Source organism: Magnolia sinica, chromosome 7 (genome assembly GCF_029962835.1).
Source record: "Magnolia sinica isolate HGM2019 chromosome 7, MsV1, whole genome shotgun sequence".
Classification (NCBI taxonomy): Eukaryota; Viridiplantae; Streptophyta; class Magnoliopsida; order Magnoliales; family Magnoliaceae; genus Magnolia; species Magnolia sinica.
Window position 1 is genome coordinate 2,740,574 of NC_080579.1, and position 65,026 is coordinate 2,805,599.

A 65,026-nucleotide genomic window follows, 5' to 3' on the forward strand; every position below is an offset into this window, starting at 1 on the left:
AGTCCCCACCGTAACGTTTATTTGCCATCCAACCACTTGATAAGCTCAAACACACCCGAATGAAGTGCAAATACAAAGACCATCTTGATCACAACAGTTTCAAGTGATGTGGTCCACCTGAGATTTGGATTTACTTAACTTTTGTAATCAACCCCTAAAATGAGATCTAAAAACGGATGAACGGCCTAGATATACAACACATTCATCAAGGTGGGCCCCACAGTACCTAATCCTCTCCCGAAGGAAACGGCCCATTATACTTCAACCCCATCTGATTTACAACTGCCTCTGTCCACCCCACATCAACGGCTCCATTTAATCCATCATCCACGAAATCTCCCACCCTTTTAACCTTCGACTCCTTCGGCAAAACAGGATAATTCCCAGAAAAGCAAGCATCGCAAAATCCCGGCCCCTCATCTCCAAGCAATTCCCTCAATTTCTTCAATGGAAGAAAAGCAAGCGAATCAGACCCAATAAACTCCTTCAATTCCTCAACGCTCATCGAATTCGAAATCAACTCCTCCGAACTAGGCGTATCGACTCCATAGTAGCAGGAGCCGATGATGGGCGGGCTTGCAATCCTCATATGAATCTCTTTCGTTCCTACCTCCTTCAACAGCCTCACAATCTTCGACGACGTCGTGCCTCTAACGATCGAATCGTCGACGACAACGACTCTCTTCCCTTCCAAAACTCGCCGGACAGGCGCGAGCTTGAGCTTCACCCCAAAATCGCGTATTGTCTGTGATGGCTCGATGAACGTACGGCCCACGTAGTGGGATCGTATAAGCCCCTGCTGGAAAGGTACGCCGGCTTTGGCGGCGTACCCTAGCGCTGCGACGACGCCGGAATCGGGGACGGCGATGACGATGTCGCAGTCGACGGGGGCTTCGGTGGCGAGGATCTGACCGAAGGCGTAGCGAGACTCGTAGACGGAGCGGCCGAAGACGATGGAGTTTGGAAGGGAGAAGTAGACGTGCTCGAAGACGCAGGCCTTCCGGTCGCGGTGGGGAAGTAGGCAGAGAGAGCTGATTCCGTCAGCGTCGACGACGAGAACTTCTCCTGGATTAACTTCCCGCTCGTATTTCGCCTCGATGAGATCGAGAGCGCACGTTTCCGACGCGAATACAACTGCGCCGTTCGATCTCCGGCCGATTACCAGTGGCCGGAATCCGAATGGGTCTCGCACGGCGACGAGCTTGTCTTCTGTTAAGAACACCATCGAGTAGGCGCCTTCGAGCTGTTCGCAGGCGCTGACGATTCGAAGCAGGAAAGGTCGAGCTTTTGAGATTGCAATCAGGTGGAGGACGACTTCCGTGTCGGAGCTCGTGTTGAAGATGGAGCCGTGTTCTTCGAGCATGGCCCTGAGGGTGCGGTAATTTACTAAATTGCCATTGTGAGCGACGCCGACGGAGCCGAAGCGGTATCCGGCGACGAAGGGCTGGACGTTTTTGAGCATGGAGGAGCCGGCGGTGGAGTAGCGGACGTGGCCGATGGCGGAGGAGCCGGGGAGTTGGTGGAGCTTTGAGTCGGTGAAGACTTCGGAAACGAGGCCTACTCCAGTGATGGATTGGAGGAGGTTGTTGTGGACGGATACGATTCCAGCGCCTTCCTGGCCCCGGTGTTGGAGGGCGTGGAGGGCGAGGTAGCAGAGGCGGGAAGCTTCCGGGTCGCCGTAGATGCCGACGACGCCGCATTCTTCGCGGGGTTTGTCGTCCGACGCGTCGGATGGGAAGAAATCTGAGATGGGGTTTTTGGAGGAGGGCTTGAAAGGAAGGGAGGGGTGGTGGAGGGAGAGGGAGGGGTGTTTTTGTAATGGAAAAAGGGTTTGGGGGGTTTTGAGGAAAGGGGATGGGGCGAGGGAGGGGTGTTTTGGGGAAGAAGAGGATAGATGGGGTATTTCTGTAGAAGAGAAGGAGAGTTTGGTCGTTGCTGGAGAAGTAGCAGTCATTGGAAGGAGTCGGAAGGAGAGAAGGCTTTGTGGAGGGAAGGAAGTGTTTTTTGTGAGATTACCCTCGTTTCTATTCTATATACGAGGAGATGGACGTAGATTTACTTAGAAAGCCTTCCGCAGGAAGTTCCTGCGCTGGAAACCTAAGTGGACCCACCGTTGTTTTGCGAGAAATCCGCACTATCCATCCGTTTTTTGAGCTCATTTTAGGATATTAAACGAAAATTAAGCAGGATCCAATGCTCAGGTGGTCCATACTACAGGAACAGGTGGTTAGGGAAATTCCTACCGTGGAAACATCCCTGGATCGACAGTGATGTTTACCTGCCATCCATACCGTTGATAACGTCGTTCTTACGGATTCAAAACTTGTGTAGCCCCACGAATATTTTCAACGTGGATATTCAATCCTTACGTTTTCGGTCCACTTGTGTATTAAATATTATTATTTTTATCCTCGTACACTAAAATAATATTACAAAACGGATGGACGATGTAAAATTACCCCACTAGTTTTACAGCTCAGGAGCTTCCTTTGCAGGAAATCCACGTGAGGGGATGTAAAAAGCGGAAGCGGATTGGCTGGTGTACCTCCAGCTATGCAGCTGCTGCGTTGATGTCAAGTTCCGTGGGTCTAAGCATGAGGCAGGTATTATATTCAAATTGCCCTTTTGTTTGATGAGCTACTATGAAGGCTTGAGATGAAAAATAAGACGGATCTAATTATCAAGTGGACCACATTACAAGTAAAAGTGAGGGATTAAACGATTATCATTGAAACCCTTTTTGGGGTTATAGAAGTTTTGGATTAATGTAAAATTTATTTTTCATCTTCATTCAGGACTTTGTGGCCTTACAAGCTGATTAGATGAAAATAAATATTATGGTGGGCCCTATAAATTTTTTAACGTTGAAAATTATTATCTCCGCTACTACTTGTGACGCAGTCAAGATGATCTTCGTATATGATTCATTTTTTAAATAATATGCTAAAATGATCTTGCAAAATAGACAAGCAGTGTAGATATAATAAATACATCACTGGAGCCGATATAACTTTGATATGCGGTGGTCTTGGATGACACGTACCATCAGCAGCTATATAGCTGGTGTGTGTTACACCAGCCAATCCGCTTCCGTAAATGGCATTGCATGTCTTCTGTACTCATGTCAGTACTGACACCTGGTGCTAACTAACGAATTCAGATTCGGTAGGGACCCATCCCCGTCAGCATCGTCTGAAGATGAGCACCGCCGCTCCTTGAGCTCCCTGTTGTACAAACGGTTCAAAGGAGATCAAAGTTACGTGGCTATGTATTTATTATATCTATACTGTTCATCTATCTTTAGAGTTGATTTTATTCCCCATAAATAACAGCAGAGATAAAGATTTTTACCCTTAAACAATTTGTAGGGCCCACCATAACACTTATTTTACATTCAATGAGGTCACAAATACATGAATGAAGAGGAAAAACAAATTTCCTATTGATCCAAAACTTCTTTGACCCCAAAAAGGAATTCAATGGTAGATGTTCAATCCCCCACTGATTTTTGCGGTGTGGCTCACTTGATAGTTATATCTGTCTTATTTTTTGTCTCAAGCCTTGAGACAAGTTCGCCAAACGGATGGACAGTTTAGATGTAACACATACCTTGTGATCAGACCCTCTAAACTCACTAACGTATATACAAAGGCTACATAGCTGGTGTGAGGTACACTAGTCAATGCTGCTTCCCTTCGGTTTAAGCTATGTGTGCCCATTGATGCATGCATTCTATCCACACCGTTCATTCATTTTTTCTGATAAGTACATGAACCGCACCTCATTAGCCAGTGGTTACTGAACGTCCACTATTAAAAACCTCCTAGGGCCCACATCCAAACCGTTGATCTGGTCACACAGTCCTGAATGAATGAATGAAAAATAAAAAGATCAGCTCCATTCAAAACTTTTGTAACCTCCCTGGAATCTTTAACCGTGGGCGTTGGATGGTCCACCTGTTTCATTGTGGTATGGTCCACTGAGATTTGGATCCACCTTATGTTTTAAACTCATCCCCTAAAATGATCCGAAAAAATAATGGACGGAGCAGATAAAACAAATACATAATGGCAGGATCCACATAACATAGACCAGTAGCGTACTTTGTGGGTCCCACAGTGCTTTTTCCAGAACCTTCAAATAGCATGGTACTGGAGTGGTCTCCCGAATCCGAGGCAGTCGCCCGAATGCACTTTGAAAGTACTCTCCCATTACACGTGTCAATGCCAACTTGTGTATAAGATTTGATTGGCTGGTCAGCGGATCCTAGCCGTCCGCACTCCATCCATCTAAAATCAGGCAAATATGCTCTTCAAGTGGGGCCACAAATGTCCATGGTTTGATTTCTCTTTATCCAATTATGGATTTTGTAAGCCCACATGATGATTCTATAAATGGTTGTTACTTTTTAGACATGAATAGCGTAATAAACGGCTGGAATCACGCACGCGTGTAACACGTCTCTACTGGCAAGGTCAGGTTCCAGATCCAATCAAGACCCTCAAAATTACTAGTCGAAATAAAACATGATATAAACTTGTCCATTAATGGATCTAAGCCATCCATCATGTGTACACGTTTGATAGGATAATCTGAAACATCCAATTAATGGCTAGGAAAATAGATGAACCATAGTCATCATAACAGGGAAATTCCATTATAGATCATGACCCTCCAATAAGGCCCACCTCTAATTGCCCCTCTAAAAATCACTCTAATATGATGATCCCAACCATCTGATCAACAATTTGAAAAATGATAGTCCATATTTATTATAGTAGAATAGGTCCTATCTTTTATTTGAATTTGAATTTGAATTGGACCTCTCTTAAAATATAACTTAGAATGAGTCAAACCATCTGATTAATGCCAAAGAAATGGATTTTTAATATTTATTACACCATAGAACTGTCTAACAATTGTCCATCATGTGGGCCCACTATGAATCACCATTCTTTTTATATATGATCTAGACTATCCATCATGTGAGACCCGACATTGACTGCTCATCCCTTTAAAAGTCACTCTGATGAAATGATCCTAGCCATTCGTTCAATGGTTTGAAAGAAGGACAATCCATGTCCGTCGTTGGAGGTGTACACGAGTTGAACTGAGTCGAGCTTGGCACAACTCGACTTGGCCCAGCCAATAATTGACCCTAGCTCGAACTCGGCACGGCTCGGTCCTTAAGCCTGATTGGCTAGCTTGGCTCGGTTCGGTCAGCAGTTCTAGAAGCCAAGATTGAGTCGAGTTCGCCTATGAAGCATTTTGACAAACACATAAACTGCACCTTCAAAAGCTCACTGTATGTAAAACAGTAGCAACGATTTTACAGGTATTTCTTCAAACACCTTGTAAGCAACATCAAAATCAAGAAAAAAAATATATTTGTTTCATATACATACCTTCCTTGCCACCAGCTGACACTTCATTGAGTCATTTCATCCAACACTTGGTGAGCAACATCAATATCAAAGTAACTGAGTTATCAAACTACTTCGATTTGAGCTGGGGTTCGATCCGAGTCGAGTTGAGCTTGGGCAAGCTCGAACTTAGTTCGGAATTTTTTCAAGCTCAAAAAATCAGCTCAACTCGGCTCGAACTCAATTTCGAACTGAGTCGAATCGAGCTTTTTTGAGTCGAGTCGAGTCGAGCGAGCTAACCGAGCTAACTCGGTTTGTGTACAACCCTATCTGTTATAATAGAGGGTGTCCAATTGTTGATTTGACCATTCAATGCATGGGACCACCTTTGAATTCTTAGAAAATGGATTGTAGATGTTTGTTATATTAGGAAATGTCATGTTCATGAGTGTATGGGCCCACTTTTCATTACCCACCACTTTCAAGAATCACTTCGATTGGACTATCCTAATCACTGACTAGTACCTAGGGCATGGACAATTCATATATATCATACTATATTAATGTTTAATTATTGTCCTTGATATGGCCCCACTTTTGATCTCTTTATTTTAAAAGCCACTGGTATGTGATGATTCTTACTATATGAGGAATGACTTGAAAATTCTTCTTATGCTGTCATTGATTGAATCTTTTTTCGCATGGGGATTGCTTGATTGCTAGAGCATTCTTTTGACTGAATTATTGTAGCTACCATATCAGTGGGCTGAAAATGACATTTTGTGAAGGTTGGAAAGCAAAGATTAACCTTATTGAGGGGTTTTAACTTTCTTCTTCCCTCCCTACACCATAGGTCACTATATATGGTCTAAGTTGGGGCCATACAATGAATTGTCTAAATGAAATATCAAAATTTCTTTGTTATAATTAATACATGCTGTCCATTTTCCTAGCCATCAATTAAATGTTGAGTACCATGATATGATTGAAGTAGTTTTCTAGAGGGATAGGCAATCAAATGTGGACCACACATGGTTTTATCGATTTTCCTATCCATTTTTATAGGCAATTGAAGGTTGAGTCTGCAAATGAAAAATCAAACCTTCTTTGTTATAATATGTGTTGTCCACTTTCTTAGACATTGACGTAGGGATGAATGTGATAAGGTTGATCATTATCTTCCTCAAGGATAACTACTCCACATATACAGAGCTTCTCTGAATTCCTCACAGAGATTTCTCAAAACCACAAAGCTTCTTTGGACTCCTCATAGAGACTTCTCGAATCCACGAGGAAAAAAGCAAAAAAAAAAAAGAAACAAATTCTATAAAATTCGTAATTTGATTGATGAATGAAATAAACGAGTTCACAACCCTTTAATATAGAGATACTGAGCAATGAGAGAAATTTTAGAATCAAACTACAACTAAAACTCCTAGAATTTGCAACTTACGATAAATAGTAAACTTATTATTTATAGATGGTTGTGATGGCTACTAGTGTGCAAGGTTTTTGGCCAAAAATGGTAAGTGTTTTACTTGGCTTCATCATGTTGTTCTCCTAATTATTCTATGCACTTTTCAAATAAAATTTACTATTTATAGTAAAAATGGAATTAAAATAGAAAAATGACTGTCAACCTGATGGTATCTCGCAAATCCAGCTTACATAACCTGGCATAGCGGAGTTGGTGGCTAAAGTAGCTCGTCTTACCCCAAAATCATATATTTTATATCTGATTACTTATTCTGAATTGCGAAATATGCCTGATTTAAGGTCTGACAGTCCGAATCACTTCTATCGTCGACTGGGCCTTCTCTAATCCATCTTGGCCATGAAACTGTTCGCGACTTGCTCTACATCCGGCATCAATCAAATATTTGGTATTATTTGATTCAAGCAATATTTTAGAGGGATAAGCAATCAAAGGTGGACCTCACATAATGGATGGCTACATCAATGAAAACAAGAGAAGTTGAATGCCCTCCATCTTCTTCTTTCTCCATCTTTTAATTTGGAAGAATAATAATAAAAAACAATAATCAATTTTCATTTCAAAATCTCTCAAATGTATTATTTACCTAATAATGTAACTAATATAGCTATTTAGTGATCAGTTTGCTAATCATAACCTTTAACTAATAAAAAATAATTCTAACAATCTTATAACTAAAACTAGTAACCAAAAACAAATGACCAAAATAAGCTCGTAAAAGCTTAATTTTTTAAAAATGAAATCCCATGATTAAGATAGAGATGATTGTGTGTGGTCCTCCTTTCGATCTCATTCCATGAGATGATGGGATTTCTCTAAGAAAACTGATTCTTTGGAAGCATAAGTAATTTTAAATGTGACCAACAAATAGATAGACAGAATATTTGCTTGGATATATTTTTTGTATTGACAATCTTAGCCATCATATTAAAGGCAGTTGATTAGATGGTTAATATTATTTACCGGGAGTGGTTTTTAAATGGTACCCTATGAAATGTGTATTGGACCTAGTGGATGGTCCGGATCTATCAATAAGGCTATCCAACTGTCCAGATGCATTTAGGAGCACTATAACTTACGTGCCGTCAGCGCTTCTCTTTCTATATCTATCTATAAAACTATTAAACAATCAAGGGTGTTCATTAGCCTTTTTCCTTTTGTCATTTTTGACTTTTTGTTTTTTGTTTTTTGAATGTTGTTTGAGAAGTGCTATATCCAATAGTGAAACACCCCAGCTCTTTGGGTCCCACAACATTAGTAAGCTTCCTTATATTCACCATACAGCCCAAAAAATAGCTGAATACAAAAGTATTGGAGTCCACAACATGAGAAATAACATAAAATGACACCTAAATCATCTAAAATCACGGTTTGTGGATGCCCACCCATTGAAACCTTCCTTAATTTGTATAAGTCCTACCAAGATATAGCTTAGACATCCAATCCATCCATTTTGTGTGTCACACTTGGATGAGGGGGTCAGGCCAAATTTTAAGCTATTCCAAAAATTAGAAGGGCTCCACCAAGTGCTTTTTATTTTTTTAGTCATTATTTCCCGGTGAAGCTAACCTGAGCTCTAGAGGCAATTGATTTTTGGGACATCCAATAATCTAAAGGGGCCCTACCAAATGCATGGTGCGATGTCTAACAGAAATCATGGTAGGGTCCATAGAGTTTGACCTCATGAGAAGCTCCCATGAAGTCAACTAGGTGTGCACGTGGGTCAGTTCAGTTTGGTTTTGGGGTGAAACCAGAAACGAACCATTCCTAACGGTTCCAGGAGATTGGGAACATGAACCGGACCGTTAGCACCTTAGAACCAAACTGGAACTGGACTGTTAAAACTGGTTCGTTTCCATGGTTCTACTAGTGGTGAATGGAGAGAGAGAGAGAGAGAGAGAGAGGGTATGGTGGTCAGCATAAATAGGAGTTAGGTTTTTTTTTTTTTTTTTTTTTAAAATTAAATAAAGGTTCGGTTCTACGGATTGGTTCACAGTTTGGTTCAGTTCTACATACCCCCAAATCAAGAACCGAATCGATATAATTGGTTCTTTGATTTTTGGAATCGGAACCGAAACCGGTGCATTCTAGAACTGGATCAAACTGGACCATTTGGTCGGTTCCGATACAGTTCCACGGTTCTACCGTTTGATATGCACCCCTAAGGTCAACAGTAACTTTCCTTGCATGTGTACAGTCATGATCAAGCAGACGAAAATAAGTCCAATCATCCACGGTTATAAAGAAATATTTTTCAGATGATGCTAGCCATTCAATCCATTGCTTGTAAAATGTACGGTCATCTTGAATGACCAACATCCAATTTGGACGGATCATCATCACATTCGTGCATTCTTTCATCCCAACAGTGTACTAGAAAGAATGGACTGTTTAGATGATTGGATAGTCTGATATGTTAAAATATCAACCAGTTGCATTGTAAGCCTTCCATACAACTAGTTGGTTAAGATCCTAAACATGAATTTCATATGGCTGTAAATCCCCACAGGAGAGATAATAGGCAGTTCTGTCACTTTCCTTAATAAGGGCCTCTCACCCACTTCAGTGGCACTTCTAAAGTGACAAGCGTAATGTACGATTGGTATAGTCCACAGCTGTGGGCCCCACCCAATCCCTTTTTAGAATTTATTTTTTTATTTTTTTATTTTTTTTATTTTTGTCTTTTTTCTTTTAAATCTTCCAAGTGAGGCTGAGATTCTCACACTTAGATTCCAAAACAAGATGCAGGAATGGTATCTCAGTTGTAGTTTTCTGGTTGTCAGCTATCCCTCTGTCCGTCGCGATACAGGATCGCTATCATGTCTTACCTCCGTGGGGCCAACATGATGAGATGTCTCAATGATCTAAACCGTCCATATTCCAATAATCATAATTCAATGATGATCCTGACCTTTACATTCTGAATCGAATTTTTTCCACTTTTCAATGTTCTCAATTCATCTGTACATGATCATAATCATCATCCGTTCAATGTATAAATTCGTTCTTATGGTTTTAAGAATGTCATATAGAAGATGGACGGTTCTGATCATTGGACCATTTCAGCATGATTATTGTCCCACCTTTTCTGCATGGTTTATTCAGTTGCATAAAAATGAAGCTCATGTGACATAACACCCAGATCCATAGCTCAACTGGCAGACTGAGTGGAGATACCTCGTTTCAACCCTTAGGTCTTGGTTTGGATCCTTAGGAGTGTGTGTAGTGACATGGGTGTGTCCTAACAAGCTAACTCCAAAAAAAAAAAAAAAAAAAAAGAAAAGTAACAATGTGGCTCATGTTCCGATAACTCGGGTCACTTTGTTTTTTTGTTTTTTTTTTGTCGAGAAAGTCTCTCTTTAAGGCTCTTATTAAATAGGTAATACATGATTATTGGTTTAGATTTGACCATTGGATTATGCAGATTAAGCGATTCAGTGGACTCCACTACAATTATAATCATTACAAATCGGTTCGCAGTGGGACGCTTAAACTATGGTCCCCATACACAGTTATTAAGCCGAATATGAAAACCTACGTTATGAGTATCATAAAAGTAAGGGGGTACACAAACTAAGCTAGGTTGGTTAGTTCTCTCGACTTGACTCGAAAAAGCTCGATTCAACTCGGTTCGAAGTTAAGTTCGAGCTAATTTTTTGAGCTCGAAAAAATTTCAAACGAAGTGCGGTTGGTGGCAAGGAAGGTATATATATGAAACAATACTATTTTTTCTTGAATTTTATGTTGCTTAGAAAATGTTTGATGAAATATCTGTAAAACCACTGCTGTTGTTTTACATACAACGAGATTTTAAAGGTACAATGTATGTGTTTGTGAAAATGCTGCACAAGCGATCTTGGCTCAAACTAGCTCGAGTTGCTGATTGAACCGAGCTAAACTAGCCAATGAGGCTCGAGGACCAAGCCGAGCCGAGTTCGAGCTGGGGTCAGCTAGTAGCCAAGCCAAGTTGAGTTGAAGCCAGCTCGACTCGATGTACACCCCTACCTAGAGGAGAGAGGTCTGATGGACAAACTTCTCTAGCCTTATTTCCTATAAATAGATATTTTGGTACCATCTCTACATATGAGAGAGAAAATCCCAATTCCATTAAAGGCTCTCTTAAAGGTGTGAGGTGTGAAAGACCTAACATTTCTTGCTTATGATGCAGTTTCAGAAATGTCTTTCCAATTTGATATGCTCCTAAGATTTGAGTATGGAGTCTCCCTTATTGATGTACAAATAATCCGTCAATTCTACAATATAGAAATAACAGTAAACACCACCCCACAAAAAAAGAAGATCATAACCATTTCTATTTGTAGAACAAAAATCATATGGTCAAGGTTATCTATGAACTAGATTTTTAAGTCAAAAGCCCTCCAAGTGATAGGCTTGTAATGTTTAATGGAGCCCAGGCTCTTTAAATTTGCAACTGGATGGCTTAGACCGTTTCCTTTGGTTGACCGGATCATACAGAGGTCCTGTAAGAGCTGGGGTGTTGAGGTTTTCCTCGGGCTGGCTCAGGCCTATTTGGCTCAGTTGCGCTGGACGAAGTAGGCCCTGTAAAACACCTGTTGACAGCCCTACTCGTATGCACGTGCAGGTCTGAGAATATGCACCCATGGCCCCACCATATGGGAATTTTTTGAATTGAATGTGGACCATTGCTTTCCATATCGGAACTTTTTGAAAGTTAAATGTGGTCCATTGCTTTATTTTTATTCTTCTAGTTTAAGCCTATGAATTGAAAGGTTATGATCACTTTATTAAGGCAACGTTCTTTCTGAGCACAATCCACCCACGGTGGGGCACAAGAGATTAATGGTCAAGATTATAAAACCATCGGCCCCACTTGTTTGAATTAAAAACCCATGTACACAGTGCAACGGTTCATTTCCTGAACTAAACGTTAATAAATAACACTGGTTTTTTCCGGCCCACTAGACAAATGCACATTCTAATGGGAGCGGATTAGCTGTTACCCGGGTAACAGCTTAGTGGGTGTTACCCTAAATGTATAGGGCCCACCCTGATATGTTTTATGTATATCCACGCCGTCCATCTGTTTTTTATTCTCATTTTAGTGGGAGATCCCAAACCTTAACTGGATCCAATTCTCAGGTGGACCATAATATTAGAAAAGGTGATGAGTGACTATTAAAAACTTTATTTTGGGCCACAAAAGTTTTGAACCAATGTGATATTTATATTTTCCCTTCATCCATGTAATTTTGACATTATCAACAGGTTGGATGGCAAATAAACATTACAAAAAGCTTATGATGGGCCCTTTGGAAATTTTAATAGTGAGGAAACTGTTTCCTGTGGTGTGGTCCACATGATGATATTTGGATATGCTTAATTTTTTGGATTATGTCCTATAATTATCTGGATAAACGGATGGACGGCACGGATATACAACATATCATCAAGGTGGGCCCCAAGGTAAGGGTACCATGCACTAAGCTTGTTACACAGGTAATACCTAGGGGTGTACATTGAGTCCAACCGAGTCGAGCGGGCCTCAGCTCGACTCGGCTTGGCCATTGGCTGACCTCAGCTTGAACGCAGCTTAGCTCAGCCCTCGAGCTTGACTGGCTAGCTCATCTCGGTTCGATCGGCAGCTTGGGCCAGCTCGGGCAGAGTTCAAGCCAAGATCGAGCTGAGTTCGCCATTGAGGCATATCCACAAACACTTGAACTGCACCTTCAAAATCCCTCTGTATGTGAAACATAAGCAATGGTTTTACATGTATTTTATCAAACACCTTCTAAGCAACATAAAAATCAAGAAAAACTAAGAAAAAAAGGGTATTTGTTTCGTGTACATACCTTCCTTGCCACCAGTCACACTATGTTGAGTCATTTTATCAAACACTTGGTGAGCAACATCAATGGCAAAGTAACCGAGTCACCAAACTGGTTTGATTCGAGCTGGATTCGATCCGAGTCGAGTCGAGCTAGGGCCTGCTCGAACTCATTTTCGAGCTCAAAAAATCAGCTCGAACTCAACTTCGAACCGAGTTGAATCGAGCTTTTTCGAGTCGAGTCAAGTGAGCTAACGGAGCTAGCTCGGTTCATGTACACCCCCAGTAACACCTAATCTGCCCCCATTCTAACACCGTACAGTAAGCTGAGAGCAGCTTGCGTGCTGAGGACTGACTAAACTTTGTGGGCCCCACAGGTGATGCATATGTCTTATCCACCGTCCGTTTTACCAGCTCATTTTAGTGAATAAACCTAAAATTGAATAATATACAAAGCTAAAGTGGACCACACCACAGGAAACGGTGGAGATAATGACATCCATCGTTGAAACCTTCCTAGGCCCACAGAGACGTTTATTTGTTGAAACCAAGTCAACCTGTTTATGAGGTCACATAGACATTGATTAAGGGAAAGCACAAATATCTGCTTGACCCAAAATTTCTGTGGGCCCCAAGAACTTTTCAACACTAGGCCTTCAATTCCCACTATTTTCTGTGGTATGGTCCACTTGAGCTTTAGATATACTTCAATTTTGATCGTATGCCCTAAAATGACCTGAAAATGGATGGATGGATGGCGTGAATAAGACACATATTTTACAGTGGGCCCCACAAAGTTTACTTAGTACGCCACTCACGTGCAATCCTCTCTCAAATAAGTTGGGCCAGGATGGGCCCCACTTGAATGGCCTAAAATTCAAACCAGGTCCAAAACAACATGATAACTTGTTGTAAACCTACATGCACGTGTACAGCTAGTGAATGGCCGGAGAGATAATGATCAAGGGTAATCAATCAGATCACAGTAGAATAGTACTTCAGCCAATGTGGATTTCATAATGGAACCATTTTGATCAGATGAACGGTCCAGAATCACCAGCAGAGCAGCCATGTATGGGTACGTAGAGACGTATCCATCTACACTGGAATCTTATCTTTTTCAAGTCCTATTCACGTCGCTCTCTCCAAAAAAGCCTTTACTAGTTCATGGATAGGGGCTTTGAGGTATGTGAAGCTCACACGTTGAAGTTCTGAATTTTCTCATCTTAAGCTGAGCAAAGCTATTTTCAGCCGTGCATATGTGGACCTCTTGATGAATGCGTCAATCCAACGTCTATGTGGATTGGGGATGGTTGGTGTTCCTACTTTCTAACCGTTCGTTTTAGTTATATATGCGCGGCCATTTGATGAATGTAAATGACTCCGTCTTCCTTGTGGATAACTAATCCGAATCAAAGGAGTTTTCTGGATTCCTCATGGAGTTTTCTCGGATCCTATTTGTACATACCATCTAATTCAAATTGAATGACGAAATGTATTAGTAATGTACTTCTTATAGTTGCTTGTATTGAATGCAGTATTAGTTTCGGTTAGTTTTATAATTTTCATTTCTTTTTAACACGCTGTTGGTAGCTAAATATCATGATATTTTTCATCCAATTGGACTGATGAATGATGAAATATTCTGATATTTGGTGCAACCAACCGCGTATTTGGCTATCGAATTGCAATGAATTCTCATACTGATGAGTTATCAACAGGCTAGGTTTTATGTTGCCCAATGCCACGAAGCTTAGCCTATGTCAAAAGAAAAAATCTAAATTGTTGCCCGTGCCGATTCCATTGACAGTTTAATGCCCATGACCAGCAATACCACTCAGCTCATGACCACTTCACCTGCCAAATGTCAAAATAAAATATAAATTTTAAGTTATTTCAGTCTAAGTTAATGACACAGGGAAGGATCCTCAAGAGGATAATTATTCCGAATCCACGGAACTTCTCTGGATTCCTAACTCGAGTTGTACACGAGCAGAGTTAGCTCGGTAAGTCACTCGACTCGGCTTGAAAAAGCTCGGCTGATTTTTGGTGCTCAAAATGAGTTCGAGCCAAGCACGAGCTTGACCTTACTCAACTCAAATAGTACTCGAAATCAATTCGACTCGTTCTTGACTTGGTAGAAGGACCAGGGGTATATATACCCTTCTAATTTCCAAAAACAAAATACCCTAAGGCCTAACCCCATCGCCCATCCCAACGCCTGTTCAAAAAAAAAAAAAACCTTAAGATCCCTAACCCTGTAAACCCTCACCCTCTCTCAAGTCTTAGGCCATCTGGACCATCCCAGTGCTCGTTCCCCTCTCTCCCATCGGCCGTCCGGCTGTCCCTCTTCCCTCGCCTATCTAGCAACCTTTCTGGTGGCCACAACAACCGTCCGGCGGTCCCTCTTCTTCTTCTTCTTCTTCTTCTTCTTCTTCTTCCTCTCTCTCTCTCTCTCTCTCTCTCTCTCTCTCTCTCCTCTATTCTCTCTTTCTCTCAAACCCTAACAAATTCGGATTTGGGGGAGAGGAATGTTCACTCCCCAAGTATAGAGTTGTGATATAGTAATAAACTCGGTGAGACCGAGGTCAAAGCCCAAGGGACTGATACCTGTACGTTCATTATCAGATTATCATATTATTGGATTGGTGGGCTTTTTTTGGACAGTTAAAAATTTAAAAATGCAATTTTACTATTTCAACAAACAAGGGTCTACAATCAGAAATAAGGGTTATTCAATCAACCTAATTTTGGGACTGTGATTTCAATGGGTCCCACAATTTGGTTGGTTTAATTTGAATTAATATATGCCATGCCCCTAGTGGGGGTGGCCAACAGTGAAGTGTGAACTGATAATGGGTGTACTAACAAGCTAACAAAAAAAAAAGCTAACTAATATATATATATATATATATATATATATATATATATATATGCCCACAATTTATTAGTGTCTGCGTGTCAAGCAACATTAGCTATCTGCCTATCTGAGTATCATATAAATCCCAAAGTTAGATTATCAGATTATGCATTTTATATATTTTATTGCTTTGTTCAACTTCGAATTCCAATTGATAATCCAATTCAAATTCAAATGAATATCAATTTATAACTCGAACTTGGCTCAAAGATTAAACTCGGAACTCGATACTCGGCCCGAAAACTCGAATCAGCTTAAAGCACGAACTCGAAACTCGACACTCGGCTTGAAGACTCGAACATGAAATAGGCTCGAAGACTCAAACTTGGACTCGACTTAAAAATTCTACTCGAACTCAGCTCGAAATCTGCTCGAACTCAGACGAGCCGAGCATGAGCTGTTGTTCTGAGCTCGAAGGTCGAGCCGAGCACGAGTTGGGACTTGAGCAGTCGTAGTCAAGCTCGAGCTGGGCAATGCTTGGCTCGTGTACACCTCTACTCCTCACAGAGACTTCTCAAATCCACGAGGAAAGAAAGCAAGACTTACTATAAATAGTAAACTTACTATTTAGTAAGTTTATAGACGGTTGTGATGTCTACTAGTGTACAAGGTTTTCGGCCAAAAATAGTAAGTGTCCTATTTGGCTTCACCAAGCTGTTCTCCTAAATTTTCTAAGCTCTTTTCATGTTGGCCGCAACTCCTAAAGCCTAACGGATAAAGAGTTATAATCAAACTAAAACTTAATATTTATAGTAAAAACGAAATTAAAATAGGGAAATGACCGTCGATCTGGCGGTATTTCACAAATCTAGCTTCGGTAACTCGACATAGCGGGGTTGGTTAGCTAAAGTAGCTCGTTCAACCCCCAAATCATTTATTTTACGTCTAATAACTCATTCCGGATTGCGAGATACGCCCGATTTAATGTCCGATGGTTTAGATCACGTCTGTCGTCGACGAGCCTTTTCTGATCCATCTTGGCCATGTAACTGTCTACGACCCGTTCTACATCATTTAAATGAAAAAAATATAATTATAGTTCACATAAATTACTAAAGCACGGGTTTTATATCACTTAACATTTATTCATGCATGACCCAAAAGGCCAAAACTCATTTGAAAAGGCTTGGGAGAGTGCTTCCAATGGACTATGTGCCTTTAACATTTTCATTCATGGAACCATAGCTAGGGATTCATTTTCACCCTTATAATTAATTTATATAATTGCGGACGATGGAAATCGGTGCCCACATTGACTTGCTATGTTTTGGTTTTAATGGTAGGGGTGACTAGGCTGATTTGTGGATGTTGGAATCGCCACTAGCCAATAAATCTCATAATCTAGCAGTCGGCTAGAATCCACAGAATACGTAAGGTTAGAGAAATTCGAAGACTCTCTTACCTTAGATTGATTCCTAATCTGCGATAAGGGATTCTAGGTAAGGGACCTTGGTTACAAAGAGGGAAGGTGTTAGTCACCCTCTTTGCTTGTACAAAAGTACGCTCTCTACTTGGTGTGCAAAAAACAATCTCAAGGGATAATGGATGTTGTAGTTGAGATAAAACTAGGCACATACGCAAATTTCTGATGTAGCAAGATCCAAGATTTCGGCAAGCCACAGAGTATATGTCCAACGACGTGTCTAGAAGGCGGATGAAATGATGTTTATATAAAGGAGGTAAGAAAAGTAGACTAGACTACTAGAAATTTCTGATGTGACAGGATCCGATGTACGACAAGTCATAAAGCATATGTTCACTAGAAATCTAGAGGAGCAGGGAATAAATGTCATGATGAAAGCTGGTGTATGAGATGAATGGATCTTTGGCTTGGACTTGAATAAGCTAAAACATAGACCGAACCATGACCAGACTGGACTAAGCTTAAGGGTTGGAAAGGTTAAGAGGGGGGGGTCCTAAAAAATCAGAACTTTGAAGGCTTGGGAGCTCCTTCCCTCCTTCTCTCTCTCTCTCTCTCTCCTCCTCTCTTAGTTGTTGGTGTGTTGTGTTGTTGTGAAAATGAGAAGAGGAGAGGCCTATTTATAGCCTTCTCCAATGGTATTGTGGTAATTTTTTTAGGAGGTGAAGGGTGAAAGCTGACATGACAGCTTGAGAGTGGTTGAGGAGAGAGAAACGCTACGTGACGTACTCCCATTGGCTTTTGGGGTTAGTAAAAAGGTAAATAGTATCGGCTGGAAGGGTAATTTCAGGAAAAAGTTGACTTTCATGCGCAGAGACAGCTGTTGCTTCGAGGACACATGCGCCCCGTGAGCGGAGGTAATCGGAATACCGCCAGCGGTAGTCAAACTACCACCCGGGCTAGGCTTTGGTCGATGGGCCTCATTTGGTGCGCTGACTCATCTGATAGTTTTCTTTCGGGCTTTTGGGTTCGAATAGGTGAGTTTCCATGCTGAATTGCGTATATATTCTGATTCTGACAGGGTCTAGGTTCGAATTGGAATCCTAGTTAGGCTAGGTTTAGGGTTTAGGTTGAGGTTAAGCTGGGATTTAGAGGTTTGGATTAGGTTTTGGGGGTTCAGATTAGGGTTTCAGGGTGCAGATTAGGGTTTCGAGGTTTAGATAGGATCATGGTTCTTGGACTGTCTTAGCCTTCTCAAGATATTAGCCTAGGTGGGGTGTCTACAATAATACAATATATAATATACATATATATTAAGGAGGAATTAAAGGAATTTGTAATCATTGCAATTAAAAGAATTAAAGGTTTTTTTTTATTATATTGTTTTTCTTTTTGGCAATGGCAAAGATGAGATGAAATGTGTATGGGCTAATGGGCCTTTCCTAATCCAATCATAATTGTTAGCTCTTGGTTAAAATGGGGTTTTCCAAATCAATGGATGATTTTGATTACCAACTGGAACCCACGTGAGGTCCAATAAGGAGATGAAGTAGTGTGCCTCTACCTCTTTTTAATGGTCTACAAGTAAAAGGTCCAAGCCTGTAATACGTTGGGTAGTTCTTGGCTGAAATGGGCTACCCAAATTGGGATTCCCTAGACCGTTGGATGATTTTTTATTTTTTATCATGCCATATTCCATGGTCGTTGTACAAGAATTATGTATTGTGGGAAGAATATTCTGAATTTTGTATATGCCGGAGCACAATTTTGTGCAAATTGAAATAAATAATAGAGATAGTTATTTTATATTTTAAAGTACTTTTCTTCAATGTAATTTACATGGTGTATGAGGCCGCACTTTCATCATATTAGCAGGCGCCCCCACTTCTATGGCCCACTTGAGTCTCAAAATTACCTCCTTTTTATTTAAAATAATTTTTTATAGTGAATTTGCTAAAACTAATGTCTAAAATGTTAAAAAAAATGTATATAATTTTGGAGTATTCAAGGTGATTTATTTAATCAAATTCATATAAATATAGTATAAAATTCTAATGCATTCCAAATTAATGGTAACAAATAAAATATTTGGATTTCAGCTACCAAATAAAAATAGGGATTCCAAGTCACTTTGACTCATGTGTATTGATAACTTGGATTCCAATGAATTTCAAATGCCAGCTACGAGCTTGGCAGGTTATGGTCTCCACTAACCAGGTATCACCCTATGCAAGAATATTGAAGCCTTTTTTTTTTTCCTCTTAAAATTATTTTGATTAAATGGACCAAAATGCCACTTCAAGATTAAAATGGTGGATGGGTAGCTAGCTAAAATAAATGAAGCAGATCCAAAAATCAAATAAGCGTCTTGATTGGAACGGCAAGGATTAAACATCCACCCTAAAATATTCAGGGGCTACAGAAGTTTTGAATCATGCAAATATTTTTATACTTTCAGGTCATCCTAAGGGCCTGTTTGGCCCGAGAGATCCCATGGGATTAGGAGGGATGAGATGAATTTTAAGGTAATGATGGTGGTGTCAATGGGTTTAAGATCTATGAGATTGCTATATCCCAGGATAAGTTCACCGAATTGCCCGCCATATTTCGAGATTTTATCTTCCAATCACTTCCAATCTATTCAACCAAACATGCCCCAGGCACGATTGAACATGATTAGGAGGGATGAGATCAATTTTAAGGTAATGATGGTGATGTAGGTGGATTGTTTTAAGTTTGCAGGTTTGCTATATTCCGGGACAAGTTTACCAGGTCTGTTTGGCTCGTCATGCATATCCCGGGATTTTACCATCCCATCCCTCCTAATCCCATGGGATCCATCCGGCCAAACACGCCCTAAGTATGAATGATGGAATATAAATACTATTAGGCACTGCCCAACCTAATTTTTCCTTTCATTTAGGCTAGTTGGGTTTTGAACCTGCCACTGGGCCCATGTCATAACATGATTTCCAAAATAGATGGGTGGATGAATTTGTCACAAATATCACCGTGTGCTCTACTTAGGGCCCGTTTGGCCGGGTGGATTGGGAGGGATTGAATGGTATTAGGGTGGATGGCATGGATTTCTAGGTAATGATGATGTTGTCAGTGGATTGTCTAGAGATCCATGGGATTGCTATATCCCTGGATTGCTATATCCAATCTGTTTGATTGCTATATCCAATCTGTTTGGCGGGCCCGGCCAATCCTGGGATTAAACCTTCTCATCCCTTCCAATCCCTCAAACCAAACACGTCCTAGGCAAATTTGAAAGAATTAGGTTGGATTGGATGGGACTTAAAGGTAATGATAGTGTTGTCAGTGGATTGTCTTAAGATCCATGGGATTGGGATCAGATCACCGACTCTGTTTGGCACGCCAGGCCAGTCCCAGGATTTGACTTTCAATTCCTTCCAATACCATCCAAGCCCTTCCAATCCGACCGGCCAAACGGGCCCTTAGCTTTTATGATAAGAGGCGCATGTGAAGGCAGTCCATGCCTAGCCTAAAGCCTACCTTGCCTTTGACCAGATTGGTTGAGCAATCCAAACCTCAGATCGGTGGTCTACACCGTTGGAAACAATTAAATGGGCGCTTAGATTGTGTGTTGAGTACCCCATCATATTATAAACTCTGTGGAGACCACCATAAATGTACATGTTATATCCACGCCGATCCCTCCATTTTTTAGCTCATTTTAGGGCATGAATTCAAAATTGAAGCATATCCGGAGCTCAAGCGGACTACACCATAAGTAAAGGGGAAGAATGTGGCTGGCTATTGAAACCATTTTCAAGCCGATTTGTCATCCAATCTGTTCATTAGGTCAAATACTAGAAGAAGATAAAACACAAATATTAGCTTGATGGTCGGTGTTCAATTCACATTGTTCCCTGTCGTGTGGTCCACTTGAGTTTTGAATATGCTTAAATTTTGAGGTCATACTCTAAAAGCAGGGTCAAAAACTGATGAACGGCGTGGATAAGAAACTTACATCACTGTGGGCCCCACAGAGTTTACTCAGCACTCAGTAGGCAATCCGCACCCTTAGATGGGATGCCCACCGTTAGTTCTGAGTAGGGCCCACAGTGGTGTTTATAGGCCATCCAATTCATTCATCTGCTGTGTGGTGCATGGGATATGCAAGTATTCCGAAACTGAGGGTTGGGATGCAACGAGAGTTCGATGAAGCTTTAAACTGGGTGGCCCACCTGGGTTGTTGGGATATAGGGTGGGGTACCTGATGGAAGATATGGATTCCATGTACGTTAAACCCTAAACCCTGAAACAGCGACCTTCCAACCCCTTCCCCTTTCTTCTCCTCAAAACCTCGGAGAGAAGAACGAAGGATAGAGAAACCCCATTTCTATGAAATCTCATCCCATCATTTCCTGATTTTGAATCTCTCTCTCTTGGTTCGATGGCGCTTTACCTCCTCTTTGAATCGGCGTCGGGTTTCTCTCTCTTCCACGCTCATGGCATCGACGAAATTGGCCAGAACACGGAAGCCATCCGCAACTCGGTCCTCGACCTCACCCGATTCAGGAAAGTGGTGAAACTCGCCGCTTTCCAGCCCTTCTCCTTGGCTCTCGACGCTCTCAATCAATGCAATGCTGTCTCCGAAGGTGAGAATACCGGGGCTCCAAGCATTCCTCTCTCTCTCTCTCTGTGTGTGTGTGTGTGTGTGTGTGTGTGTGTGTCTATATATATATATATATATATATATATATAAAATAACTGTTTTTTTTTTTTTTTTTTTGCTTTTGATTGGTCGATATTTTAGTCCCCTTGAAGTGACTGAACTTTTGATGGTTGTTAATGGAGCTTTCCGATGCTTTGATGATGAATTTTCTAGGGTTTTACAGCTTAGCTGTCCTACTCCTTGACTGACAATTCGGTGAAATGCGTAGAGTTAAGTCATGGCCTTCTAATTTCTTATGAGTTTCAGCATTTTGAAAAAAAAAAACAACAAAAGTTCCATAATCATTTTGGAATCGATCAACAATATACTCAAATGCCAGTTTCAATGGATGCGTTAGAGAGGATCCATAATTTGTAAAGGAGTCATTTGGGTGTCTGTAAAATCGTTAAGTGGTAAACACTTGTAGTGTTTGGATGGGGAAAAACACTGTAAATTGTTCCACCTTTTTCCTACTTTTTAATTTTTATTTTATTTCCTGCAGTAAAGGAGAGATTCATATTAAAGTTACAAGTGTTTACATTCTAAAATTTTACATGCTCAGGTAGAGTGCAATGTTTAATATAGACACACCCTTGTGTGGGGTCCACCATTACGGGTGCAGGACACGCAATCCATCCATCATGTACGTCCGCTGATGTGAGCTCTTTTCCCAAAGCGGGTGGGCCACATCATGGATAACAGTTTGCATTTGGACGCCCATCATTAAAAACCTCCCAGATACTGTGTGCAAGGCATTCAATTTGTCCATCATGTTCGTTGAACTAGCCCAGCCCATCTTATATTAAGCCCTATTATGCAATTTGAAGATTTCGGTGGGATTTTTACCGCTCCAAGCTCTATCTTGTGAGAATACTCAATTTATACTTGGTAAACTTTTTATAAGTTAACCAAGACAAAATATTTACCGATAAACACTTTACCACTTAAAGCCAAACCTGAAAGAAGTAATTTACCTATCAAACTCTTATTTGTTTATTTATTTTAAAGATGATACTTTATTAGGTAGAAGCTGAAAAGAGAAACAAAAACTACAAACCGAAAGGAAAAAAAGAGAAAAAACAAAAAACCAGAAACAAACCTAAGAGAAACTACAACAAACCTAAGCTATAAAAAGTATAGAACCTAAACAGGCAGCCTCTTCAAGGCGCTCAGTCCTTGAATAGCTGAACCACTCTGTTAAAGACCCCAACACTTGCAATACTTTTGTTACGAAAACATCTCTCATTTTGTTCTCCCCAAATCGACCACAAGACTGCTAATAGGGCTAAACTCTTTACTATAAAAAATTTACAACTTCAAATTTTACAAGCATCTAAATGACCTTAACGGAAAATGCTTAGACCTCACTTAGATACCTACCAGGGTAACTTTCTCTAACGTAAAGGACATGACTTGATGTGCATGAAATGCACCTTGTCCATTAGGTGCATCACCCCTTGTTAAGCCTTGGTCCGAAAAATTAGGCCGATACAACATTCAGGTGGCCTGCCCCATAAAACTGTATGTAAAACTTCAAAATTCATGTGGTATGCCCCACCTGAGTTTTGGAATCCTGTGATTGCTTGGTAAATGTTTCATCCTCATGAGGCATATCAAATTAGTAGATTGGATGACATATAAACACCTTGGTGGGCCCTACAGAAAACTAATGTTGGGCACCTCATACCAACTTTTTCCTAGGGTGTGGCTTACCTAAAGTTCTGGATGGTCATGAGTTTTGGGTTCCAATGTGAGCATGAGGCAGCGTATCTGATGGACGGGGTGGATCTCATGAAAATTCCGCCCACGTGGCTCTTGGTGCACGTGGTATGCTAGCGATGTTCTAAGGTGAAAGGAAACAGAACAGCTGATGTCATGCCTGTGGGCCCTGCAGTATGTTGCTGATAATGGGACATATATGGAATGACAAATATCCCCCCCTTGTGAAGCTCATTGATTGGATTTGCATAATGTCTTTCGAGAGTTTCAATGATATTCATAGGTGATTAATTGTTTTTTGGAGCTTAAATTCACACAGATATCATGGATTCCTAAATCTCTTGGAGTTGCAGGGCTTTTGACAGATGAATCGATGAACTTTTTGGAGCTGAATCTTCCTAAAATTAAGGAAGGAAAGAAGCCCAAGTTCAGTTTGCGTGTCACAGAGCCAAAAATTGGGTCGCAGATTTCTGAATCAACCAAGATTCCTTGCTAAAGCAATGAGTTTTTCCTGGAAATCCTTCGTGGTGTACGCTTACATTTCGAGAGGTTTATCAAGGACCTTAAGGTTTGCAATTTTGCATCTGAGTTCTGTATATGGAATTGTCCTTGTTTTCTTTCTAAAATAACAGTCAGTTTATTTCTTTTTCCTGTCTGTTATAGCAAGCTGACTTAGAAAAGGCTCAACTGGGTTTGGGGCATGGTTGCAGTCGAGCAAAGGTCAAGTTTAATGTTAATCGAGTAGACAATCTGGTTATTCAGGCCATTTTCCTTCTTGATACCCTACACAAAGATGTCAATTCCTTCTCCATGAGAGTCAGGTTTGTTGGCATTCAATGTATATTTTTTGAAAGCATAATTTAGATTCCTTTTCTTATTTGGAAACCGCTTGCTACGTTGTGCTGAGTACCTACCATGGTTACTTTATCTATTGTTGGGGAAATGATTTAACATGCATGAAATCCATGTCCTCCATTAGGTACCTTGTTTGGCCTTGATCCCAAAAATCAGGCTGATTCAACACAGGGGGGCCACCCCAAAATAATTATACCTAAAACCTCCGAATTGACTTGCTATGGCCCACCTGAGTTCGTAGTGCCCATGTAGAAGCTGTTAACCATGTTGTCAAACTTTAGTTGAGATAGTGTTGGTTATGCTTAGTGATCCAGATCCAGGGTCCCTGCCAGACACTAGCATCTTCCAAACCCATGACTGGTTCATCAGATATAAGGTGTCATTTGGCAACCTGGATTTGGGTTCCAAATCCAAAAGACCTCATCCTTATGTTTGACAGCCCCTTTTCTCCTTGGAATTCTAGATTTCAAGCTACTTTGGGTTGCAAAATCCGTAGATTCCAATTCTAACCCAACGGTTAAAATTTTCAAATTGTTCCCTTTTGGTGTGGCCCACTTGCCTATTGGAATGGCCTCATTTGTAGTGTAGCCCACCAAATACCATTTTTGAATTTTATAGGATTGAAAATCCAGGTTGCCAAGCACAACTGATAGAATCCAGACGTAGGGATTTCAATTCCAGTATTTGGATTCTCATCCTAGCTGCCAAATGACCCCTAATGGTCCTGGTCAGGATGGAAGGTTAAGGTGGACAGCAACCTTGTGCACCAGAACAATTTATTTATTGCTGTATTATATACTGATGGAAAAAGAAAAAGAAAAAAAAAACTGTGATTGAAGCTTTCTTTGATTTTTATACCTTTCTGTAGAGAATGGTACTCTTGGCACTTCCCTGAACTTGTAAAGATTGTCAATGATAACTATCTCTATGCCAAAATTGCAAAATTCGTGGTGAACAAGTCAGAGTTGACTGAGGACAAGATTCCAGGGTTAGCAGACATACTTGGTGATGAGGATAAAGCGAAGGAGAGTCTTGAAGCAGCTAAAGCATCCAAAGCTCATGAAATTAATTTGTTTTGCTAGCTGTCTGATGTTCTATTCATAATTTTATGCTGCTTTTTCAGGACAGGATTTGTCTCCAATCGACTTGATTAACGTTCAGCAATTTGCACAGAGGGTAATGGACCTCTCTGAATACAGGAAGAAGCTCTATGAATATCTTGTTACAAAGATGAATGACGTTGCACTGAATTTGGCTTCTTTGATTGGTGAAGTTGTTCGCGCCCGTTTGATTTCTCATGCTGGTAGTCTTGCAAATTTAGCGAAGTGCCCCACTTCTACTCTTCAGATCCTCGGTGCAGAAAAGACACTTTTCAGGTGCATCTTCCGCATCTACTTATGCCTTGATGATGATGAAATAGGTTCTTTCTAGGAAAATTTTCTCTTCTAAAAGGGTCCATTTGGGTAAGGGATCCTACAAAATCGGGATTAACCTAAATCCTGATTTCGGTTGTCTCATGCCCTCCAAGTTGGATTAGTATGCGCGAAACCAGTGCTGTCCTCCTTAATTGCAACTATTTGAAGTTCTAATGGTCAATAATTGTGGCTAAGTAGGGAAATTGTACTAGGATAAATGGATAATATGAATCTAAAGAGGAGGGTATGGAGCTCATCAAAATTGTGACTAAGCCATAATACTGATATCCCCCATCCAAAGGGGCCCAAAAGCAGAAGGAACTGAAAATAGAGAGTTTATTTATTTATTTATTTATTTTTTTATAATTCCAATTTGTGCTGTTCAACTATTTTACAAAATCATAGCTAGCAGAAATTATTTAGCAAAGTCATTGTCACGCCCCAAAATTCGGTACCCGAGTTGGCCAGACCCGACTCCGAATCTCAGGACATGATTCAATTTTAAACATTCACAACCACACTTAATTAAAACTCATTACAATAAACAATATTCATCAAATACAACCTTTAACTATTACAGCCTAAACTCACTTCTAAGTTCCTGCTATACAATTTATTATTATTATTTTTAAAAAAAATACAAATACGGATATGGCTACCACTAAGCCGATGGTTAGATCCTCAGTCTGCTTCGCCTCGACTAAACTCCAAGACCTGAAACACTGTTATTTTGGGTATGAGCACAACCGCTCGTGGGATCTTATCCAACCAAATATGAAATTTCTAGATTTATATCAAACGAATAAATAATAAGAGTACTTCTGAAATTCCAAAACATGAATCAAAATATTAAATATTTCATATGACATGAATGCGATGCTGGAATCATAAAGACGTACTGAATGCCACACTATCATGAATTCAAGAATAAAATTTAAATAATCATCACATCTTACAACACCGTACCTAGGTGTATGACCACGTTGCATTAACGCCCACACACCAGTACCTCATGGTGAGGGACTCATTTATACGTTAGCTAGTCAGACTACTGCTCCAGTTGTACCTCTGACGTATGTCCGCGCACACAATTGTACTCATACGCCGTACACAAAGGAGACTCCGAAGGATCCAACGGGTTCTAGGGTCTTTCACCCAAGGGACACGATTGCCCTACTTGCTAGCTTTAGGGTCTCTCACCCAAGGGACACGATTGCCCTACTTGCTGGCTTTAGGGTCTTTCACCCAAGGGACACGATTGCCCTACTTGCTAATACCACGATCATTTTCTCATTTTTCTTTCTTTTTCCATAATTTCGTAATCAGTATAGATGAATGCATGTCATGAATTATTCTAAAATCAGAAGCGAAATAATTTAATTATTTAAATCCCGATACAACAATGCAAGTTCTATACAAATGTGCGAAAATTCGATGCCGTAAAAAAAAATTCCTAAAATTTACTGAAACATCAAGCTAAAATCAAATTAATTAATATTATTTTAAACCAATTAATTTAAAGCAATTACTTTAACACAAATTTAAGGTCTAAATCTTAACACCAAATTTCATAAATAAAAGTTAGATTAAAATCTAACTCTACAAGTTAATCAGATTCAGTAAATGCTAAAATTTAAAAAAGTAAATATTATGTATAAAGGAATTTGACAATATTAATTTGAAGTCATTATGTCAAATAAATAAATTTTCTAAAATACATAAAATCAGAAAGTTCATAAATGGAGGAGAATCACCCACCTGATATTTGGACCGTCGATTTCTGGACTAAACCATACGCCCACGACCTACTTAGCGTCGCATGCTAGACCTGACCCACGCTTATGCTCTCAACGAGTTTCTCCCACTGACGCAACACATAGCATTAAGTTACTGTCTACACTCGCTGGATGCGTGAGAAGTCGAGTTTCAGGACACCATCTACCAAAAGAAAATAACACCTAAGTGGTCTATTTAATGAATGGTTTGGATTTTAGGTTAGTCTATTTAACTATGGCTGTTTCCAATCAAGGTTTTCTACTGTTCGTGTTGTTGGGCTGATGGTATGTAAGATGAATTACCGTTTTACAATCGAAAATGTCAACAATATAAATTTTTATTTGTAATTAATAATTCTATATATCATTTTGTTAAAACTTTAATAATTCAAATACTTAAATAAAATATTATTTTTACTATTATTTAATTTAGAAATTACAGTAAAACAATGTACAAGAAATTTTATTTAATTTCTAACTTTAATTAAATTAATTTTTTTTTACTTAAATAATATTAAATATTAGCATAAAAATATTTATTATTTTAATCACTAAATTCTAAAATTAAAATTTTTATTTTATTTATCACATAAACTTAACAAATACACACACACACACATACGCACACATATGTATTGAAATAACTTGATTATTTTATAACAAATTTTAATTTCTTTTTGATAATTCATTGAAAATGTATATTTAGGTTTAATCGATAAATTATCTAAATTTTAATTTAAACAAAAATTTTGAACTACAAGGAAAACATTTTTTTTTTTTAAAGTTTAAAAATCTAATATTATATTTTATTAAAATTTTAATTTAATAAAGTTTTAAATACACATTAATCACTAGAATTTCAAAATATAGAAATCTAATCAATTTAATTTCAATTCCAAAACTTGGAAAATTTTCTTAAACTTAAGTTCATTTAAATTTAATTTAATTAACTCTTCAAATTTTAGAATTAAAATTTGGATTTTAATCTTTACAGAATAAAAATTATCACACTAATTTATATAATATAACATTAATAATGTAATTAAATTATTATTGATAATTTAAAATTTATTATTATTATTATTTTTATCTAACTACTTAAATCTAAATTCAGAATTTTATTATTATTTATTTTTAAATCTAAATTGAATAAAGTCAAGGAATATATTAATTTAGATTTTAAATACTATTACTATTATATAAATTATTTGTTACAACATTATGTAAGTATGATTAACTTGGCTTTATAATTGACTATTTAAATTAATAAATTTATTTTTATTTGATACATTTAATATAATTATTATATTACTTTTATGTTAAATTGTTAATATCATCATTTACATAATTTTTTTTTAAAAAAATAATAAATTATATTTATCACAACTTTTATATATTATCAAATAAAACTTTTCTATTTTGTTACTTATAATATAATCATATAAATAATATTAACTACATGTGTATTAATTATGTAATATAATGTTATCTTACACATGTTTATTTTAATTATGTTATATATTTTGTCATTATTATTATTTTTTTATATAACCTACAGTTATATTGTATTACTACTATATTATTATGAAACGTAATATTTATATTTTACCATACCTTAATGATCTTATAAACCTTTTTATTTTATTTTATTTTATTATATATCTTATTATATATCATATTAATACTGATTACATATTACAATTATAAAATTTATAATTTGTTATTATTAATATATATTTTTATTTTATTTTTATAATCATATTTGCTTATATATACTTATCAATCTTACATCACTTATATTTACAATTCTGCATAATGAATCATAAATATTTTAAATAATTAATTATATATTCTGTTTGTACTGTAAAATATTGTAGGATATTATAATTTATTTGAAATTTAATTTAATAAAAAAAAAATTTCTTAACAAAACATTTAAGAATTAATAAAATAATCTTAAATAAACTATTTATTTTATTTTATAAATTTATTTATTTTATTTATCCATAAATTATTTCAGTATTAAATATTTTAAAAATAAATAAAATAAAAATTCCTAAATGAGTAGATTCCCTAAAAAAAATAAAATAACTGACAATAATATTTCTACGAAAATTTAGATTAAATAAACATAATCATAACTGAAAATGATAAATTTCATGTTAAGATCACCTACCTTAAATTCTGATGATCCGGCCCCGCTTTAATCTCTCTCTCTTGATTTACAGAGCTCTTTCTCTCCTTCACTCAATTTTTTTTTTAATTTGATTGATTCATTCGATTCTTTCTCTCTCTCTCTCTCTTTTTTATAAAAAGATGCGTAATGGAATGGAGGATTGAGAATTTTGGGACGGTTTCATTTAGTGGGAGGTTCGGCGGCCATTACCGAACAAAAAGGAAGGAAAGTGGAGAAGGTGGTTTAGTCGTGCGGAAGATGTAACTTTCATTTTTTATTTTATTTTTGTTTTTTAAGATATAGTGGGTCCCATTAACAATAATTTAAATCTAATCCGTCCATCATCTCGGCCTGGCCAAGAGAAAATATAAGGAAAAAAAAATGAGGCTGATCTGAAACTCAGGTGGGCCACACACAAGCGGACGGTGGACTTGGTTCCCACAAAAAATGGGTTGTTCTTGATTTTTATTTTATTTTTTAACAACAATCCAGTGGTTAAGATCAGATTAATTTTAGTGCACATTCAATAGTTGATGTTGGCTAGATTTGGATTAGTTAATAATTAAACACGTGGTCTTAAGTATATGAGTTGAGAGAGTGCATTATAAATAAACTTATATATATTCTACCAAAATCATGTAATAATTAATGACATTAATTAATAGTTCACACTAAGCAAAACGATCACACATCAACGGTTACAATTTACATGAGCCGATAGATGCATGTGTGCATGGGTGCGTGGATGTATGCATGGGTCTATGTGTGTATACTCCAATGAAGGCAATTGTACATACATGTATGTGTATACACGTGTACCAAAATTCTGGGTCATTACAGTCATGGTCAGTTTTTCTATTATACAGGACATGTTTGTGTTCAAAGCTGTGTAGTGGCTAATTGGCTCATTCTCAAAACCATTTCTTGGAATGCTTAGGTTTTGCTAATTTAGTTAAACCCATTCAAAACGCAAATTTTCTAATTTGCATTCCTATTTTATTTCTATGTGTTGATCTCTCTCTCTCTCTCTCTCTCTCTCTCTCTCACAGAATCCGTACAGGTTCTATCAGTTTGTTGTTTAAATGAGATATTGTGAAAATTTCTTTCTAGCTACATCAGAGTCAACAACTCCTTTTTTCCTTTCAATGAAATGCCTATTGTGAAAGCTCATAACCATTTTTATTATTTGAGTATTGACAAATTGAGTTCTTTTGCTGTGATACATGAGTCATTATCTCATTGATATTGTTTGTCTTTAGGGCGTTGAAAACCCGAGGGAACACGCCAAAATATGGCCTTATATTTCATTCTTCTTTTATCGGCCGAGCATCTGCATGGAACAAAGGTCGTTTAGCTCGTTACCTTGCAAACAAGTGTTCCATTGCATCCCGTATTGATTGTTTCTCAGGTTAGATTTTTCCTCAGTTTAACTATTTTAACATGGGTCTTTCTGTATTCTACTTCTCTACCTGTCTGGTGGATTTGTGCCGGACTACTGTTAATATTGTATTCTTTGTGTAGAGATGTGACGCAGGGATGAACGTGATGAGGATAACTACTCCGAATCCACGGAGCTTCTCTGGACTCCTCACAGAGACTTCTCGAATCCACGAGGAAAGAAAGCAGAAAATAGAAATAAATTCTAATAAATTCGAAATTGATTAATTAATTAATAAAAATGAGTTCACAACCATTTAAATAGGGGTACCAAGCACTGGGAAAGAAATCAGAATCAAACTACAGCTCAAACTCCTAGAATCCGCGACTTACTATAAATAGTAAACTTACTATTTATAGACGGTCGTGATGTCTACTAGTGCGCAAGGTTTTTGGCCAAAAATAGTAAGTGTCCTATTTGGCTTCACCAAACCGTTCTCCTAATTATTCTAAGCTCTTTTCACGTTGGGCGCAACTCCTAAAGCCCGATGGATGAAGAGTTATAATCAAACTAAAACTTACTATTTATAGTAAAAACGAAATTAAAACAGGTAAATGACCGTCGATCCAGGGGTTTTTCGCAATTCCGGGCTGCATAACCCGGTGTAGCGGGGTTGGTTGGCTAAAGTAGCTCGTTCTACCCCAAAATCATATATTTTACGTCAGGTAACTCATTCCGGATTGCGAGATACGCCCGATCTCAGGTCTGACAGTCTGGATCACTTCTGTCGTCGACCGGGCCTTTTCTGATCCATCTTGGCCATGTAACTGTCCGCGACCCGCTCTACGTCAAGATGAATACCACTGTTTTTGGGCAAAAGCTTCGTGAGCAGTTGGAGGAGAGGCTGGACTTCTATGACAAGGGTGTTGCCCCACGGAAGAACTTGGATGTTATGAAAGCAGCTATTGATAGTGCATTAAACAAAGACTCGCAGGAGAAGCAAGGTAAGGGCCTTTTCCCAATGCCTGCTGCTACCATACTTGTTTTATGTAGATCAAATTGTTGACTGCTACATTTTCCTCATATGCAGATCACCTGTATATCACTTGTATGCTGTACGATTCCAAACTTGCGTATTCAACTTTCGAATTAGCTAACTGATCTGAATTACCGTTAGATGATCTTGTAACCAATGTCAAATTCATAGTGCTCCAAATTAGGCATTCTTCATTACATACAAATTTCTGTGCTTCAGAAAGTGCTGCAGCTATCAAATAACCATTTATCTTCTAAAAGTGTGCATTTGCCGGTGCTCTTCTAGGAATGTGTATTTTTTATATTGAACTTGATTCAGAGCCTTTGAAGGCATAGAGGTCAATACATCCTCATTTTTTACTGCACATGTTTCATACTTAGCTGACATCTAGACCATACATTCAGCTGGTCCTCAACCATATTGGTCCGATAGGTCACAAAGATGATATTAAGGGCCTGTTTGGGAGCGTGTATTCGAAACCCCCTGTATTCGAAACCCCCTGGATTTGAAATCCTCTTGTTGTATTTGGCACCCTAGATTGAGAATCAACTTTAATCCAAAAGTAGCTATTCATAGTATATTTGCAGGGGTTTGAATTTAATTACTAAATCAACTTTAATATCTCTAATTAGTAAACTTATGTAATTTTTGACACAATGGTTGTAATAAGCCCGTTGAAATATATACTTTGCCAAAAAATGATGAAATTCCAAGTCTCGGATGGGCCACAAGCACAAGATCACGTCCGAGTGACTAACCAATGATTTTTAACCATTGATTTACATGGACAATGTTTGGATGGTGCTGATCATCGTATTAAAGTAATTATAGTGATGCAATTGATGATCTAATTATTTTGGGATATCATTAGTGGGCCATGTGTCCAATAGATTAATAGTCTAGTGATACACATGTTACACATGCAACTATGGGAATAATTTTAGATGTAATCCAAGGTCTCACCTTGGATTTGAAACCCCCTGGATTTGAAACCCCCAGTTACTTTATGGTGCCAAACAACTTAGGGGATTTGAAATCCCCCCAAATCCATGGTGCCAAACGACCCTTAACAGTTTAGTTGGTGTACAAATGACACTAATAGGCAAAACTTAGCAATTAATTCACAATAGTCAGGTGTATGTTTTGGCTGATTTACAATTAATGGCGGAGTCACAATATTAACAGTCCGCATGTCATTGGCATATTTCATGTGTATAGTATTTGATGTGGTGTTGTAACTCGTGTGCCTTTGGAGGCTACTTGGCTCCAACTAATTTCATCTTTACACGCTTCTAACTACTACTACTACTACTTCTTCTTCTTCTTCTTTTGAGAATATACAAGATTCGTGTTTTGCATTGTGGTTCAACCCTAGAATATGTAGTGTCTTTTAGCCTTTCAGTTTGGACAAGCAAGATGTTTACACCTAATCTGACTGTGTTAGATCTAGCAACTCAAATGATATCATGTAGTAGGGAAATCTCAACAAGAGATAAACGAAAGATCTCTTCAGCTGCCTTATGGCTGAATGTGATCAGAATATGTAAAGTCTTGAGTTTGAAGGGTAAGTTCAACTGGCTACAACAATGCAACACGTGTCGTGTCGCGTATCCCGCTTATGTGGCAAAGCCATCTAATACGATAGTGGTCTCATGACCGACGATGTGTATGGATTGAAACACAGTTATGGCAAGTGATGAATTCGATTGATGCACCCTAACATCTCATGGATGCCTTTTGCCCGAAAACGCTTGAAGAGTGGAATAACAACCACACCAAGCTAACTGAGTTTCATAGCGCATTACACATTTGCGTGGAGAAATAGATAGCTATCACCAACACATGGCATGTTGAGTGTGACTCTCGTCTAGGTAACAGAAGCAGAATGTGCATACAACTAGTGGCCAACCCACGACAAACGACTAACATACGTGGTGTTGTTCGGACCTAGATAGTTATTTTCACATTAGTAGACATAAAGAGTGACTACGAAGATTTCTCTCCAACTGCTGCCTCAAAATCACATAAATAAGAGAAAGATCGAAGAGCTCCAGGTCCTCGCAAACTCAACACAAGTCAAATCTACATTCTAACATTGCTTATCCATTTATTTTATCAAATTTATAGCGCAAGGCTGCCTATCCTTTTATTTTATCTCATCTTAGCTTATTTTAGACTAAGACAACCTGTCTATGTTACCATGCTGGACTGGCTTTAGCATAGTAGTGTAATCCTGTCTATCTCTACATTGCTATGCTTGGTCGACTTAGATTAGGAATAGTGTGATTCCCGTCCATCTAGAGCAAGTACTGGATTGTAAGGATGACCTTTTATTATTATTATTATTATTTTTTTTTTAGTAGTATAATTCCCTTGGTCCATGCTCAAGACTAAGGAAGACTTAGATCCTAACTAAATATTATTGTAAGTTTTTATTTTCATTTTTATTCAATACAATTGAGTTCCTTTTACTCTTACATTGCACGAATCGGGTTATCTTTGCTATCACGATGAGAACAATTCCTTTCGGCTGAAAGGCAAAAAGAACTCATTAGAAGGACGAACCCTCCATTTTGCAAAATCGCCTGATTTCATTTACAGGAGGCTGAATGGATGGTTGAACTGTTTCGATTCTTGATTATAGACAACCGCTCACGGTCTCTCTGTCTATCTAGGCATTTGGGGTCATAGGTTTTCTGTTCGGATCGAGCTGTAATAGGTTCTGGCATGCCCGACACCATATACACATACCAACAACTGAATTTTGAACCAACCACAAGGCCAATAGATCAGGGGCTGGCTTTTGGTCTGATTCGCCCGACCATGTATTGACCATCACTCCAAATCCCTTAAAAAGTTTGGAAAGATCCTAACCAGCAAATTTGGCCTTCTTTAGGTGGATGTGGACTTCTGCTCTTTAAAAGATCCTGGGCTTAGAGCGGCAACTCGGGCAATTTTGGGTCGGGTTGAGGGTCAAACCGAGCCCGACCTGACCTCGAGAGGACCTAGCCTGCAACCTGAACCAACCCTAAATCTAACTTGAGGTGCCCAATCCGAACCCAACCTAAATTCCTCCATGCTCAACCCTGACCCAACCCAACTCAACCTAACCCAAATTGACCCAAATCGAACCAAATGCATGAGATCATTCCCAACCTAGCGTAACCTGATTTGGATATGCGCAAACCGTAACTCGACCCGAGGACCCTGACCAATAGACCCAGCCTGACTCGAACTTGGGCTGTGTCAACCAGGTGTGGGTCAATCCGAAACCAAGTTGCAGCCCTTATTAGGGTTGTCCAGTTAAGGAGCTGTTGCTTCCACAGTCTGTCTACTTTGGGGCTTATCGGAATTACATTTTAGATCACTGACCACGGAACTAGGGCCCGGGGATGCTAGACACATCCTGAGGTAGAGGATCATACGAGTCTCCTGGTAATGAATTACTAATGAATACCATGTGCTCACCACTTTCTGCAGCAGCATTTGCACATTTTGGAGGGTTTTTCTCACCTTGGTTTTTGCGTATCGAATTGTTCACCATTGATATGGGGTCATATTGCCCCTGTATCAGGCCAACACGGTTTGTATTGTTAGGGGTGGGGTCAAGGTTTTTGTCGATTTGGGAGGGGTAATATTGTCATTTTCAAAAAAAATTGTTATTTTCCAAAAATCTGCTAACCCAGTCATGGTTAGTTTTTCCCATCCAAAAAATTAACGGCAACGTGTTTTTTGGCCACATTTGGACAAATGCTCCAGGGTGGGTGCTATTTATCTTTGGTCTGAAATAGAGGGTGCTATATGTCAAAACCTTAATAAATTTAAAAATTAAAATTAAAATTAAAACACAAGACAGAAGTCACGGTTCTCTTGTCAAATTTATGTGGACATATGATCTGATGCAGATTTAGGAAAAGCATGTATGTCGTTGTTTGATTTGTTTTGTATTTGATATGAATGCTTGCAGATGGAGAAAAGACCCAAATGGATACAGATCATGAACCCACACAAGTTTCAGTAAAGAAAAGAAAGAAAAAGAAAGCTAAAAGTGAGGGAGTGGATGGTGTTCCCATGGCAGAGGATAAACTAGCCGAGACTGTTGATGGAGATGCTCTTGATGAGCGTGAAACCAGGAAGAAGAAGAAGAAAGAGAAACGCAAGTCAGTGGATGAGCCAGTTCCCAAAATTTCCAATGGCACGAATGGCTTGGATTATGAACAGAACGGGACTGCTAAAAAGAAGAAAAAGAATTAGGGTGAAGAGGGTGATGGAAGTGAACTACATACCCCCAGTGACGTGAAGAAGAAAAAGAAGTTGTTAATAAGCAAAGATGAGTGAGTTTTATTTTCTTTTCTTTTTTGGTACCGAGTCTTCTTGAGTTTTGTTTATGTTGTGGGCCTCATTGACCAATGCTTACTCATGGGCCTTATTGTGCAACGCTTACTCCTTGTTGTGGCCTCAGTTATGCCATATGCATTTTGCGGGAATCTAATGGAATTTTTATAATTTAGTCAATTTTTTATTTCTGTTTTGGAAGAATTGATCCTGTAGTTTCCTAGCTATGTGCTCTTGTCACATTGGTCACCAATCTTTTTTATCATGGATGTAGGGGTCGTTTAGCAGTACTAGCATTCTTCAACTGCGTTTGTTAATGTAGATTTTTTATCTTGTAAAATCCAGAAATTGTTTGACAACAGACCTTAAAAGTGGGGAGAGTAGTTATTACAGTTGGAGAACTAAAAATTCCTTGGATTTTACATACACCTTTTTTTTCCCCTTCTAATTTGAAAGGGGCTCCTTTGGCGATCTTCATTCTTGTTTTTGAGGGTTCTAAACATGATTTGGATTGAAAATCCTGGATTCTAATTCCTAACTGCCCAATATCCATGCTACCAGATGGTCCTGTTTCTTGAAGGGAAAAAAAGAAAAGGAAAAACTCACTTGGGGCTTGTTTGGATTTATAAAAAGCAGGGAAAGGTAAATAGTGTTTCTTAGGAAACTTCTTTCTAGGAAACTAGGAAAGGAAACAATGCTTCCCGTTACTAATTTTTCACAAGGTTTTTCTAAAAAGTTTGGACATTTTTCAATTTGTTGCTTGGCAAAACAAACATTTTCTTATTTATTTATTCATTTTTCTGAATGTTATCGTCACACGTGGCATTCACAATATATATGAGGCACTTGAAGCCTGGCATTCTTGTCACGTGTGATATGCTTGAAGTTGTATAGTGGCATGTTGCGCCTGCGCGCGCACATACATAATCACATGTTTATGCATGGGATGCGAGTTGCCGGTAACCCATCATTAGAGAGGTCACTCGTAACTCCGACATGACCCAATTAAAAGGCACCAGGCGTCCATATTAGATCTTAGGTCAGTAGTAAAAAAGCACCATACGAAATGACAATATTATCATTTTCAATGTGGGGCATGCATTTGACACATGCACGTGACTTTGTAATGATGTTGTCCAAATTATGTAACTATAACAACAATGTTCATCTCCAATTTATCATAAAAACCATGTCTAGGGGGTTATTGGGACCAAATGGCATGTTGGCGTACATGACAAGATAATTCGATGGCAAGGGAATCAAATCACCTTGGGGGTTACATTGGAAAATGTGGCAGAGGTTATTAAAAGTGAATGGTGGCACATTTGGATTATAAGATCAAATGGCACGATTAAACCCGCCATTAAATGATGTAGGGGGGTTATATTGGCAAATGCAGCACATGAGAGGTTTTTAAAGGTGGATGGTTTAACTCTTGAAAAATTTATTTTCCTTCAAAAAAAAAGTTTTTCTCAAGGATGAAAGTGGGAAAATAATAATAAGTGAAAAATTTTGTTTTCTATTAATTGCTAAAAAAAATGGCTTCACATATGAGGAAAAATTACTTAGATGAAAAATGGTGCTTTCTTGTCTTTCCTTTCCATGATTCCAAGCAGACACTAGGGCTATATCCATTAGGCATGCGTATGTGGTCGAATTCAGTCAAACAGTTGACATTCGAAAATTCAACGATGAAGGAATCTGCCGAAAAGAATTTCAAGATTTAAAAATCATAGGCATTGAAATCAATAACACTCAAAGCGGTGATCAAAAGGTCCGTCTAAATTCAACAGAAAACATTGAATTCCATGTGTGGTGAAGCCCATCTTGTATATGGTTTGGATCATTGAACACAATCCTAAATATCATATTATCACATTGTGATTAGAGTTGTACACAAGCCGAACCAGGTTGAGCTTGGCCTAGTTTGGCTCAGCTCAGCTGCGAGGTTACCATAGCTCGAACTTAGCTCGGCTTAGTCCTCCAGCCTAAATGGCCAACTTGGCTCGGTTAGTAGCCTGGGCTAGCCTAATCCAAGTTTGAGCCAAGCTTGAGCTCGATCTTTTGAGGCAAATTGGAGTTCGAGCCTACAATCTGAGTTCGAGTTTAGATTTTAAAAATTTTAATATATAATATATATAATTTATTTAAATATATAAATATTTACATTAAGTGAACCTTCGAACTGACTCAAGTTTTGAGCCGAGTCAAGTTGAGCTTCTCCGTGTCAAATGAGCGAGTTAACAGAGCTGATTCGGTTTGCTAATAGCTCTAATTGTGATTCCTCTTGGCTGTATTAGTGCCAAGAAAAACATTTATGAGAAATGCTTCAGCACTCAGCCCTCTTTTAAGTTACAGTGCTCCTGGTTGCATTGGGAAACTTTGATAGTCCAATCCATTTTTATACTATTTATTTGGTCCATCACACGTTTCATGAGATGGGCATGCAAATATCACACCAATCTAGCAAACGTTGATCATTCGACCAATGACCATTAATACCCAAGGTCTAGATTAGTCTACACAAAAATAAATCAAATCAACAATTCAATTCACTTTTTCTTAGGCAATTATAACCATTCCATCCCTGAATTAGAAAAAAAAGGACGGATTGGATCTGATAATGATTTCCAATCTTATGGAAAGCTCAGATCTCGCACAAGAGTTTCATATTTGCACGTGTTACGGCGTGTAGATGTGTACGGTTCCATGCACGGGTAGAATTAGCAAACTTCTAACCCTAAAGAAAGGCCAACGGTTAAGATTCTATGACTCTTTTTACCGGATGGGTAGGATGCATTTTCGGCCTTGGGCCATCACTGGGTGCTTGGCGTGCCGATCACAGCTGTCGGACCACATATGGTGCGGTGCACATCCCTACAGTTTAGGCTGGTCCTGCGGTCCTCATTTGTTAATCCATTTTAAATTTTGACACAAAATAACGAGCCGAGCTGTCATTTCAATCTACTCGTCCCGTAATAGACAATGGGGATTTGTTTGATACTCTGGCAGGGTTGGACGCTTGATACGCATGCAGTAAAAAGTTACACGTGCCATGTATAAGCTGGAATTAAACCGGAAGCAGATTGGATGGTGTCCCACACACCAGCTGCATAGGTGATGTAGGTACGGCGCGAAGACAAGAGCTGACGTTCCTCGAGCTCCGAGTTGTACGAACGGTTCAAAGGAGATCAAAGTTACATGGCCCCTCAGTGATGTATTTATTATATCCACATCGTTCATCCATTTTTCGAGTTAATTTTAGAAAATTATCAAAAAAAATTAATCATATCCAAAAATCAACTGGACCACACCACAAATAGCGGAGATAATAATTTTCACCGTTAAAAAAATTCATAGGCCCACCATAACGTTTGTTTTCCATCCAATCTGTTAATAATGTCACAAAGGCCTGGATGAAGAGGAAAAACAATTTTCATATTGATCCATAACTTATTTGACCCTTAAAAGGGTTTCAATGGTAGACTTTCAATCCCCCGCTGTTTTTTGCAACGTGGTCCAATTGATAGTTAGATTTATCTTATTTATCGTCTCAAGCCTTAAGACAAACTCGCAAAATGGATGGACGGTTTGGATATAACACATACCTCATGATTTTTATGTATTGTAGTGGAATTGGTTCGACCCGCTCGTGTGTCAACCGTCAAAAAGAAATGAAATTGTCACACGTGTGACAGACTGTCCAATAAACATGTGCGCGTGTGTGCGTGTGTGAAGGTAGACGGGACCATCATAAGCTTTATTAATTTAAAAAGGACAAAAGAAAAAAGTACACAAGATAGAGGGGAGGGGGGCATAAAACCTGACCTCCAAAACACAGAACAAGGTCATACGTTGAACCAAGTAAAGTACCATCAACATCTGATAAACAGCTTAAAATTTAAATTTAAAAAAAAAAAAAATTTGTATAAAAGAGAAGAAGAATTACAGCGAGAAGCAATAAACAAAAGCGAAAGAAAATCTCATGCACCTTTTCCTACAAAAATGATATATTGGGGATTTGAACAATCTTGTCCCGATCTTCTCCTCCATCTCCGTAGCGCTCTTTTAAAAGATGACAGCCATGGATGATCAATTCTTGAAGCATGGTGAGCTGTTGCAACTCCTCATCTGGAAGAGACTGCAACTGCCCACAGAATTTGATTTCCAAAGTATTGAGGGCTTTGAATTGTCTCAACCAACCACAAGGGAACGATGTCAGCTTATAACTACAGGCAATAATCAAATGTTTAAGACTGGGGAGGAGGGGTAAGGTCCCTCCCGATGACAACATCCCTTCGTTACTTATTTGTAAAGTCAGCTTCTGGAGGAGCGGTGGAAGGTTGGTTGGCAACTCCTTCAATTTTGGGCACCATTTTACTTCTAATTGGAGGAGAGATGGCATAACCTCTCCAACTCCACCTCTCAATTCCCACTCCTCCCAATTACGCATGTGTTCGAAGAAGAGGGTCTCCAATTTGGGGAATGAGACAACACATCCACTTCCGTCATTGTTATCAACCCCACTAAACTCAACACCCACCTTTCTCACCTCTCTCATGCCCTCAATTTCAAGGTATTTAAGGGACGGTAATTTCCCAAAACCTGGCAATTGTATACACTCCCAACAACACGAGAGTGTCATCCTGACTAGATGGGAGAACACCGGATCCTCTATCCACTTGGGAAGCGTAGAACCTCCGTAATACTGTATTGCCAACTCTTTCAAATTTGTGTGGGGCTGGAGAAATTCAAGCACGTCCTCTATTTTCTTCACCTCTTCATCCAACAGCTCATCATAGTCTTTCTTGTAGTTGAAGGATAGAGTATGAAGGTGCTGCTTCTTATTCAGTTCTGCCTCTCTAGCTTCGTCCCTGCTCCTGTTTTTGTCCAAGCCGGTAATCAGAAGACTTCCTTGAAGATGATTGAGGTGTTTCAGTTCTCCACATTTACATCCTTCGTTGCTACCCCCAACAATGAACTCTGAAACCGTCCGAAGGCTAGTTAGTCTCCCTATACCCTGCGGTAAGTGCTTCAAATTGACGCATAATTCAAATTCTAGATGTCTCAGGTTAATCATTTTCTTCATCCCTCCAGGCAGTTTTTTTAGCTTCCAACACCAATTGAGTCTCAATGTTTGTAAATTTAGGCAATTACACACCTCCTCTGGCAACTCTTCTATGCCTGTGCGAGACAAATCAAGAAATCTCAAGTGTTTCAAATGTCCCACCGTTGGAGACAATTTCTTAATGCTGGTATAACTCAAGTCCAATGCTCTAAGGCGTCTCCAATAATGGAATGACATTCTTGGCACCATGGAGATTCTTGAGTCAAGGAACAACGTCCGCAGCTTGTGGGCCTTATACAAGGTGGCCAAAATGTAAGCCTCTTCATTAGCTTCATCATAAACTTCATCACGGGCAAAGAAAGAATGGCGGATGTTGTTGAAGTTTAACGAAGCTGGCTTTCCGATCTGCACCAGTGAAAAGTCACTTCCTGCAACAGATTGTGCAAGATCATGAACTAAATCATGCATCTTGCAACTGACTATGTTCTTGCCATCATCGACTACTGCATCTTGGAGCAACGAGCGTCTTAGTAAATCATCGAAATACAGCCCACCAGTTTCCTCCATGTCTTGACTTCCCTTGGAGCAGATGAAACCTTGTGCCACCCATAGCTTGACTATCGTATCCTTCTCTATCTCCCAATCTTTCGGGAAAATAGAGCAATACGCAAAGCACTGCTTCAGAGCTGCAGGTAAATCATGGTAGCTTAGTAACAAAGCCGGTAAAACACCTCCCAAGATATCACCTGAGTTCCATATCTCGCTTTCCAACACAAGCTCCCACTGCCTTCTCGTCTTTCTCGAGCACATGGCACTCCCTATCGTCTTTGCTGCGAGAGGCACCCCTCCACACCTGTTTACGATTTGCCTTCCAATCTCTTCCAAATCCGAACGCTCTTCTGCACTCCGATGCTCAAGTGCTCTACGGCTGAACACTAACCAGCAATCATCATCAGATAAAACATCCAGTTTCTGCATGTGAGTACTTCCCATCCTCGATGCAACATCTTCCGAACGAGTGGTGACAATGATTCGACTCCCGGGTGCACCAGCTTGGAAGGGACCTCTCAGCTTGTCCCACTTCTTGCTATCATGGCTCCAAACGTCGTCAAGCACAAGCAAGAATCGCTTTGCTTGCAACTTTTGGCTGAGACGACTTTGCAACAGTGCCAGGCTTAGATCCTCACAACTAGACTCATCTGCAGATTCTATGATTAATTTCGTAATACGTTTCACATCGAAATCGTTTGAAACACACACCCACATTCTCTTGTGGAAATGCCCCTCGACTATTTTATCGTTGTAAATGAGTTGAGCAAGGGTGGTCTTGCCCAAGCCCCCCATTCCAACGATAGAAATGACGAAGGGCACCTCATTCACCTCTCTACTACTCCCCCCTAGCAACAAGTCTACGACTCTATTTTTTAGATCTTTCCTTCCGACAATGAACGGCTGGTCAAGTAGGCAGCTTGTCTCTCGCTCTCTTATCTCACCCCTCCTAACTTCACTATCCACTCTCTCCCTCTCCCCACTATCTACTCTAAGACCCAATAGGTTCTTCTCTTTTTCAACATCATCTAATCTACCCCTCACCTCCTTTATCCTACTCCCAATTTCGTGGCGTAACTTGACATTATTGAAACCAGTAACAGGGAAGAGGAAGCAAGTAACGAGGAAGCTGAAACAGGACACATCACCTTCATCAGGAGCTTGTCGTCTGCGAGCTTCTGTCGTCGACTCATCTAGTATGTCATCCACATCGTAGGCCACATCTTTGACATTCTCTAACCAGATCGTCACTGCTTTGTCCTTCACACGTCGAGACTCAGCATCTTCCAGCACAGCTTGAATCAAGGTGAAAGTTCTGGAAAGCTTTTCGATCTCACTGGTGACACCCACCAACAAATCTACCTCATCTTGGATGACGGTCTTCAACTTGTCGCCCACGGAACAAACGAGGGAATCAATCATATTTTCTTCTTCTTTCTTTCTCCCTTTGGTATGTATGGATGAGAAGAAAGGAGGAATTTGATGTGTGGGAGAGCTCTGGAAAGCTTAGAAATATGCAATGGCAAGGAATTTCATGGGTCAGAGAGAGAGAGAGAGAGAGAGAGAGAGAGAGAGAGAGAGAGAGAGAGAGAGAGAGAGAGAGAGAGAGAGAGAGAGATGCAAATGTAGAGAAGGAAAGAAGGAATTTGAAATAGGAAATGGGAAGGACTGAAGATATGGTAGAGAGAGAGGGAAAGAGTTGTTTTGGTATGTAGATGGGAAGAAGGGAGGAATTTGAGTTCAAATAGTTATAGAATTAGGAAATGGGAAGGACTGAAGATATGGAAGAGAGAGAGAGAGAGAGAGAGAGAGAGAGAGAGAGAGAGAGAGAGAGAAGGAAAGAAGGGAGGAATTTGAAATAGGAAATGGGAAGGACTCTGAAGATATGGTAGAGAGAGAGGGAAAGAGTTGCTTTGGTATGTAAATGGGAAGAAGGGAGGAATTTGAGTTCAAATAGTTGTAGAATTAGGAAATGGGAAGGACTGAAGATATGGAAGAGAGGGAGAGAGGGAGAGAGTAGTGAAAGATGCAAATGTAGAGAAGAAAAGAAGAGGAGAGTTAAAGATGCAACTGTAGAGAATGAGGTTAGCTCTGGAAGGCATGCTATGGCTTACCAACCAAAAATCAGACAAATCCAGGCATCCAATCAGTACCTTATAAAATTAACGGTTCAGATTGTTTGCACATAAATAAGTGTAACTAACAATCTGAACCATCCATTTGTTAGAGACCATGATGGATGGCTTATTATTTTAAAGCACTCCTTTTATCAACCAATCCCATCCATTCCATCCACGGCTTAGAAAATAAACAGCTTTGTAAGGGAAGGAAAACTTATGGAATGCTTCAACCATCTGCTCGGTGTCAATTTTAATTGTAGCCCTTGAAACTATGTTCTGGATCTAGTGAACGGTTCAGATTGATATATTGGAATCTCCAAATATCCCAACTCTGGCAATCATGAACATACCACAGTACACTCATCCAAGAGCTGCCAGTAAAGTGATAAAATGGAAGGGACCCACAAATGGAGAAAGATGCGTATATGATGGGATAAAAGGGGAACGGATTGGCTACTCCCCTGACACCAGCCCGTGGCTGGTGGTCGGTGCTCTGTGAGCCCCACCATGATGTACGTGTTTCATCCATTCAGTTCATCCATTTTTACAGATCATTTTAAGGCTTGATACAAAAAATGATAGGGATATAAATCTTAGGTGGGCCACACCACAGGAAAAAAATAATGAATGGATATTCACAATTAAAATCCTCCTAAGGCCCACTGTACTGTTTATTTGACATCCAATCTATTGATTTGGTCATAAAGATCCAGATGAAGGGAAAAAGTAAATATCAGCTTCATCCAAAACTTTTATGGCCCCCAAAACATTTTTAATGGTCAAAATTCATTCAATACTGTTTCCTATAACGTGACCCACTTGAGATTGATATATATTTCAGTTTTTTAATGATATCATAAAATGATATATAAAAATAGATGGACTGCGTGGATGACACACATACATCATGGTGGGCCCCACAGAGCACCGACCACCAACCAATGGCCGGTGTTAGGGGGAGTAGCCAAGCCGTCACCAGCCCCGTGGCTGGTGGTCGGTGCTCTGTGGGCCCCACCATGATGTACGTGTTTCATCCATTCAGTTCATCCATTTTTATAGATCATTTTAAGGCTTGATACAAAAAATGATAGGGATATAAATCTTAGGTGGGCCACACCACAGGAAAAAAATAATGAATGGATATTCACAATTAAAATCCTCCTAAGGCCCACTGTACTGTTTATTTGACATCCAATCTGTTGATTTGGTGATAAAGATCCAGATGAAGGGAAAAAATAAATATCAGCTTCATCCAAAACTTTTATGGCCCCCAAAACATTTTTAATGGTCAAAATTCATTCAACACTGTTTCCTATAATGTGACCCACTTGAGATTGATATATATTTCAGTTTTTTAATGATATCATAAAATGATATATAAAAATAGATGGACTGCATGGATGATACACATACATCATGGTGGGCCCCACAGAGCACCGACCACCAGCCCCATGCCCCACCATGATGTACGTGTTTCATCCATCCAGTTCATCCATTTTTACATATCATTTTAAGGCTTGATACAAAAAATGATAGGGATATAAATCTTAGGTGGGCCACACCACAGGAAAAAAATAATGAATGGATATTCACAATTAAAATCCTCCTAAAGCCCATTGTACTGTTTATTTGACATCCAATCTGTTGATTTGGTGATAAAGATCCAGATGAAGGGAAAAAATAAATATCAGCTTCATCCAAAACTTTTATGGCCCCCAAAACATTTTTAATGGTCAAAATTCATTCAACACTGTTTCCTATAATGTGACCCACTTGAGATTGATATATATTTCGGTTTTTTAATGATATCATAAAATGATATATAAAAATAGATGGACTGCATGGATGACACACATACATCATGGTGGGCCCCACAGAGCACCGACCACCAGCCAATGGCTGGTGTCAGGGGGAGTAGCCAATCCGTCCCGGATAAAAGAGGCATCCAAAGCTACTTTTTTCCATAGCTATCCGACACATGGAATCTCGGGACTCACAGGCCGCTCAAAATTCAAAAATCAACTTCATGCATTCACACTGATGAGCCCACCATCGATGTGCTTGTCGAGAGAGGAAATTGATTGCGCACGGAGTTAAATCTGTGGGTCCCACCATGGTTTAAGTATTTTATCTGCTCCGTCCATCCATGTTAATAGATAATTTTATTGTATGAGCTCAAAAGCAAAGTATTTAAAAAGCTCAAGTGTATCACACCAAAGGAAACCATATGAATTGAACGTCTACCATTGAAAAAATCTTGTAGGCCACGGAAGTTTTGGATGAAGCTGATATTTGTGTTTTCTTTTCATCCATGTCTTTAAGATCTTATGAATAGGTTGGATGACAAATAAACATCACTGTAGGCAATGGGAAGGTTTCAACAGTAGAAATTATTATTCCCAATGTTTCAAGGGCGGTCTTGCCCAAGCCCCCCATTCCATCGATAGAAATCACTCCTCTGTCGCATGTTAGTCAAAAGCCCACGCTCTTTTCAAAAAAAAAATATATAGTACACGCGCTGTTTTTATATAACAATGGCGGTCTTACCCAAGCCCCCCATTCCAACGATAGAAATCACTCCTCTGTCGCATGTTAGTCAAAAGCCCTCACTCTTTTCAAAAAAGAAATATATAATACGCGCGCTGTTCTTATATAACAATGGTGGTCTTGCCCAAGCCTCCCATTCCAGCTATAGAAATCACTCCTCTGTCGCATGAACCCTCGCGCTTTTCAAAAAATAAATATATAATATGTGCGCTGTTTTTATATAACAATGGCAGTCTTGCCAAAGCCCCCCATTCCAACGATAGAAATCACTCCTCCGTCGCATGTTAGTCAAAAGCCCCCGCTCTTTTCCAAAAAGAAATATGTAATACGTCGCATATATAAACAATATACACACGCTGTTTTTATAATAAGTAAACCGTAGATTTTCAAACCAGACCATTAATCTGATGCAGTCCCATTTTTTTAGATTGATAATAAACATAATCTCAATATAACAATCCGAACCATTCAAAATTTGGCCAAATGTTAAACTGTTTAGAAAAGAAAAACACGAACCGTCCACATTCAACTTAATAAATGTTCTCTGAAATAATTCAATATTTGAAATTTTGTTTATATATATCTCCATCCAAGCTGATTCACAAGATACCAATGGTATGGATCAACTAAACGTGGGATCCACTGGTCAGGATTGAAAAACCAAAAATTGTGGTTGAAAAAAATGCTGACAGCCAAACAGATTATTAAACCATGGGGCCACTGTCATTGATCTCAACCACACAAACCATGGGCCTCGCCATAGACGGTCTATAATGAAGGAAGCTAAATTAATGCAGTCTTTCTTAGGGATCTAAGCCATTGATCTTTAGACGCGGAGCGGATTGGGTACTTCCCCTGCTGTCCCGAGATAGGGACATGCTAGAGCTCTGAGAGCCACTGTGATGTATTGATTTATCTACACCGTCCATGCATTTTGCCATGTCATTTTAGGCTGGAGGCAGGTAGATTCAATGCTCAAGTGGACCACGAAATGGGGATTAAATGCTTATCGTTGAAAACTTCTTGGGGCCACAGAAGTTTAGGATCAAGCTTATAATTGTGTTTTACCTTCATCCAGGTCTCTATTACCTTATGAATAGATTGGATGAAAAATAAATATCATGGTGGGCCCTAGGAAGGTTTTCAACGGTAGGTGTCATTAACACCTCTTTGTGCTGTGGTGTGGCCCACCTAAACCTTGTATCTGCCTCGTTTTTGTAGACCCAAACTAAAATGACATGGAAAAATGTATATACGGTGTGGATATAATCCATACATCACAGTGACTCTCAAAGCCCTAGCCTGTCCCTGTCTCGGAACTGCAGGAAGTACCCAATCGACGCCCGCAACTGCCTTGTTTTTGCAACAAAGGAAAAGCCAAGGATACAGGAGGGTAGTCGTCGGACTACTGAATGGAATCTGGGTCAGTTAGCTGGGCCATTGGATCAACGCAAGACCATGGAAGGGTCGTGCCAATGGGCCCAACCCAACTGGGTGGCCCAGCAATGTGGGTCTAGGTCGTGGGCCCCAACTTGAATGAGGAATGGCCTACCTCAAATCATCAAGTGAAGTACCGTTATTCATAAGAAAGGGATGCAATTTTCAGCGATCCAGACACTAAGCTCTGTGTGACCACCGTGATGCCTGGGCCATATACACTCCATCCTGACCCTAAGCTCTTTGGGGCCTACCCTGATATCTGTGTCATATCTACTCCATCCACCAGCTTTGTCACATCATGTCAGACGTATTCCAAAATAGAAAATTTTAAATTTTAAGTGGGTCACACCACAAGGAAAAAAAAATGGTGATGAAATGTACACCATTGAAAGCTTCCTGGGGTTACAGAAGTTTTGGATTAGGCTGATATGAGAAATTTACGACTGTGGACCCCACCTTTTGTCCAGTGGTTTTTACGGAACAATACAAACTTAACATACGCACTTAGACCTCCTCCTACGGACACCGAATTTGAGGACGAAAATACCCCTGCCTTCCTCATGCTGGCGTGCAGAGACGAGCATTGACGGACGGTCCGACGATGGGAACTCAGGTGAGGCCCACTGTGATGTTTGTGAGAAATCCTCCCCTTCTAAGTTCATTCATAGGGTCACAAAGACCTGGATGGATGAAGAGGAAAAACAAATTTCATAATGATCCAAAACTTCTGTAACCCCTGAAAGGGTTTCAATGGTAGACGCTCAATTCCCCACTGCCTTTTACAATGTGGTCCACTTGATAGTTAGATCTATCTTATTTTTTGTCTCAAGCCTTAATATGAGTTCAACAAATAGATGGACGGTTTGGATATAACACATACCTCATGACGGGAACCACGAAAGCAACCTAACAATAAAAAAAAGCACAGACAGCCACGACATTACCACCGGTTCGATGGCAGTGCCGCGGTTGTCTGGCAGATTATTTTATTTTATTATATTATTTTTTTTTACAGAGAGAACTTTTTCTCTCTTACATTTTTCTCTAATACATAATTATGTAAATATGTATATATAAGTATATAAAAATATTTTTCTATCTTTTAATTCATTTCTTTGTCTATTTATTTAACAAGCATATCTCTTAAATTAGAATGTTTTTTTTTCTTCTTTTTTTTTGCACACGCGCACACACACCCCCATGCACTCACACTAGTGGAATTTGACCACGTATGGATACTCGAATGCTTGACCGGGTGTTGAAACTTCTGAGAGTCTACCACCCAAGCAAGAGTAAGAATCCTAAACTAGAATGATTTACTTACAGGGAAAATTTTGGAAAAATTTTGGTTCATGGTGCGACCCATTAGATGACTGGCCTGGATCACCAAACCATGTGTCACAGTTGAATAAACTCAAGACCCGAGAGTACTATTCATATTATCTAGTCAACGATCATATCATTCATCTCTAAGTTTTACTGTTGGATTTGATTTTCATGTTTATTTGAATAGGTAAGAAACCATTATGAACTCACAATCATACAATTGATTGAAAATGCGAAAGTAATGCAGAAAATTAAAGAACACAATTATTTATGTAGTTTGTCATAAAAGTGATTATGAGATTATCAAGTAGAGTCAACCATATGAAGGTTACGAGTAAAAGCTGTGAACACGTCATTTTTTGTGTTCTCAAACCCTATTTCAATTGGGAGTAAAAAAAAAGATTATGACCCAAAAAATTTCAAAACAAAAGTTTCATCCAAACAAGGAAACTATGTGGTTTATATATGACGATATCACCCATGAAAATTAGCGGGGCAAGCATGAAAATGAGCGGGGCAAACATGAAAATCAGCAGGGCAAGCATAAAAATAAGCGGGGCAAGCATGAAAATAAGCAGGGGAAACTAGAAAATCAGCGGGACAAACTGAAATATGAGCAGGAAAAACTAGAAAAACAGCATGGCAAACTGAAATATGAGCCGGGCAAACTAGAAAAACAGCGGGACAAACTGAAATATGAGCGGGGTAAGCTGAAGTATGAGTGGGGCAAACTGAAATATGAGCGGGGCAAATTAAAAAAACAGCGGGGCAAACTGAAGTATGAGCGGGGTAAACTAGAAAAACAGCGGGGCAAACTGAAATATGATCAGGGCAAACTAGAAAATCAGTGGAGGAAACATGAAAATCAGCGGGGAAAACTAGAAAATCAGTGGGGGAAACATAAAAATGAGCGGGGGGCAAACTAGAAAATGAGCGGGGCAAACATGAAAAATGAGCAGGGCAAGCATGAAAATGAGCGGTCAAGCATGAAAATGAGCAAGTTAATCTCAAGCATTGAGTTCCATGTGCATTAAACTTGATCGATGAGCATTGAACTTACTCATTTTCATGCTTGCCCCGCTTAATTTCATGTTTGCCCCACTTAATTTCCAGTTTGCCTCTCCAATTTGATATTTGCTCCACTTAATTTCCAGTTTCCCCCGCTGAATTTCATGTTTGGCCCGCTCAATTTCTAGTTTCCCCCATTGAATTTCATATTTGCCCTATGTAATTTATAGTTTGCCCCACTCAATATGAGCGAGGCAAACATGAAATTCAGCAAGGCAAACTGAAATATGAGTGGGGCAAACATAAAATTCAGCGGGGCAAACTTAACAAATAATTTCATGGCTTGAGCCAAAAAATATAAACATATCCAATGTTCAAATGAACCATACCACATGAAATTTTGAATTGAACTTCTATTGTTAATCATTTTTTATGGGCCACATAAGTTTTGGATTAAGCTGATATTTGTATTTTCCTTTCATCGATGTCTTTGTGATCTTATGAACAGGTTGGATGACAAATAAATATCACTGTAGGCAATGGGAAGATTTCAACGGTGGAAATTATTATTCCCACTGTTTCAAGGGTGGTCTTGCCCAAGCCCCCCATTCCAACGATAGAAGTCACTCCTCTGGCGCATGTAAGTCAAACGCCTCGCTTTTTTCAAAAAAGAAATATATGATACGTCGCATCTTTAGACAGTATAGCGTAGATTTCTAATCCAGACCATTAATCTGATGTAGTCCCATTTTTTTAGATTGATAATAAAACATAATGTCGATATAACAATCCGAACCATTCAAATTTTGGACCAATGTTAAATTGTTTAGAAAAGAAAAACACAAACCGTCCACATTCAACTTAATAAATGTTCTCTGAAATAATTCAATATTTGAAATTTTGTTTATATATATCTCCATCCAAGCTGATTCACAAGATACCAATGGTATGGATCAACTAAACGTGGGATCCACTGGCATGATTGAAAAACCAAAAATTGTGGTTGAAAAAAATGTTAACAGCCAAACAGATTATTAAACCATGGGGCCACTGTCATTGATCTCAACCACACAAACCGTGGGCCTCGCCATAGACAGTCTATAATGAAGGGAGCTAAATTAATGCTGCCTTTCTTAGGGATCTAAGCCATCGATCTTTGGACGCGGATTGGGTACTTCCCATGCCATCCCAAGATAGGGACATGCTAGAGCTCTGAGAGCCACTGTGAGGTATTGATTTATCTACACCGTCCATGCATTTCGCCATGTCATTTTAGGCTGGGGGCAGGTAGATTCAATGCTCAAGTGGACCACGAAATGGGGATTAAATGCTTATCGTTAAAAACTTCTTGGGGCCACAGAAGTTTAGGATCAAGCTTATAATTATGTTTTACCTTCATCCAGGTCTCTATTACCTTATGAACAGATTGGATGAAAAATAAATATCATGGTGGGCCCTAGGAAGGTTTTCAACGGTAGGTGTCATTAACACCTCTTCATGCTGTGGTGTGGCCCACCTAAACCTTGGATCTGCCTCGTTTTTGTCAACCCAAACTAAAATGAATGGAAAAATGTATGTACGGTGTGGATATAATCCATACATCACAGTGACTCTCAAAGCCCTAGCCTGTCCCTATCTTGGAACCTGCAGGGAAGTACCCCATCCACGCCCGCACCTGCCTGGTTTTTGCAACAAAGGAAAAGCGAAGGATCTAGGAAGGTAGTCCTCGGACTACTGAATGGAATCTGGGTTAGTTAGCTGGGCCATTGGATCAGTGCAAGACCATGGAAGGGTCGTGCCAATGGCCCAGCCCGACTGGGTGGCCCAGCAATGTGGGTCTAGGTCCTGGGCCCCAGCTTGAATGAGGAATGGCCTACCTCAAATCATCAAGTGGAGTACCGTTATTCATAAGAAAGGGATGCAATTTTCAGTGATCCAGACACGACCACCGTGATATCTGGGCCATATACACTCCATCCCGACCCTAAGCTCTTTGGGGCCTACAGTGATATTTGTGTCATATCTACTCCATCCATCAGCTTTGTCACATCATGTCAGACATAACTCACAAGGGAAAGTTTCAAATTTTAAGTAGGTCACACCACAAGGAAAAAAAATGGAGATGAAATGTACACCATTGATGTAAGACCCGTATCCTAGTCCGTTCTATTCCATCGAGTCCCGCGATCCTTCCTGTCGAATTTCGGCAACCTGTGATGTATAATCGACGTTGCGATCGACCCTAAGTCGTATGTTGTAGATTTGAGTCGGTTTAATTCGAGACTTGTACCATTGCGACCGCACCGTCGTCGCGTCTCTCGCACCGATCCGTTACCCTGGCAGTAAGATGTGAGCCAGCGTTTATTTCGAAGAAAACGCCGCGCGTTTGCAATCCCAAGAGAATCTCTACAATGTGTCAAATCAATCCCATCAATCAATCCCATCCATCACCTCATGTCAAGTGCAAGCAACCCATGCTTTCTCTCTCCAAAGTCAACCCATTCTCACCCTCTCTCTTACACACCCATGCTAGTCAAGTACACATCACCTCACCCATCACTCACACCCATCACTCTCTCTCTTTACATCCCATCTCTCCCTCTCTCTCTCTCTCTCATTTCTCAACTCTATCCCAAGCAACAAGTGAGCTCACGTCCAAGCTTGTCTATGTGAGAGAGTGCATGTGTGTGGCCCACTTTCCCATCCCAAACCTTCCATCCTAGCCTTTCATTTTTCATCTTCCACCGTTAAAGTGAAGCTCAAGGAGGCGGGCATTCCAACGGACCGAGAAGATCGACCGGTGGGTGCTTATTAGACTAGATTTTTCATGCTTTGTGATGGACAGAGTGAGGCCTACCGAATCAATGGCATGGATCTCACTTTGGACCACTAGGTGTGGCCAATGGCCCACCTTGATGCTCATGATCATTCCATGATGGGGCCATTCTCCATGGACCCCATCATGATGTTTATCTTCCGTGCATGCATAGGGTCATCTAGACCGTCTATTTTGGTGGAGAAAGGATCTCCACCGTTGATTTTCAATTTAATGGGCCCACATGCAATGGGACCCACTTGATGTACAATTGGATGTTTGAAAGGGAGGGCCCATAGTGTCGGGGTCCCTCCATCACACGTGTCCCACTCTCTTTTCTCTCTCTCCCTCTCTTGTTATGTATGTAGTTTATGTATCATAGAATGGCCATATGGCCCACCCGAATGGACCCCACTATGAAGCATGGTTTGGACCCAATCCATTTGTGGGTGAGGCCCATCTTGCATGTGTATGTGATCCACACCACCCCACCATGTGATGGCCCGCCTAAGCAGGGCCCACCCCAATGCACTTGATACGTCCAAACGTCCAGGGACGTCCCTGGACGTTAATTGAAAACACAAATATTAGCTTTTCCAAAGCTTATTGGGTGTGCCATTCATGTAGGCCCCACCTTGATGTAAGTGTTCAATCCATGCCGTTCATTCTATTCTCGAGTTCATTTTAGGCGTTGGACCAAAAAATAAAGCTGATCCGAGTATCTGGTGGGCCATAGTATGAGAAATTGTGATGGTTGCCGTTGAAAAATCAACTACTATTTTTATCCATCAAAATATATTCAATATTGGGCTCATTTGCCTTGTATTAAGCCATGGGACCCAATGGCAGGGTCAGATTCCACTAATGTGGGCCCCATACGTGAAAAACCATGACATTTAGCATTTTCAAAAAAAAAATATAATATATACATGCAGTAGACGCTGCTGCTGTCAGAGACGCAGGCAGCGCCTGCTGCGTGCGGGCGGGCGAACGAACGGACGCAGCAGACCCACGGCTCCAGCCGTGGGCCCCACCATGATGTATGTTTAATATCCAAACCGTCCATTGGGTGAGCCCCTCCTTGCAGTATGCTCCTGCCGAAAATTCGGCCGATCTGACGCTCAGGTGGCCCACATTATAGGAAACAGTGTGAATTGAACTCTACCATTGAAACCTTTCTTGGGCCCACAGAGGTTTTGGATCAAGCTTAAATTTGTTTTTTTCCCTTTCATTCAGGTCACGGTGACCTTATCAACGGGTTGGATGGAAAACAAACATTATACTGGGCCCCACGTGGGACCCACAATGATGCATGTGTTTTATTGGTACCGTCCATAGGCAGTGGACGGTTGGAGCCCACAGGGATGTGTGTGTTTCATGGGCACCGTCCACTGTCCACCCTGGACAGTGGGACCGCCCCCTGCAGCTGCTCCATGTGTGTGTGTGCGTGCATGCGTGTGTGTGTATATTGCATTTTATATATATTATATATATTATATTTTTAATATACTTAATGGTGGGCCTTCATGTGGACCCCCACCATGATACATGTCCAATCATTTTGAAAGCCCCTTTTAAGGCTTGAGACTAAAAATAAGATAGATCTGTAGTTCAAATGGACCCCACCTTGGCATATGTTTGGGGCACATCTTGATTTACTTATAGCCGTCCATTGAGGCTCACCTTGGTATATATCTAGGGCCCATATGATGAGGCCCATTTGGCATGCATTAGGCCCATGTGATTAGGCCATCTTGATGTATTTATGGCCCATATTTATGGTCCGTTGTTGAGGCCCATCTTGATGTGCACAAGGCCGTTGTTGAGGACCACTTTGATGTACATAAAGCCCATTGATGCGGCCCACTTGATATTTATAAGGCCCATTTGAGGAGGCCCACCTTGATGTATTTGGGGCCTGTTGTTGAGGCCCATCCTGATATATGCAAGGCCCATTGTGATGTTCTCAAAGGCCCATGGGATATGGCCCATTGCAATGTACATAAGGCTCGTTGGTGGGGGCCCATTAATGCGGCCCATTTGATGAATGTAAGGCCCATGTGATACGGCCCATTTGATGTATCCAAGGCCCATGGGTCAAGGCCCAACGGGATGTCCTTAGGATCCATTGCAATGTGTGATTCCCTATGGTTTGCGTAAATATTTTATGGCGGGCCATGCCTTGGGAGCAATGTTGGTTTGACGTCCACATTGTAAGTACAATGTTGGTTAAATGTCCGCATTGTAACTCTCCTTAAGGCCCATTGATAGGCCCATACTTGTTGATAGTTCATCACTTTATAACATGCTTAGTGCACTTCCATGATTCATGCCCATACGCATCATATGTATGCTTGAGATGAGGAATGTTTGATCATAGCATAAGCCGTTGGGCTGAGACATTTACGGGACTCCTTATGAGACGGAGTGTCCCACATGATCGCGTGGTACGCGCGGGATTGCTGCATGATTGTACAGTGTGACTCATGCATCTCGCATTGTGTGTCATGATCACTGCACGCCCTAGCGACATCAGGGCCGTGGCTCCACAGACACATCGTGGATGGCCGTATCGGATACCGGAAATACTTGGTTCTAGCACTGTGGGATGTCCTTGAGTGAAAGTTCCAGAACCTTTTTGGTACCAGGAGATGCTCCAACGTCTAGACCGAGTGGATACATGAGCGCCCGAGTGCCGAATACCAGTAGGCCGCGTCTCCCACTGTGTCGTGGTCGGTTGGAAGGGGGTGTGGCCTTATCCGCCCGAGTGAGGGGGCTATAAGCTAGGCTGAGTTTGACCAGCTCGTAAATGAGTCCGCTATCGACGAGCCGGGTAGATATTGGCAGACTACTGGTCAGGCGGATAGTGTGGTCTCTTCCACCTGTGCAGCTAGGGAGGAGGCAGTCTGTGTGGAGTGTATTAGACCCCGGTGATATCCAGAGAGGAACTGTACTGATATGTGTACTTGATGAGGACTGACATGCTTGCTTCGCATCTCGCATATGACATTTGGCTACATAGGCCTCGCATCGCATGGTCTTAGTATGGCCGATAGCATTCATGCCTTGCATCACATGGCTTTGATATAGCTGATAGCATTCTTGGACTTACCGCATATTTCCGCATTACTCTGATATTATACACTTGGCACTCGCCTTACACACACTTTCACCACCCTCTAAGCTTTCTATAAGCTTATGCACGATAGATGCGTGCAGGTGGCGTTAGGTTGCAGCAGCGTTGAGCTTGGAGCGTGCAGCCGAGCTTCTGGAGTTTCTTTTACTATATTGTATTTCCCTTTCATACGCATTGTACTTAAAGTCTTTGATTTAGTGGATATGTGGTGATGTTGTTTTGTGACTTGGTTATGCTTGTAGTTATGCTCCATTACAAAAAAAAATTCATACTGAAAATCCTCCTTGTAGGATCCCAGGATCGGAATCTGGCGTATGGGCGCTGGGAGCCGAGAATGGGGTGCTACGGAGGCTGTCGGCACCGGATTCGGCGATCGGGAATTTTGTGAGCCCGTTTTCCGAGTTTGGGGCGTGACAATTGAAAAGCTTCCTGGGGTTACAGAAGTTTTGGATTAGGCTGATATTTATGTTTTCCATCGACTCACCTTGTGGCTGGCTCGGATGGGATGTAAACATTATGGTGGCTGTTTCGACGGTGGGCATTTCATCCCGGCTGTTTCCGGTGGTATGACCCGCTTGAGTTTTGGATCTACCTCATTTTTAGACTCAAATCCTAACATGTGAGCCGACAAAACTAACGAACGGAGTGGATGCCTCACAGAAAACGTGATTTCGCCCATTGAGTCAGGGCCACTACACATGCCTCACAAACTGAAGTTATTCTTTCCTTCATGCCCATTTACATTTGGGTTGGGACGGTCTTCCTGTTAGAAAAACATGATCTTAACCGTTGAAAAAAAGGATTTAGTTCATAGGATTCTGGGCGTCTAATCATAGTGGGACCTACCTCTTGAACAGTACAGATCATCCACACAACATGGGGAGCGAATTAGGTGCAGCCCCGGCCCCACCCAATGATGTTCATGCCGTCCATCCGTTTTCCCATATCATTTCAGGGCTTGATCCCAAAAATGAAGCGGATTCAAATATCCAGTGAACTATACTGTAGCAAAAATGGTGATTGACTGTTAAAAACTTGTTGTGTGGGCCGCCAAAAGTTTTGATCAAGCTAATATTTGTTTATTCCTTCATCTAGTAGGTTTATGTGACCCTGTCAACAGTTTGGATGGAAAACAAATATTACTGAAGCATTAAAGTGGGCCCCACCCAATAATGTATAAAAAGAAATGCATTCAAGAAAGACATTTTAGGCTAATATTGTGGTCAATTAATGTGCAGAATGGCTTCATTTTCGCATGTGTAATACACGGTAAGCAACATCTAGCGTGACGGTGCTTCCATTTATGGTCTGGCTGCTGGAAGTGCTCTTCCTACTTAGCCTAGAGTGCAGCCTGCCTGCTGAAGACCGTAACCACACAGGAGTTCAATTGATACTATATCCTGTGTAATGCGACAAGTTTTGTTGAACACATATTTTTATATACTAAAATGGATAAACGGTAGTGATTGAACACAAATCTCACCGTTGGTCCCTCGTATCAGCTATACGGTAGGTAAAGTAAGTTAGAGAGGCGTCCGCATGGGATATTCGGTTGAATCCATAGGGTAGCCAAACAAAAGCTCTCTTGAAGTCCTATGAAATGGTTGCAATCCCACGAAACCTGAATAGGGCCTGGCAGCGCATGTGATACAGATTTACACCACAATCAGCTGATAGAACCCTGCGCGTCATATAAATGCATGAGATGTTCGTAATTCCATCCATGTGATACGCCGTAACTCACGCGCTCAAACACGGCCTTAGGAGTCAAGGAAAGATGCCAATGTAGAAAAGGATAGATTGGCTAAGAAAGAGTGGCTGTAGATTAGGTATTACAGCTTGTGGGTATTACCCTTTCCGTGTGGGGCCTACCTTGACGATTGTGTTACATATATCCACGCCACCTATCTGTTTTTTAATTTCATTTTAGCCACTTATACAAATATTTAAGCAGATACAAATCTTTGGTGGACCATATCACTGATAAAAGTGATAAATAATTATTAAAAACTTTTTCTCAGCCAAAAAAGTTTTGGATTAATCTGATCTTTATATTTTCCCTTAGTCAAGGTTTGGTTGACCTATCAACATGTTGGATGGTAAATAAATATTATGTATCTATTTATGATGGCCAAAGGAAAGTTTTTAATAGTGATTATTCAATAACCATTGTTTCTTCTGGTATGGTCCACCTGAGATTTGAATATATATTTTTTAAAAAAAAAATCTTAAAATGGAAAGGAAAATCGGATCAACGGCATGGATATACAGTAAATTATCAAGGTGGGCCCATGGTAAGGATAACACCATAACACCCAATCCACTCATCGAACGCATTGCTTTACCGCCTGAGGCACATATTCATCCACGTAGCCATATTTTTCAGATTTTTCCATACCGTCGGCAGCCTTTTGGACTCGGAGTGCGGATCCTCTGTTTCGTGGAAACAGTGATGAGCTGAATCCACTTTACTATTGGTCCACGTCACTGCAAGTGCCACGTCACTAATTTTTAAAATATATTTAAAAATTACATTTCTAAAAAAGCTTAACGGAGAGTCGGAGACGTTAGACGGTTTCCATCCGGGGATTCAGCGCCAAATCGGACTGCGTACTGAGTTACTGAGCACACTCTAAACGTACTGAGTAAACTCATTTGGCCCCACCTTGAATGTATGTGGTCTATCCACGCCGTCCATCCATTTTTCCATCTAATTTAAGACGTTAATCCGAAAATTTAAGCATATCCAAAGATCAAGTGGATCATACCACAGGAAACAGTGTGGATAATGATTTCCACCGTTGAAACCTTTCTAGGCCCCACAGAGATGTTTATTTGTCATCCAACCTGTTCATAAGATCATACAGACATGAATAAAGGGAAAAACAAAAGTAAGGTTGATCCAAAACTTATGTGGTCCTAAAAAATCTTCAACAGTAAACGTTCAATTCAACTTTTTACTGTGTTGTGGCGCATCTGAACATTCAATATGCTTCCGTTTTGGGCTCATGCCCTGAAATTATCTGGTTAAATGGATGTGCAGAGTGGATAAAGTACCTAAATCATTTTGGACCTTACAGAGTTTACTCGGTACGCTAAGCGAAGCCTAGTGAGTTACAACGCGCTATGCTTTCATTTAGCACAGAGGTTCAGTGGCGAGACTCCCTCCTGAAGCCACGTCACCTAGTCATGTGAGTTCCACCTTGATATATGTTCTGTATCCACACCGTCCATCCATTTGGAGAGATCATTTTAAAGCATGATCCAAAGAATGAATCAGATCCAAAACTCGAGTGGACCCCATCACAGAAAACAGTGGAGAGAGTCACGCCCAGCATTAAAAGCTTCTAAGGGCCACAAAAGTTTTCGACCAAGCTGATATGTGTGTTTTCCCTTCTTTAATATCTGTGTTAACCTATGAAAAGGCTGGATCTCAAATAAAAATCACGATAGACCTTAGGAAGGCTCCAATGGTGGACGTTACTCTCCTCGCTATTTTCTGTTGTGGGGTCCATTCCAGCTGTGGATCATTCTTTTGATCATGCCCTAAAATGATCTCTCCAAATGGATGGACAGTGTAGATACAACACATACATCGTGGTGGGCCCCACATAACTTGGTGATGTCACTTCAGTAACGAGTCTAGCTACTCAATCTGGTTGCGACCTAGAATGAGTGATGTCCGTAGGATCCTCACCGTGGGCTCACATTGATCTATGCGTTGTATATCTACTCCATCCATCTGTTTTCTCTTATTATTTTAGAGAATTGTATAAAAAAAAAATGAAGCATATTCAACTCTCAGGTAGACCAAACCATAGAAACAATGGTCATTGAATGTCGATCATTGAAAACTTCGTTGTCCACTGTAATGTTTATTTGCCATCCAATCTACTATTGATAAGGACACACAACATGAACGAAGGAAAAACACAAATATCAGCTTGATCCAAAACCATTTGTGGCCCACAAAAAGGTTTTAATAATCAATGACTATGATTTCTTTCAGTGTACTGTAACATCCTGGATTTTCACTGTTTTAGATTTTCAAAAATCCTTGAAATTTTTTCTATTAATTAACTTATAATATCACTTAATGACCATTAACACTCAATGTTAGTTTATACAAGGGTGTACCAGTAAAGAACCGCACTAGTCCGATTAATCAGCCGTAGAAAGCCAATGAATCTGCCCAATCACTTGAACATCAGGTGTAGTGTAACGTCCCACCCAACCAGAACAGTGTCCTGGGGCGTCCACGTAGGATTTATCACAGGACCGTTCATTTAAGCCACTCATAGTGAGGTATCACAAATAAATTAGACTAAGATTAACCCAATTGAATAAACCAGACGAGCCTTGATAGAACCTGGTGCGGGCCTCCAAGCCAGATGACCGTTTACACTTAGCGACAGCCCGTGCGGGCTATACCGCGACACGAGAAGGTCGGAAAATTATAAAAATTCAAGAGAGCATAGATCTCACTGGGTTTGGGGACCATCGCGGATCACGGACCCAGTGGACACCCAGAAATAAACTATTCAGGCCGTCCCAACGACACTTGTCAAATGCAACCCACCAATGCCAGAATTGGAATCTGACACTAGTAAATAAAACTGAGATTTCAGGCATTTCAGCTGTCGGATTTCTTTCAAATTTACGGTAAAGGTCTAATGTATTTTTCTACGCCCGCCCATAAAATCTGGGTTCCGATCGTGGCACGGTGACCGTTGATCGCAAATCAGACCCGTGTGACCAAACCCCATATCTGATCATCTTCAAATTTTGCATGTCCCTTCATCGGGCCATGGAGCACCTATCTTATAAGCTTCATGGTCAGAGGGCCACTATAACTGCCCCGATTATCCAAACAAGCTCTAGACCACTCGTTGGTGGACCACTAGTTTCAAAATTATAGAATAATGTTCGTCTCATTGGGCTTGATGTCCATCGCGGGAATCAGACCTGGGTACGGTCCAGAACCGGTCAACTTAAGCAGAAGGGCGAGTACATGAGAAGTGCAAATACCCTAAAGGAATGAGTTGGAACTTAAGTGAATTGAGTCGTCTACTCTTATGCAAAGTTGAGGATTTCGGACCGTCGGTTTGCGACCAAACTTTATCCATGGAGTAAGGATATTTTTCTGGTCATATCCATATAGCGGCGACCCTGATCGACTATCGGTGACCGTTGAACAGACTTCTTATCATATCTGTCGATTGGTGCATCCAAATGGCGGGCCGATCATATCCATATGTAGATCATCATTAGGGTTAGCTATCCTACGGTGTATATTGACTTATACACCCCATAGTGGGCCCTAGAGGCTAGAAAGACCCTCTCATAGGTCTAGTATAGTAAAAACCCAACACTTGGGGCCATTTTCACCAAATCTGGCATTATAAAAGGGCCTCATTTGGGGCACCCCTCTCCCCATTCGAATTGCCCTTGAGAAGGAAGGAGAGAAGAGAGAAAAGGGAGAAGAGAAAGAAAAGAAAGGAGGAGAAAGAGAGAGGAAGAAGAAAGGAAAGGAGTATGTGGTAGGAGGTGGGGCCTAAGGAAGCTCAACCTTGCAACTCTCTACCCATTATCCAATGAAACCTCCACCAAACCCACCCATGTCAAGAACTGGAGGTAAGAATGGCATAGTTCCCTTCAATAGAGCAACTTAGTGTAGATTTGTAGGCATTAATGTTGTCTTTTTTGATTTTGATTTAGGAAATGGTGGTTTTATCCAAATCCCCAGACCCTAAGATCTCAAAGAATGGAAATCTCCCCTTAAGGTGCGGACTATTATCCTTAGGTGGCCTAGCACCAATTATAGTTGAAGTTTAATGATTTTGTTTGCTTGGTGTCACGCCCCAAACTCGGAAACCGGGCTCACAAAATTTTCGATCGCTGAATCTGGCGCCGACAGCCTCCGTAGAATCCCATTCTCGGCTTCCAGCGCCCATTTGCCAAGTTCCGAACTGGGGATGCTACAAGGAGGATTTTCAATATCAGTTTGATTCGTAATAAGCATAACCAAAGGCATATCCCACAAACAACAACCAAAAACTCCATCACATTTTCACTATGATCAAAAACTTTACAAGTACAATGAGCATAAAGGGAAATACAATGATGATAGACCAAAAGCTCCAAAAAGATCTGCTACGTGCTTAAGCCTCAGCGCTGCTGCGATCCAACGTCACCTGCACGCAACGGTCGTGCATAAGCTTATGGAAAGCTTAGAGGGTGGTGAAAGTGTATGCTCAAGGTGGTAATGCAGCCATGCAGTATTAGAGTAATGTGGAATATGCTGATGAATGCCAAGAATACCATTAGCCGTACCAAGGCCATGCGGTGCAAAGAATGATGTCGGCCATACCAAGGCCATGTAAATGAGAAATGCAACTCAAGCATACAAACCCTCATCTAAGTCCACATGTCAATACGGCTCAAATTTAGAATATCACCCGGGTCTAGTACACTTTAACCCAGATTGCTGCCCCATCACGCGTAATAAGGTAAGTGAAAAAGATCTCACTATCCGCCTGCCAATATCGGGCTCGGCTCGTCAATAGCGGACCCATTCCTCCAGCTGGTCAGACTAAGCCTAGCATTGCCCCCTACTCTCGGGCGGGTAAGGCCGTACCCCCTTTCAACCGACCACGACATAATGGAAAGCGTAACCGTCTGGTAATCGGCACTCGGCGCTCATGTACCCACTCGGTCTAGACGTTGGAGCAACCTCTTGGTACCATAAGGGTTTAGGGACTTTCACCTAGGGATATCTATCGCACCCCATGTAGAACAGTATTTTCGGTATCCAATCATGCCAACCACGATACGTCTGTGGAGGCTACGGCCCTGATGTCACTAGGGCGTACAATAATCCATATCACACAATGCGAATGCATGAATCACACTATCCAGTCATACAACAATCCTGCGCGTATCGTGCGCTCATATAAGGCAACACCCCCAGTACGGGAGCCCCTAAACAATTTGCCCGAAGGCATATGCGATGATCAGTCATTTCTCATATCAAGCATACGTATGATGCATATGATCATGAATCATGGAACTAAACATGTTATATAGGATGGATGATGTTCATAACAAAGATGGGCCTAGACGGCCTACACATTAGACGTACGAGCCTAACAATGGGCCCTCGGGAAAGGCATAATGCGGACATTTAACCAACACTATACTTGCAATGTGGACGTCAAACCAACATTGCTCCCAAGGCACGATTGTCACAAATATCATTACATAAATTATGTTGGGATCACATATTGCAATGGACCTTAGGTACATCCCATTGGGCCTTAAATACATCAAATGAGCCAAATCACATGGGGCTTATATTCATTAAGTGGGCCACATCAATGGGTCGCACCAATGGGCCTTATGTACATTGCAATGAGCTATAACCCGTGGGCCTTAGAGTGCATCAAATGGGCCTACTCACATGGGCCTTATGTGTATCAAATGGGCCTCGCCAATTGGGCTCCATACGTGCATCAAATGGGCCTCAACCCATAGGTCCCAATGCATCTTAATGGGCCTTAACCCATGGGCCCCTAATACGTCAAATGGGCCTCGACCCATGGGCCTTACATATAAATCAAAGTAGGCCTCAACCATGGGCCACAAGTAAACTGAGATGGGCCTTGAATACATATCAAAGTGGGCCTCGACCACGGGCCACAAGTAAAATAAGATGGACCTTGAATACATATCAAAGTGGGCCTCGACCACGGGCCACAAGTAAACTAAGATGGGCCTCCAATCACCCGTAAATTATATAAAATCTAATAATATATATATATATATATATATATAGTACATAAAATATTATATATAATATAATATTATATATATATACATATATATACACACACGTACACACCCACCCACGCACGCACAGGAGCCCACCCACTCAACACAAACATCACAGTGGGCTCCACCGTCCGCCTGGACGGTGGCAGCAACACATATATCACTGTGGGCTCCATGTGGGGCCCACCATAATGTTGATATATCATCCAACCCGTTGGGAAGGTCAAGTAGACCGAGATGAAGGGTGAGAACAAATTTCACCCTGATCCAAAACTTCTGTGGACCCCAAAAGGATTTCAAAGGTAGAGGTTCAATCCCACTGTTTCATACGGTGTGGGCCACCTGAGTGTTGGATGGACTAGAAATTTTAAGGGGGCCCACTGCTGGGAGTATCCCACCTCATGAACAAATTGGATGACAAATAAACATCAAGGTGGGGCCCACGGCTAGAGCCGTGGGTTGCTGACTGCCAGCCCGCCCGCCAGTGTATGTGCGACACAGCAGCAGCAGCTGTTGTGATGTTTGTTTTTATTTTTATTTTTTATTTCTGTTTTTTCATGGTTTTCACAGGTGGGGTCCATATTTTGACAATCCACTCCGTCCAATGGCCTTCCATGGCTCAACATGAGCAAAACAAGTCCAATATTGGACATATTTTGACGTATAATAATTTCAGGGAAGGCTTCAATGGTGAAAACCACCATTTGATATAGTGTGGCCCGCCAAAACCTCGGATTGACTCTGTATTTCGGTTAAACGCCTGAAATGGGGTTGAGAAAGGAATGGACGGCATGGACTGAATACATGCATCAAGGTGGGGCCTACATGAGTGGGCCACCCCAAAAGCTTGGGAAGAAGTTGATATTTGCA

At 40.4% G+C, this 65,026-nt stretch overlaps 2 protein-coding genes and 1 pseudogene across 2 annotated transcripts in view; 1 reads left to right on the forward strand and 2 right to left on the reverse strand.

Annotated features, from left to right (window-relative positions):
• Positions 1 to 2,172, reverse strand: part of LOC131250839 (amidophosphoribosyltransferase, chloroplastic-like) — a 2,375-nt gene extending 203 nt beyond the window's left edge. The window contains exon 1 of the mRNA XM_058251190.1: positions 1 to 2,172. This exon is cut by the window's left edge and continues 203 nt beyond it. Within this exon, the coding sequence (XP_058107173.1) occupies positions 227 to 1,954 (1,728 nt within the window). The 5' untranslated portion in view covers positions 1,955 to 2,172 and the 3' untranslated portion in view covers positions 1 to 226.
• A 19,035-nt stretch (positions 2,173 to 21,207) lies between these two features.
• Positions 21,208 to 36,521, forward strand: LOC131250845 (nucleolar protein 56-like; annotated as a pseudogene).
• Positions 36,522 to 40,308: 3,787 nt separating this feature from the next.
• On the reverse strand, positions 40,309 to 44,245 carry LOC131250842 (putative disease resistance protein RGA3). The gene has a single exon (XM_058251197.1). It carries the CDS (start codon positions 43,354 to 43,356, stop codon positions 40,315 to 40,317), a length of 3,042 nt encoding a protein of 1,013 aa, XP_058107180.1. The 5' UTR covers positions 43,357 to 44,245; the 3' UTR covers positions 40,309 to 40,314.
• Between the last annotated feature and the right edge of the window lie 20,781 nt (positions 44,246 to 65,026).

Bases quoted from the DNA above. Each gene is read 5' to 3' on its own strand.
- LOC131250842 (XM_058251197.1), bottom strand. From the start codon at position 43,356: ATGATTGATTCCCTCGTTTGTTCCGTGGGCGACAAGTTGAAGACCGTC.